Source organism: Cupressus sempervirens, chromosome 1 (genome assembly GCF_028749045.1).
Source record: "Cupressus sempervirens isolate cs-2001-9-10 chromosome 1, ASM2874904v1, whole genome shotgun sequence".
Taxonomy (NCBI): Eukaryota; Viridiplantae; Streptophyta; class Pinopsida; order Cupressales; family Cupressaceae; genus Cupressus; species Cupressus sempervirens.
Window position 1 is genome coordinate 681519066 of NC_143118.1, and position 72089 is coordinate 681591154.

At 33.2% G+C, this 72089-nt stretch overlaps 1 pseudogene; it reads left to right on the forward strand.

The window, feature by feature from the left end:
- The first annotated feature begins 10896 nt into the window (after window positions 1-10896).
- Window positions 10897-40313, forward strand: LOC149579742 (alpha-bisabolene synthase-like; annotated as a pseudogene).
- Window positions 40314-72089: the final 31776 nt, after the last annotated feature.

Here is a 72089-nt window from a genome sequence, read left to right on the forward strand (position 1 = left end):
TGACTAATGTTCTGGTTTATCCACCATTAAAACATGAAGACAAAAACAAAGACTTGCAACTCTATTTTGCACAAAAATGGAACATATATGAAAGAAGAAAACAAAAATGAAATAACAAAAGATACACAAACTTTCTTTCTTTCTTCTTTCTATTAAATCAAATCAAAACATTACAAATCTGGAATGTAAACTACAAACCTAGAAAACTTAAACAACTTAATACTACTTCCAATGATGAAACTAAGCTTGCAAGTATAAAGGGATGCTTTCAATAAGTATGGAGTAATCATTACTTCAATGGGACAATCATTCACTTACAAACCATAGAGAGAGAGGGAGATCCAACATGCTACTGCACACTCTGATATTCCTCTACTATTTTTGCTCCACATGTTTCTTCTTCTGCTCTCTTCTCACTACTCTATCTCTCTTTTGAAATGTAAGACATTATATTCTATTTGCCTCCACACAAATTTTTGTATCTCATTTTAAAATTTGAACTCACCTACCGAGTTAAATGCTTTTGACGATTGGCTTATGTTAGGTAGGTGAGCATAAGGATCTAGGGACAATAAAATAATATTAAAATTTCAACACTCCCCCTTTGTCCTAAGATTATTAAAAATGCATCCCTACTGATCCAATTGAACTACGTGAAGACTCTTTCTTAGGCACACATTACTTGCTATACCCAATGGCTTAGTGAAAATATCTGCTAGATATTACTCAGACTTACAATATTCAATTTTGTTTTATCCATTTTCCACTAGCTCTCTAATGAAATGATATCTCATATCAATGTGCTTGCTTATCCCATGAAAGACTAGATTCTTTGCCAATACAATTGAGGAAATATTGTCAAAATACATTGTGGTTCCATCCTCATGCTTTTCATTCAAATCTACCAAGATTCTTCTTAGCCAAATAGTTGACATGTTCCTGTATTTTCTACTATGTATTTAGCCTCTATTGTAGATTGATCAACAAGTGGTGGCTTCTTGGATGCCAATGAAATTACACCTGAGCCCATATGAAACATATAACTAGAAGTGTTCTTCCTATCATCTAGACTTCCAACCCAAACACTATCAATGTAACCAAATAGCCTAAACTCAATATCAATAATATACAAAATGCCAAATCCCTTGATACCATTCACATATGTTAGGATCCTCTTTCCCTTTGCCAATTGGAATCCTTTTGAACTTCCATGAATCTAGAAATCAAACTAACTCCATGCATAATGTTAGGGTGAGTCACAATCAAATACATTATGCTTTCAAATAAAGTCTTATACAAGGTAGGATTCACATTGCTACTACAATCTTCCTTGCTGAACTTTAGACCTATAGCTTTTGGTGTTGAGGTTTCCTTACTATTTAACATTTTTAATCTCTCAAAGATCTGATTTGCATATTTTTCTTGAGAGACAAAAATTCCATCATGCATTTGTTTGACTTCTATTCCTAGAAAGTATTTCAAGAGACCTAAGTTTGTCACCTAATATTCACTCTTCATGGCCTCTTTGAACTCACCAATTAGAAACTTATAATTTCCAGTGAAAATGAAGTCATCTACATACAATACAACAATCAAAACCTTATAATTTTATGCCTTGATCTAGAGACTAGGTTCACCACCATTTTTTCTAAAGCCATTACTCATCAAATATGAGTCAATCTTATTATACCATGTCTATGGAGCTTTCTTGAGCCCATAAAGAGCTCTCTTCAACCTATCCACCTTGTGTTCCTCACTTGGAACTTCATAACTAGGTGGTTGCTACACATACACCTCATCTTTGAACACTCCATTCAATAAGGCAAACTTCACATCCATTTGATATACCATCTATTTGTGTTGGGCTGCAATTGCTATGATAGCATGCACAATTTTCATTCTTGCAACTAGGGTATATGTAATCAATCAAACTAATTAAGTGTTTAGTCACTATTGGACAAATGATTTGAGCATAATTTCAACAATATCCCCCTTTTGCATTAGCAAAAAAGACATTTATCATACCAAAATTCAGAATACTCAAAATATATAAGTCAAAACTCCCCCTATCAATATTATTGGGTTTGTCACTTGGTTTTGATTGCTATGCTGCAACTTCGTAGACTTTGACTATGTTTTTTATTTTTCAAAAATAAATTTATAGCTTTTTTGTACATATATTTCCCTTTTGTATATATATAAATTCCCTTGATTTTATTCCTTATGATATACATTTCCCCCTTGACTTTGACACAAATGCCAAAAAAATGCATATTTACAAGGTAACACCAAAATGTGAGAGGAAATCATTATGTATGTTCAAAATTATGGACATAGTTATATCCCAATTCTCTTACAAAACTTTGGAAGTATGCAAAGCTATCTGCACTTTAGTTGATAACTCCATCATATGGACAATAATTGAAAAGTTATTGTCGTGGATTAATATTTTTGCATGTACAATATGTTTTTGCATTATATCCATGTTGAGAATTATCATACTTTGAATATCTACAAGTGTAACCCAAATTATGGTTTCTTCCCTCAATAATTTTTCCTGTAAGTCTATCAAATACCTGATTTTCCCAAAATGTGCAAAACTGGTGCTTGGGTCAAGTGACAACTAGTATGCACTTGCCTTTAGATCAGTATCAATCTTAGACATTTTATCATTTATTTCCTTGGTGAAACTTGTAGTATCACTTAACTTCACAAATAAAGAAAAAAGAATTGTGGACAATTCCACTTGATCAATGAAAATCTCTTGTGCTATCTTCTCCACAACTTTATTATCAAATTTTATTTCTACCCTTTGCAGTAGTTGTTCTTGTCCATTCAATTCTTCATTAAACTTGTAAACTATGTCAAAAAGTTGATAAAAAATAGGTCTCTTTTCAACAACCTCTATAATAAGTGCATCAACAAATATACCTTTAATTTCTTGAAGCACTTAATTCTTCTTCTTCTTTTCTTCTCTCATCTTCTGCTATTTTTTCCTATTCTTCAAAAGCTCTCCTAGAGCATCCATTTGATCAGGAGTAAGATAGGAAAGATCCCAATCTAGAATAATTATGTCTTCCTCAAGATCAATCTCATCATTAAAGGCTTCTACGTCTTTACCCTTTTCTTTATGAGCAGTAGAAGGAGTAATTTATTTTTCATTACTCAAATCCTCTATGCTTGGTTGAGGCTTAACCTCAACTATCATTGCACTAATTGTTGAAAAACTAGAAGCAAAAATAGTATCAATTAAAGGAGAAACAACAATAATAGTAGGAATATTTGTAATACCTTGTTGAGACTAGGTTTGGCCTACTTCTAAAGAATGGAGCCTGCTGCTTGGTAGATGAAGTGGTGGTTACAACACTTGTCATTACATTTGGTAAAATAGATCCAATGGTCAATTTAGTGTTCAGTGGAACTATGTTTACTCCAATTTCTTGTCACTCAATAACAACCTTCTCTGAGCTAGATGAAACTAAGGCATTTCTTGGAGAGTTAGGAAGGGAGACCCTTACCTCTATTACTATATTCTTAGGATTATAATCTTGAATGTTTTGAATTTTAGGTAGATTTTTACTTACTATTTGATCCTACTCATCCTCATTCTCAACATCTTTCTTATCATCATCTTCCTCATTATCAACATCATCTACTTGTACAATTTCTTTAGTACATAGATGTTCTTCCATGTGTTCATATTGGATTGTACAACTGATTCAATATCTTTTGGCAAAATCAAGAGTGCATTGAACTTAGGTGTTAGGTTTTGTTCATGCTTGGTCAATGCTTCCTTCACCTCCTTGTCAAAAATATTTTGCATTGTCTTCCTCAAGGTTTTTTCCATGATATCTTTAACAATATGTATAATATTGTCCCATCGAGGTGTCACTTCCTTGAGTATGATATCTAGAACTTGACTCTTCAATTAACTTGGAGAGTACTTCTATTTAGCCATGTTTGCCACTAAGGCTTCTTAAATATCTTTTTGCTCTTCCTATCTCTTGGTATTATACTTAAGGGGTTTGAAGTATGAAATACCTCCTCCTTATGTTAGTCTTCTTAACCTTTCTTCAAATTTAGGAGTAGACATTTGGAAGGTTACTTTTTTCTCTTCTTCTTCTTCATCTTCATCTTGAAGCCTAAGTTTCTTCCTTGACTTAGCAAGCCTTCTGGTAAAGAATGCAGGAGAGGACCATGTAGCTTTCTTTGTTACAATTATTTTTCCCTTCTTCTTGGTAGGTTCCTCTTCTACTTCTTCCTCTTCTTCTTGTTGCTTCTCCTCTACATCTTCTTTTTCAATGTCATCTCCCTTGCCTTCTGTGAGGAGAAGAGGAGAACCAAATCTATTCCTTTCCTTTTGAATATTTTCAACTTTCTTCCTTTCTCTCTTTAGGGCGTGAGGAATCTTGATTTCCAAAGAAATCCTTGTCTTTCATTCCTCATATGTACCAAAATATGGTGCCTTAGGATCCATAGGCTCATTGAAAAGAGCCTCAATGATATCTCCAGTGTCATCAATGTTTACCTCATAACCAAGAGGTTTTACCCATGCCACTCTTGACCTAACTTCTTCAATGTGTACTTTGTCACTATCAACAAGAAAACATATATGTTGTTCATAGTCATCAACTAGCTATTTGGGAATTTAGAACCTGATAGATGCATTCTCTCCTTGAATTATTCAAAATATGCATCAATGATGCCCTTAAAATTATCTCCCATATAAGCTATAAATTCATTTGTCTGATATACAATAGGTATATCCTTCTTCCATACTCCAATGCCTTTGGAAGAGAATAAATTATGAATGTAAAAGAATATACATGTCAAGAGTGATCAAAACTTACATGGATTAGTCTTTGACACTCGAACAATCTCTATATTTTTCCTTAGCTAGTTCAACAACAACTTGGAAAGGTCAAATGATAAAAACAAATTGACCACCTTGAATATTAGGTCAACAGCTTCACTCATAACCCTATTAGGTTGACTAGGGCTATAGATTTTGTGAGCAATCACATCCATCCCAAACTTAATTTCCATGTCTATAACTTCATTAAGTTTCATACCTCCTCAATCCCACTTGGTAAGAGTCTTTTCTGCCAATTCAACCCAACCAATAGTTTTTGTTGTCTTTTCATTTTAGGTCACAGGTAACCTGATAATCCTATGAATCATCTTCTTTGATGTCTGAATAGGTTGATCAAGCTAGAATTTCATGTTGTTGACTTGACTCAAGATAAATATAATCCACTTTCATTGAAAGTCCCTTGTCATGTGCAAAACATGTGTCAAACCCTTTGCTTCTAAATGCTTGTGATTGAATTTTAAGTTACAGTCCACATACAACACCTCATATGCTTGATTTAACTCAAAAGTACCCAATTCCTAAATCAAATGATAGAATGAGCTAATGCCATGAATTAAGAGTTCCTTTGGAAGGATTTGTGAGTATGCACTGATTGGGTCTAGCTTCTTTGTCATTGCTAAACACAGTTTAAATGTTGGGGTTTCACGTTCAACACCTCTAACCAACATCTTGGAACCTTTCTTTGCTTTCCTAGTGGATCAATATGCCATTAAACTTGGTGATGCAAGGATAAATCTTTGACAAATCTACTTTGAATCACTTGGGGTCTCAAGGATGCTCTTCTCTATTTTCTCTAACCATTTTGGTGAAGACAAAAACTTTCATATCTTCCTTTTAACCAAACTCTATCTTTAACTCATCATTAATGTCTCATACTTCAAACAACTCATTGACAATCTATTCAACTTGGAAGATACCTTTGATCTTCAAATCAGTAACCATACACTCAATTAGGTCTCTTTACTTGGTACATGTTGTCAAGATTTTGTTGGAACTCGAAACTTGTGAAGTGAATCCAAGCTTGGTTAGGTCATGCAACCCAACCTTGCTTGGTAACATCTTGCAACTTGACCTTGCTTGATAAGGTATTTCAACCTAACCTTTCTCTATAAGGTCTTGTAACTTGACATAGCTTAGTTGTTAGAAATAAATAATACTAAGAGGGGTGGGTGAATTAGTATTTTAAATATTTTTTCCGACAACTAGATATTATTAATTACTTTACCATATGCATATGAAAGTAAACCAATAATGTTGAATAGTATAAACAACCATAAAAAAAGGGAGATCACAAGACCATATTTTGTTAACTAGGGAAACCCCAACCAAGGGAAAACTGCGGGGATGAAACCCACTAGATAATTCACTATATAGAGGATCCGGTAAAGGATATTGACCCTATTAGGAGTCTATGAAAAATCTATAGTGTCTTGAGTTCCTATTAGGAGACTAGGCCTTGTTAGAAGCCTCAACCCTTAGGATTTTTTTCAACCCTATTAAGAGTTGGTGGATCATATACAAATGTGCACATGAAGAGCCCATTGCCCTAACATGTAACTATACAATTGAGTTCTTCAAGAGAATAGATATACATACAAAATTGTATCACTTGTTGTACTTTGGAAATCATCTAATTATTAGTTCTTCATACAATCCTTGGTAGACTATGTATAATCTTCCTTTTAGTTCGTATTCACACTCACATATAATATATATCACATATATATTGCACATATCACACTTCACATACTTTCTCTCACTTGCTTACTCATATTCAAAAACTTACACTTTATCTTCACAAATGAAGTTCTTTACTTATATCAAATATATTAATAAATTCTTCCTTTGTCAGCTCACAAATCATTCTTAGAGTTAGCTCATCAAGAATTAATAATCAAAACAATTATTCAAGTTGATTAACTTATTTTGCTGACATGCTCTATTCTACACTGTGAAATCATTGCATCATTGTTTCCTTCATAACTTGATCCCAATAGCTTGTATAGACATGTGTACTACTATGAATTATCTAAATGTCATCATTCATCTCTCATTTATTATGCAAGAGAATATTCAAAAGGAATATTCCACGATCCACAAGTCTTGACATACTGTTGTAACATTGTTTAATACTTAGACAATTTTTCTTCACAAACAAATATGACTAAATTGCAAAACAAATGTTTCTATAAATGACAACTATATATCTCATCTTATTGACTTTGGCCAAGAATGTCTGCGTTGGGTGTCTGCATGCGATTGACGAGCTAGGGTAGCTGTGCCCTAGCTCCTTTCAATGCTTTCTGTGTGTGCGCCAGAGGGGGGAGGTGTTTCAGCCTGTGTGGGGGAAGGCATCTAGTCTAAAACACATTTTTTCATAGGCAGATCTTTGTTGTTGGGTTAATCTACGAGTAGGGGGGATAGTGGGTCGTGTAGTGCCTGGTAAGTGGTCCGCTACGGTGATCACTTCAGGCCGATGGTAGTATGTCGAAGGGTGACCCGTCAAGGGTTACTCTTGACATCATCTTGCATGATGCGGAGGACATGCATCTGCCAAAACAAGGGGCAAGAGTGTTTGATAATGCCATTTTTTCTTAGAGCTCGGGAGTTAAAGCATTAAATCCATCTAGCAATTCCTAGATCACAAAGATAAATGGGTGCTTGGAGAGATGCAAAGAAAGACCTAAATTGGTAATCCCTTATGAGATGATTGCTGAGGATGTGGAATACAATTCAAAGCATTTTTTGTATTGTAAATTTTTGGGTTTAAGAGTGTCACTTCAATTTCTAGAGAACTGGGCTCAAAGAATTTGGGATCCAGAGGGTGAAATGGAAGTCACGTTGCTAGCAAACAACTTCTTCATGGTTACATTCACCTGCATGGTAGATCATAATAGGGTATTTGAGGGTGGGCCCTATTTTTACAACCAGGTTGGGCTATTTGTTAAGCCATGGCATGCAAGATTTAACCCCTCTGAGGAGCTCTCGAATCAGGTCCTAGTGTGGGTTCGGCTACCCAGATTTCCAATAGAGTGTTGTCGAGAGGATGTTTTCCATATGCTCACTTTGATGTTGGGGAAACTGGTAGGTTTCTCAACCCAAACCCTTGGTAAGAGGGTTATGACTTTTGCTCAAATTTGTGTGGAGCTAGATTTGAGTTGACCTTTGCCAGATGAAGTGGAAATGTGTGCAGGGCCACATTCTTGGGCGCAGCAACTTGATTATGAGACCCTTGCCTTTTGGTGCAGACTTTGTCATGAATATGGCCACCTGTTGCATAGGTTCCCGAAGGCCAAGTTGGTGGACCAGTAGCCTCCGCCCCCTACTCATAAAAATCTTGGTGCTAACAAAGGGAAGAAGCCTAATTTAGGGGAGGAAAAGGATGCTGAGGGCTTTGTACAAGTTAAGGTTCACAATCGTAATAGAGGTCAAAAGAGGACTTTGATGGAGAGACAAGAGGAGGATACCTTTAACAGATTTGAATTCCTAGATGAACTAGGGCAGCAAGAAGTTAATCAAGGATTTAGTAGCATGGATCAATTGGTTGCAGAGCTCGATTAGGAGATTGTCTCTTTTGACCCTCCTCCTGCTCCGTAGGTCGAACCTGCTATGCCTATGGTCACTGATGGGCAGGCAGGGGCTTAGGTGATGCTGGGGTTAAATGTTGATCGAGGACAGGAAGCAGTGGGCGCTGCCCTTCCTACACGGAGTGTTGTTTCAGATATAGATAAGCATGGCAAGTCTTCTCCTCACTTGGGTATTCTTCAAAAGGATGGTAAGAAGGGGGTTTCTAAGAAAAGTGGTAAAAGTGGGCGTAAGAAGGACTTGGAGAAGATTAAGATAATTGGGAAGAATCTGGTGGAGTCAAGAGCTATCAAGACCTTAGATTCTCATTTCTTGGCTCCCCAAAAATGATCATTATTTCATGGAATACAAGGGGCTTGAACATCGGCCCTAGACACAAAGTTGTTCGAGAAGTGGTTACAATTCATTCTCCTGATGTTCTTTTTCTTCAAGAAACCAAATTTTCTATTGAGAGTATGATGAGTATAGCTCCTAAATTGTGGAAGAAAGGTCAATGTCAGTGCATTGGAGCTCAGGGGTCTTCAGGGGGGGGTAGCTTGCCTCTGGAACCCATGAAAGATCCAACCTATGAGGTGGATTTCCTTTAGATCATCTATTTCCCTGGTCTCTCTGTGCTATGAGTCAGGAGATTCTATTCTTCTCTCCAATGTCTATGCCCCTGTTGAGCTCCAAGGTAAGATCCTTACATGGAATAATATTCATTTTGTTCGTAGGTTATTTTCTTATTTTCCATGGATTATTGCTGGAGACTTTAATTCTATATTAGATCTCTCTGAGAAATGGGGAGTATTGCAAGACTTGAGCCCTCCTCTCTGCTTCTTCGAGATAACATCTCGGAACTCAATCTCATAGATATCAAGCCTAGTAATGGCTAGTTCACCTAGAATAATAGAAGAATGGGAGACAATTGCATTGCTGAACGATTAGATCGCTTCATAGTTTCCTGTTTTTGGGTGGGTTAATTGTGGTCACCCAGGTTTGAGATATTAGACTGGAGAGGATCGGATTACTGGCCCATTAAGTTAATTATCTCCTCCAATTGGCTACCTTAGAAGCCACCTTTTAAATTCTAGCTTATGTGGTTAAGGGACCTAGATCTATATGGCTATGTAGCTGAGTGGTGGAAGGTTGGTAGACCTACCTTTGGTAAAACATTGTATACTTTTGCTAAACTCCTACAATATGTTAAATATCAGCTTAAAAGATGGAATAGGTATTGCTTTGGTAATATTTTCCAACAAAAATATGCGGCCCAGGCTGACTTGAATCATATTATCAGGTTTTTAAGGGAAGATGGGGTGTAAGAATATTTGTTGCCAGAGGAAGCTAGGGCTCTGAAAACTTTGGAGGAGTGGGAACTGAGAGAGGAAATCTATTGGAAACAAAAAGCTTGAATTGAATGGCTTCAAGAGGGTGATAAGAATACTACTTTATTCTTCAATTTAGTTAAGGCCAAACAACATGGTAACTCCATTTCAACCTTGGTGAATGATAGGGGGGAGACGCTCTCTTCTTCTCAGGATATTTTCAGTGAAGCTGTACAGTATTTTGAGTCTTTATTTAGGGAGGTTTCACAAGGGGACTCGGTTGAAGAGGCCCAAGTCCTCTGTTGTATTCCTTCTTTAGTCTCTTTGGAAATGAAAGAGCATCTTATGAGGGCCATCTCTTTGGAGAAATTGGAGGAGACTATTTTCCAGATGAAAAAAGGAAAAGCTCCAGGTCCAGACAACTTTTTGATTGAGTTCTTCTAGGAATTTTGGGATATTATTCAGATAGATTTACTGGAAATTGTTCAAGAATCCCAAAGGAACAAACAAATGCTTCAGGCTCTGAATTCTACTTTCCTTGCTCTCATCCCCAAGGGGGAGGGGGCTGATCGGATAAGTCAATTTCACCCTATCCCTCTTTGTAATGTTATTTATAAAATCATATCTAAGTTGATAGCTAATAGGTTAAAAAAGTGGCTTCCAATATTAATTTCTGATGAACAGAGTGGCTTTGTGAAGGGATGCCAGATCCTAGATGGGGTGGTTGTGGCAACTAAGACTATTCATTCTATGGCCAATTCAAAAGACAAGGCTATGTTCATTAAGTTGCATATGGCTAAGGCATATGACAGAGTCCATTGGTCATTTCTCCAAAAGGTTTTGGGTGCCTTTTTTTTTGAGGAGGAATGGATCCAGTGGATTATGAGTTGTGTGAATTCAACTTCTTTCTTAGTCTTGATTAATGGGGAACACTCTAATCTCTTTGGTGCCTCTCGGGGATTATGGCAGGGCGATCCCCTATCTCCTTATTTGTTTCTTCTTTTGGCAGAAGGTTTGGGTCGATTGATAAAAAATAATGTTGAAGGGAGCTTTATTCAGGGCTAGCAATGGGGAGGAGGTCTTCTTGTATAGTCTCACCTACAGTTTGTGGATGATACAACTTTGATGGGCATGGCTACCATTCGGGAGGCTTCTAATATATGCAAAGTGTTGGATGTTTATCTTGCTGCTTTAGGTCATTTGATTAATGAGGACAAATCTTCCATTTTTTTCTTTAACACTCCACCTTCTATTCAGAGGAGAATCAATCATATTCTCAGATTCCAAATTGGAAGTCTTCCTGTGCTCTACCTTGGCATTCCTATCTTTGGTGCTAGGCAGTCTAAGGATTCTTGGCAGGTCATTCTTGACAAGTTTCAGGCCAAAGCTACTCATTGGACCCATCGTTGGCTATCCTTTGCTGGTCAGGTCCAACTGATTCAATTTTTTTGGTTCAAACTCTGCCTCTCTATACGAGTATGGTTCAAGTGGCACCGTTGAGCATTGTTAGGGAACTGGACTCCTTAGCAAGACAATTTTTATGGGCTGGTATTCTTTTTTCAACCAAGTGGAGTCTTGTCAAATGGAAGGTTGTATGTAGCCCAAAACAGTTTGGTGGTCATGGTTTACGACAATCAGTGCTAACTGGTACTGCTTTGGCTGCCATATTGTATTGGTGTTGGTGTGTGGAAAAGGATCAGGTTTGGGCTAGAATTTTGTCTCTGAAGTAACTTCCAGGGATCCCCCATAATGATATCCCTCAGTATCACTTGTGTGGGAAAGGCTCTGTGATTTTGAGTACTCTCAAGAAAGGAGTTGCACTCATTAAGGGTGGCTTACATTGGATCTACAAAAGTGGCTCAGAGGCTCAGTTCTAGCATGATGCTTGGGATGAGTATCCTCCCCTGGTTGTTTAGTATCCTCATTTGCGCATGTTGGCTCAGAGTTTCTCTGATGCTGGATGGTCAAGAGTCTGTGACTTTAAGTCTTTTTCCCCTCAGGGTCAGCTAGTGGAGGCGAGGTGGAAGAATCCAGAGGAATGGCCCATTTTTGGTTCAGAAGTGCAGCGAGATGAGCTCCAGTACATTCTTTTAGGGTGAAACTGTAATGCCCTTAGGGGTGATGATGTGTTGGCCTGGTCCCCTAATCCCAAGGGCATGTATACTGTTTCCTCTAGTTATCAGGAGTTTCTCTCCCAACAGCTGGTGGGAGGGGAGGTTCAATGGTGGAAGAAAGTTTGGAGTCAGTTTTCTTGGCCAAAATGTAACTCCTTTACTTGGACCTTGGTTTGGAATAGGTGCCTGACTTGGGACAATATTCGGAAGAGGGGGTTTTTTAGCCCATCGAGATGTATCCTTTGTAGTAGTGAGGAGGAAGACTCTGTGCATTTGTTCTTCCATTGCTCTTTCACTCTACAGTTATGGGATTTCTAGTGGGATGTTTGGAAACACCCGTGCATTCACGCTTCCTCTCTGGCAGATTTTTGGTTGAGACTGGGGAGGTCCCCGTCCTTGGCTCCCTTCTTGCAGGATGTTTGGTATACTGGACCTACCTTTTTGCTATGGCAAGTCTGGCTGGAACGAAATTGGAGAATATTTTGGGGAGAAGCTTTGGGGATTTAGCAGGTTTGGATTAGAATTTTGGGAATGATTTAGGACACAGTCTTAGCTAAGAGTGAGGTTGTGATGCCTCTTGAGAGGGAGGATGCTATAATGGTTGACAGGTTTGGAATTCTAGGAATTTCTCTAGACTTTGCCTGTGCTAGGAGAGGTAGAAGGGCGAAACATAAATTTCAAAGGATAGGGAAATGGATGACCCCTCTGGCTGGCATTTTAAAAGTTAATACTGATGGTTCATCTAGGGGAAATCCAGAGCCTGCTGATATAGGTGGAATTGGTAGGGATTATTATCGTAAGATGGTTTTTATATTCTCAGTCAATAAAGGGATGCAAATTGTTAATAGAATAGAAGGGTTGGCTATTCTTTATGCTTTGTAGAGGGCATTTTCTCTTGGGTGGCATAAGGTGACTTGTGAATCTGACTCTCAAGTTCTTGTGAATCTTCTACTTGAGAGAAAGTGTTTGGATGTTAGATGGGAGTTGTCTTTGATAGTGCAAAAGATTTTACAGGTTAGTTCTAGGTTGGATTCAGTGTCTTATACCCATATTCAAAGGGAGTGAAATAGGGTAGCTGATAGTTTGGCAAAATGGGCATCTGGAAATATAGATGGTTCACGGATTGATGAGTGGGAGCAGCTGCCAGGTGAGTTACATAAAGATTTGGAGAGGACTTTGACAGAGGATGTAAGTGGAGTCAGGGAGAGTTGATTTTGCTTCTACAATTTTTTTGTGGTTTCTAGTGTTTCCTGGGGTTCAGGCCCTGGTCTATTCTATACATCTTTGATTTCTTTTTCAATAAAGTTTTTACCCCTCCTCTCTCTCTCTCTCTCTCTCTCTCTCTCTCTCTATATATATATATATATATATATATATATATCATCTTATTTGATTGATTGAACATATTTCCAACAATCTCCCCCTTTGGCATTTATGGCAACATATTAGGAAAATTGGCTAAGTCCCAAACATGCTATCATACCAATAAAAAAAAAAAACCATAATATAATAAAAACATTGTATTCATGTTTTGAAAAGGATTACATCACTTATAACTTTGATTACAAACTTTGCTTGAAGCAAAGCTAACTACTACACTTTGATATATAACTTAGTTTACAATTACAATTTTCCATATGTCTCCCCCTTTGACATCAATGGCAAAGGTACCAAAAAAAAAGGAAAAAAATAACTGTCAAAATCTGGTAGCTATATCAAAACTTGGAAAAACAATCACTAAAGTTGATTTTCAACTATGCAAGGTGTTTCTTCCAACTATCTTTACGTGCATTAGATACATTGATTAGTGCACATAAGGCATATGTGGCTAACTTTTCTATGTTTAAATCTATAGCTACAAATTTTTCATATGAACACTTTGCTTCCAAGCATTCTGCCAACTAATTTTCAAGCAATGTTACCTATGGGGATAAGTGATCTCTAAAAATAGTAAATCATTATAGAGCTTTCTTCTTTTTTGCTTGTAAATCCATGATGCTATCATGAATAGCTTACATTGCATGCTCAAAGGTCTCTAACTTCTGATTCTATTTCAGAAAGTTGTCAATGAGTGTCTGAACTTAAGTTACCTTCTCTTTGAATTTCTCATAAAAACTTTGAAGATTAATCTATCCCAAGTTGCACTTAGCATAAACCTATTTTCCCTCTTCAATACGTTCAATGTTTCTATGACATTCCTTATATTTGTGCACATGGTATTAAGAAGTTTACCATCATGCTTTGTTTGTTTGTTTATCATCATCAAAATCTTTATAAAAAATTGGTGTGCATTGTTGAATGTCTTTTGGTGTACCCACAGGATTCATTGTCTTTTTTATTCTATCTACAACTGAAATCAAAATCTTTTCAATGGACTTAATTAATTTCTTCTTCTCAAGAAATTTTCTCAAAGAAGATATGAGATTTTGTGCTTCATCTTCTTCATTTTATTGTATAGCTACTACTAAGACCACTACTACTTGAGTAGGTGGTGTAGATGGTGTTGTTGTTGTTGCTACTAAAGGCACACTCGAAGTAGTTGCTTCATTGTTAGATTCAATTTTCTTTGCAAAAGGTGCATCTTCTTCCTTAGGTTTTAGATCTTTTACTTCATCATATGAGTTGCTATAATCTACAATATTGCCAACAATAATAGTACCAAAATTCTTGAATGGGTTCTCAGTTCTATCCACTATCACATTGGTGTTATCTACTTGCATAGATTCACTGCCAATTGTAATATGTGGTCAATTACTGGAAATAGATGTTCTAGTTGGTTAGTCAAAACTGTGGGGTATACTATCTATAGGACTTGCTTCCTCTATTTTCTCACATTCCATAGGTATTTGGCTTGCCTTCTCTAGCTACGTATTTTCCTTAGGCAGGTCAAAGCACAAACCCGTGTCACCCTTTTGTGAAAGAAAAGGCTAACAAAAGTATAACTATTCACCTTCAATGATATAAAATTGGTATTATTATTTAGAATTTGAAAATGAAGTAATCTAAGGAAATGTGTAGAAATTGATCAAGTTTAGGATTATAATTTTTAACAATTATTTGGATTAAGAATTGATATATTTTAATAATTTTTATAGATAATATGTTAGTTGTTAAAAAATGCTAAAAAATTAGGGGTTTAGTGCCCACAACAAAACTATATGAAAATAATCTTATTTCCCTTTGATCTCAGACTATGTTATAGATAGCATATATATCTAGTACATTTTTAAAAAAAAATTGTCTTAAGACTTATATTTCTACTTTTATAAACATTCAAATTTTAACTCACCTAAAATTGATAGTTTTTTATGTCCCACTAGATTTTTCAAAATAAATCTATCCTAAGAAGAATAAAATTATACAATCTAGAAGAGAACTCTCTACTCTAGAATGTCATATAAGTTTTAAATTTTAATGATATGATTTACTATTTTTTTCTTTTCAAAAATTTACATCTTTCCGAGTGTTAAAATATGTTCTTGTAGATTCTTTTAATTATAATATACTATATCTATTTAAAACACTATAAACTCTATATGATAATATTCTTGACTTTGGGCTCTATAAAATGGTGTTTATAAGATATTAAAAATATATCACAAAAAATATTAAGAGCTATTGAAATGTTAGTTTTCTAAAATAATTATATTTTTTCAGTAACTGGACATAAACTAGTATAAAACATGAATTTAATAGGCATTTCCAATTGGAAAAGTGTGATACCTGTTGGAAATAATCAAGATGAACAAGGTTACTGAGATGGGAGGGGTGAATCAGTAACTCTAAAACTTCAAGTCAATTAAGTATAATAACATATTCACCATTCGTCCATCTAATCTACTGCATGCATGAAAAGATAAACATTCATAACACATGAACACACTGATTTGATGACCCAAAAACCTTCCAATTAGAAAGTAAAACTAGGATGGGGATGATGTCCAAAAAACTTTAATACTATAGTATAAAGTTGGCCTATTAAGGCTTACAATGATCACTTCTGGTGATCTGCCCTATTAGGAGCAAGTAGGATTGCTAGATCTACCTTGTTAGAGGATTTACAAACATACAATAAAGTATGCACTCTGTTAGGAGATTTACAAAAGACTATTAAGTCTACCCTATTAAAGGATTTAAAAACTGATTCACCTGTTAGGATGAAGCAGTGGACCTAGTTACAACTGATTGTTGATAAGATCCTTTATGCATTGATCACCTGATGTGATAGATATAATTTTTTTGTATCTATGTTGACCTTGTTGTATTCCTCTATTCTTCTGTTGATTCTCTTTTATTCTTCTCAAAATATTGCAATTCAATGATACAAAACATTTTTTCACCTCTTAAAAATGATATAATACATTACATATATACCATTCTAATATTTACACTAGCAAGGTCAGCCAAATACAACTGAATCAAAACATTATTGAGTCAGCCAGATAGTAGAAAACTCGGGTTCCTCAAGTTGACTCGATGACCTTCTGATACTTGGCATCCACTACAATACACTACAGCATCATGCACTTGGTAAGAGTAGAGGAACGGTCCATACTAATGACTCTAAGTAGCTTGGAACTCGGTAACCATTGGTGATTTGGTGAATATTGTGTCACTTGGTAAAAATTGAATCCATTGATAACCTTCTTCACTTGATAAACACTAATTCCTTCATTTACTTTGTTCACTCGATAAACACTAAGTCCTTCATTTACCTTGATCACTTAGTAAACATTGAGTCCTTCATTTACCTTGATCACTCAGTAAACATTGAGTGCTTCATTTACCTTGATCACTCAGTAAACACTAAGTCCTTCATTTACCTTGATCACTTGGTAAACATTGAGAAGCTCGATGACCACTAACTGCTTGAAGAACACTATTCTGCTCGGTAACCATTATGAACTTGGTAAACACTGCTAAACTACCCATATGCTCAGTTTCTAAAGGAATGCTTGGTATAAACTATAGACTGAGTGATGAGCTCAGTAAGCATTTAGAATTGAATAATTTTTTTCACTAATGACAAATATACCTTAATTCCAAAAATCTCCCCCTTTGGCATTAGTGAGAAAAACACTTATTAGCTAAAACTTATATACAACATCTAACATACTGACATCTGATTCTACTAAATATACATGGCTTCCTTACATATAACTCCCCCATACAAGGTATTTACATGAGTTATATGACTTTTATTCATAGTATCTCTTTGTCCCTTTTGTACATTTATCTCACCAATATCCCGAGTATCTCTTTCTCCCCCTTTTTCACAATAATGCCAAAGAATAAAATAATGTATTTACATAGAGACACCAAAATGTGAGATAAACTTAGAATTTACCTTGAGAATGAGTTGTAGAGTCTTATCCCAATTCTCTTACAATATTTTGCATGTGGATAAAGCTACTTGAACTTTTGCAGAAAGTTCAATCACATGGTCTGCAATAGAGAAATTGTTGTCATGGATCAATGTTTTGGAGTATGCAATATGTTTCTGCATTATGTCCATGATAGGAAGAATCATGTTCTAGATATCTAGTAGTGTAGATCGAATCCTTCCTACTTCTCTAAATAACTTTTCCTACTTCTCTGACAAAAAAATGATTTTGAGGTGATGAGATGAGCTTGAACTGGGGTCAAGCTTTAGCTTTTGTGCACTTGCTTTTAGATCCTCATCTATCTTATTCAATTTCTCTCTTATCTCCTTAGTATACTTGGTAACATCACAAAGCTTAGCAAAAAGAGATGTTACATTATTAAAAGAGTTTTCAATCTTGGCCAAAACTATGGTTAATTCAAGTTTCTTTATTGCTATATGCTAAGCAATGTGCTCAAGCACCTTATTATCAAACATCTTTTCTACCTTCTCCATCAACTTTTCTTGACTAGAGATATCCTCATTCAATTTATTAACTGTCTCTTCTAATTGTGAAAAAATGTGTTGAGAAGTATCAACATCAACACCTATAGCCTCAGTAATAATATTCTTTGCTCCTTTAATAATATTAAACTCTCTATCTCTATCATTTCTTAGTTTTTTATGCTTTGCCTTTAGTTCTATGTGCTGATTGAGCATTCTTAGTTCATCAACTAAAGCAGTATCTATATCTATCTTGGGAATTATAATTTCTTCATCCAAGTCTACATCCTCATCCATTTTCTTGCCTATGTGCTAACATCTTTTCCTTTGAAAACAGAGACAATGGTTGATGAGGCTAGACTGGTTGTCAAAACTGGAATAGAACCAACTAAAGGAAGATTGAGAGAAGTGCTAACTGTATCCAAAATTGATATAACTCCAAAAATTGATGTGCATACCGGAGTACTAGTGCAAAAATTGGTGCTAATGTAGCTGATGTTGACATAATTGGAGAGCAAATTGGAAAACTTACTGTACATACTGCAGGAGGATTTGATATACCTTGTGTGCTTGCTACTGCAATGGATGACTCAATAATTGAAGAAGTTGTCTATAGCTTGGTAGATGAAGTGCTTGGCACTTGGATTGGGAATACCTAGAGCTGGGAGGAGACTGGTGAAGATTGAGTAATTGATGTGGTTGTAGTGCTCACAATCTCACTAGTGGAAGCTGTCTCTATAGTAATAGATTTTGGTGAAGTGTGAGAAAGAGATCCAACGACTGTTGCTGAAATTTTCACTAGTTCATCCTCTTCTTTGTCTTCCTCATTAGCTTCTTCCTCATTTTCTTCTTCCTCCTTCTCCATTATCATATCTTGAAGATCTTCATCAGTTACATCCATGGAGATAGAATCATTACCTTGCTCATCATCCATATCATCACTGTCATCATCCTTGATTTCAACAAGTTCATCACTTGGCTTATGCAGTTTATAAGTATCATTCCAAAAATTATTTGCATTCTTAACAACTAGTTCAATATTCTTTAATAATATGAGACATGTTTTGAATCTCATATTCATTTTTCCTTCATGATCCTTCATTGCCTTTTTGATTTCTGCATCTATCAAGCTAGGTACCATTTCTCTCAATTTTTGTTAAAAAATGTCTCTAATAGTTTTCTTGGTGTTCTCCCATATTACCTTTATTTTATTAAACAATATTGTAGGAATTTGGGAGACAAATTGATTTGGGGAGAATTTCCAAGTTCCCAACTTCTCCATTACCAGATCTTCAATTTCCTTTTGCTCAGTAGGAGTCCTTGATTCATACTTTAAGGCTTTAAAGTTGTTGATTCTTGCACCAATCCTGAGTTTATTTAGCCTATCTTCAAATGTGAGATAAGGCTTGTTAAACACAACTTCACTTTCCTTATTGTCTTTCCTTGTTCTTCTTGAAAATACTACCTCAGGTTTGGTAATGATTACCCTACCTTTCTTCTTCACAGGCTCTACCTCCTTTTCTGATTCCTCTTTTTCAGATTCTTCTTCTTCTACATATTCATCTTTTCCCTCGGTAAGCATAAGAGGGCCAGTATTAGTTTTTAACTTAGCAATTTTCCTCTTTCCTTTGTTAATAGCATGAGGCAGCTTGATTTCAAGTTCAATTCTTGATATTGCCTCATCATAGGTACCGAATGTTGGAATATTGGGAATGGTTGGATCATTCATCAGTGCCTCAATTATATCTCTTGCTTCATCAATATTTAGCTCATAAGGCAATGGTTTTACTCATGCCACTAAGGGTATGACCGCCTGTATATACACTTTGTCACAGTCAACCATGAAGCATACATCATCTTTATAGTCCTCAACAAGCTTAGGGGGAATTCTAAACCTTTTGTTCATCCTCTCTTTGAAATCTTCAAAATAGTTATCTATTACTTTATCAAAAAAAATTCCCATTTCTGCAATGAATTCATTAATCTGATACAAAATTGGAACATCCTTTCTCCATACTACTATACCTTTAAAAGGGAAAAAATTTTGTACATAGAAAAATAAACAAACTAAAAAAGAGCTAAATTTAAAGGGGTTGGTCTTTGAGGTCCTTATACTATCCATGTTCTTATTTAGTTGTTTCAATAGCACATCTGCTAGGTCAAACTCTATGTTCTTCTTCACAACCTTATATGCTAAGTCCACAGCCTCACAGGGCACACTATTCATTTTCCTTGAACTATAAAACTTGTATGCAATTACACTAATTCCAAATCTTAGCTCTATATCTAATACATTGTTAAGCTTTAGTCCTCTACCATCCCATTCAGCTAGGGTTAACTTATGAAGTTCATCCCGACTTAGGATTTTAGTGGTTTTGGATTTGCTCATCATTGGTAAACCCATGATCTTATGAATAATCTTTTTTGTTATTAAGAAGGGTTGCTCTAACCACAACTGACCATTATTCACATGGCTTAAAATGTATCTTATCCATTTCATTTAAAAGTTCCTTAGCAAGTGTGGGATATGGGTTAAACCTTTGGTTTCCAGATGCTTGTGCTTGGGGTTGAGGGTTCCATCCACACATAACTCAGCTAGGGCACTATCCATTTCCAATGTACCAATTTTGAAAATATTGTAGTTAAAATGAGTACGAATATCATTAACAAGAAGTACCATTGGTGGAATTTGTGATTGAGCTCCATGCGAGTTGAGCGATTTAGCTATGGTGGGAACGAGCTTGAAGCTAGGTGCTCTCCATTTGACTCCCTTCACAACCATTTCAGAGCCCCTCTTCACCTTACTACTGCTGGTGCTCACAGATGCCATTGCTTCTCTATGAGAGAATGATCTCATAAAACAAATTATTCTCTCAAAAATCACTTCAAATCACTTGAACTCACTTGCGTGCTCTTAGAAATCTCTTTTCTCTGTATATTCTAAATTCATGGTAAAAAATGAGATCAAATTCTACCTTTTTGATGAAAATTTTGTCATTAATGCTTAGGTACGAAGGTAGCTGAGATGACCTAGGGTTTTTCAGATAGTCATCGACTTACTCGATAAACCTTGAAACTCGGTGAACAAACAAAACATTTTATATTCTTGACCAAGCTCGATTAAGTCTGAGACCAACCTTGCTAGGTAGATGCATCACAATGAACTATGTCTTGTATCTAAAATATTATTTTTTTATTTGTACTCCTTCATTCTAGAACTTCTTAGGATATAGCTTGAAGATGCAGTACTTGATCCTCCTTGATGAGTCTAATTAGAAATGGTGGAGTCACCCATTTCTTGAGTGGCATTGCCATCATTTGAACTTTTTGGTTCAGTAGATTTAGGAATCCATTGTTGTCTCATATGGTTTTGAATGTTGTCAGCTTTGGCTTTCTTTTCATCTTCAACTCTTCCTATGTTCATGCAATTCTTGGATATATGACCAAGTTCGATACATGTATAGACTTTTATGGTAGTAACTTTCTTCCTTAGGTGATGCCTTGTGTAGTTTACTCCAATGAGTCCATATTCTCCACAATAGTGACATCTGCACCAAGTATTGTAGTCCCAATGAAATAATGTTTTGACAATACGTTTTGCTGGATTTAATGATTTAGATTTGCACTTAGATGCCTTGTGACCTTGTTTCTTGCATTTGTGACATTTGCCTTCAAATTTTGGTTTCTCTTTGCATTCATTGGCTTTGTGACCATGTTGATTGCAATTGTAGCATTTACCATTGAATTTTCCTTTACCATTGCTCCAACATATGTTAAATATGTGACCTATCTTGCCACAGTGATTTCAAGTGGGTCTTTGATTCCTTTGGGTACCTTGTTTGGAAGATTCACCTTCTTCATTGTATCCAAGGCCTGCTTTACCTTTTTGTCTATGAAGATTCTGCTCATTTTGCTGATTCAATTGATCCACATCTGTTTGAGATTTTAACATCCTTTCATTGATTTGATTTTCAATATTTAAGTCATTTTCCAAACTTTCATTGATTTTTCTTTCAGATCTTAGATCACTTTGTAAGCTTGCATTGAATTGTCTTTCAGTGATTAAATCATTTCTCAAATTTTCATTCTTAGATCTTAAATTCACAATTTCTTCATCTACATTAGATAGTTGACCTATAAGATTTTCATGCTGAAGGGATTGATTATTTCTTACCTCTAAGTCTTCATTTGCCTTGTTTCTCTATTCAAAAACTTCACATAGCTTGATGGATTGGATTTCTTGTTCTCTTTCAAGCTTTCTTACTTCTTCCTGCAAAGAACCATTATTTGCTAGGAGTTCCTTGATTGCTTCATTAGCTTCATTTGAGCTACTTGATGGTAAAAGGTCTTAAATCTTTTCTTCAACATACTGATGATCATTCATTTGTCTTGCAAGTTCCTTTCTTCTTTTTAGAGATTGAGAAAGATTCTCCTTTGCTTCTTTGAGTTGAGCCATGGCCATTTCCAGATCTAGCTTTTTATTCTCAATAGATTTGTCAAGTCTAAATATCTCCATTGTCCTTGATCTTTGCTCAAGCTGTCAAATTTTATCCTGAGAACAACAATGCTCTGATACCAATTGTTGGAAATAATCAAGACTAACAAGGTTACTAAGAGGGGAGGGGTGAATCAGTAACTCTAAAACTTCAAGTCAATTCAGTATAATAACATATTCACCATCCATCCATCTAATCTACTGTATGCATAAAAAGATAAACATTCATAACACATGAACACACTAATTTGATGACCCAGAAACCTTCCAATTAGAAAGTAAAATTGGGGTGGGGATGAATCCTACAAAACATCAATACTGTAGTATAAATTTGGCTTGTTAAGGCTTACAATGATCACTTCTGGTGATCCGCCCTATTAGGAGCAAGTAGGATTGCTAGATCCACCTTGATAGAGGATTTACAAACATACAATAAAGTATGCACTCTATTAGGAGATTTACAAAATACTGTTAAGTCTACCCTATTAAAGGATTTACAAACTAATTCACCTATTAGGATGAAGCAGTGGATTTGGTTACAACTGATTGCTGATAAGATCCTTTATGCACTGATCACCTGATGTGATAGATATAACTTTTCTGCATCTATGTTGACCTTGTTGTATTCCTCTATTCTTTCGTTGATCCTCTTTTATTCTTCTCAAAATACTGCAATTCAAAGATACAAATCATCTTTTCACCTTTTAAAAATGATATAATACATTACATATATACCATTCTAATATTTACACTAGTAAGGTCGGCCAAACACAAGTGAATCAAAACATTACTGAGTTGGCCAGATAGTAGAAAACTCAGTATTCTCAAGCTGATTTGATGACCTTCTGATACTCGACATCCACTACAATACACTGCATCGTCATGAACTTGGTAGGAGTAGAGGCACAGTCCATACTAATCACTCTAAGTAGCTTGGAACTCGATCACCATTGGTGACTCGGTGAATATTGTGTCACTCGATAAAAACTAAATCCATTGATAACCTTCTTCACTTGATAAACATTGATTCCTTCATTTACCTTGTTCACTTGGTAAACCCTAAGTCCTTCATTTACCTTGATCACTTGGTTAACACTAAGTCCTTTTTTTACCTTGATTACTCGATAAACACTAAGTCCTTTGTTTACCTTGATCACTCGATAAACACTAAGTCCTTCGTTTACCTTGATCACTCGGTAAACACTAAGTCCTTCATTTACCTTGATCACTTGGTAAAAATGGCAAAGCTCAGTGATCATTAACTTCTTGGAGAACATTGTTCTACTCAGTAACCATTATGAACTTGGTAAACACTGTTGAACTACCCATATGCTTAGTTTCTAAGGGAAAGCTTGGTATAAACTGTAGACTGAGTGATGAGCTCGGTAAGCATTTAGAATTAAATAAGTGTTTGGACTAATGACAAATATACCTTAATTCCAATAGATAACATATATAACTTAGCTAGAATAAATTTATCTAGATCATATATTTGAACAAGATTAATTTTTAGATAGAAATACTCAAATTCAATTGTTTTGATTAGTCAGCTTGAAAGGTGACATAGCTTTGTACTTTTATCCAAGCCTAGTAGACATAAATGTGACTATAGCATTTTTTGTTTCCTCATTAACTTCCTCATAATTTCCTCCCATGAGGAGAATGAATCTCTTCTTATTCCTCAATAAAGGTGCTACACCTTTTAGAATAACTATTATTTCTTCTTTGTTATTTATAGAACATAACTTTTTCACCATATTAATTCTTATTTTCTTATCTTCCTCTCAACTCTACTTTTTCTATTTAGCAATCTATTGTACAAATCTTTAGGTATTTGAGCTTTTATACTATCAAATCTTTAATCTTTTAGGATCATATTCCTAACTACAACATTTTCTAGCTGTCTTCTATCGATATTATTATACAAATCATAGTACTAATTCAATTGTGCAAAATTATTGTCATTAATGATTTGCATGTTATGATTCTCTACCTTTAGCTTCCATTCTTTTCATCCTACTAAAGTCTTTGCTTCTTGATCTAATGGCTCAATTAGTCTATCATTTGTTTCTTCTTCAAATTTAGAAGAACTAATCTGCAAGGTTCTTCCCTTCTTGCATGGACCACTTGTAGTCTACTTTAGACTCTTTTTAGCAGGGCTTTTGGTCCTTTCAAGCCTTGTATACTTCCCTGTAGTTGTTAATTCTTTAGTCCTTACTAGATTTATTGAAGGTTGTTGTCACACAACTGTTGCATAAGGATTTGTAGGTGCTTGTGCACTTGTCTATGCAACTGTGACCTATTTAGTAGGTCCTTCCACTACAATGTGTGTAGGGGTCAATAGCTTAGATTGACCACTGGCATTCATTTCCATAGCTATCCCTTTCACCTCATCAAATTCTTTTCTTATCATTCTTGATTATTGCAAAATAGAATCAATCACCTTATCCACCTTTTTCTTGGAGTCCTTAATAATATATCTTGTCTTAACTTATCTAATCTTCTCAATGCATGTGCCCTATTTAAGACATTTAGAATCAACTTCAGATTGTAAGATTATCTGTGCATAACCTTTAATCAATTCCTTGCTCATTTCATAACCCATAGGTTCAATGAACTTAACTCGAGGGATTACTACATCCATACATGTGAAATTTGTTTCAACCATGAAACATGATTCATCCTTATACTTCGCTACTAGCATAGGAGGTATCCTATACCTTTGCTTCATTTCATCTTGGAAAGACTTCATTATTCTGTCAATATCACTATCTCTGACTGTATCAAGTTTGGTTTTGTATGCTCAAGTGATAATATGCATTGTGCATTCATTCTCATTCCAATTTCTGATACTAGTATAATTCTTAGTAGCATAGAAAAATATATGTTTCAATAGGGATTCAATCCTAAAGACTGCACTCCTTGATTTCTTGATTCTAGATATCTTATCCAACAATTATTTTTCGATAATGTCACACATATTAACCTATTCACCTCTTATTGCCAATTAAGCTACATAAAGAAATCCTACAGGGATTAAATCTATCCTAGACCCATGATTGTACTTATATCCCAAAATCTTACAAATTAATCTCACTCCATCATCTTGAATGGTGTTGACTTTCATATTTCTGCCATTAAAATATGTATTGGGATTTGTCTTAACTAGCTTGTGCACATTCTTTATGTTCACTGGATTGCATGCATTATTGCTCAAACTTGTGACCATGTGAATTAGGTCATTACCAATACATATGATAGAGTCTCCCAACCATAGAAAATCATCATGTACTCTGCTCAGAAATATCCTTGTCCATTCATTATTTTCAAAATCCATGTATAACATATGCTTAACTAGGTTAAGTCATTCTAGGTATCTATGTTCAAGTTTTAATGAAAAATCTTTGCTCCACATTTTCTTCAATTCCATATGAATTTCTATGTCACCCATGCTTTAAATTTTGTAATGAATATATCCTCTTATATCCTCAACATGAAGTACATTTTTTGGAACTTGTAAAAATGCCCCAATTGGGTCATCCAGCAAAGAATCAAATGGGTGTTTCTTGAAATTGCATCTAGGTATATTTCTTACATTATAAAATTCTTGTTTTGCCATTTCTAAAAATATGTTCAACAATTTTAGAAAATACCTTCAAGTTGCATAATAGGGTTTCACTAAATTCATGTATTTACAAATTTCTTTAGTACTCCAAGTCTTACTCCAATCTTGCATTTAAGAATTTGCACAAGAAAATAATGTTTTGAAAATCAATTTATGTCCTTTAAATCTTTTTCAAATTGTACTTTGCATTGAATGCATATCTTCCACTAGCCCAAATATTATCTCTGTATAATAGAGAGATTATACTTCTCACGTAACTTTACATAGACCATATTAAGCTATGTGCACTTCACTAAAGAGTTCTCTGAGTGTTTAATGTGTATTGCTAATTGTGCAACTTCCAGTATACTCTCTAACATCAGCTTTAACTTAACTAATGTGCTACTTTACTGAGACTACTTAATTTAGGCAGGGTGGGTGACAGATAATAACTAACATTACTATCTTATCAAGGACATTAGGATGTGCTTCATCAAGAGCTGTATGAGAACTTCTAGGTTCTTTTTCCTTCACAAATGTTTCCTTGAACTCATCTATCAACTCCTTCTTTTCTTAATTCAAACTATCCTCATTTCTTCTATTATTCCCTTTGAAATTTTGATTCCTATTAAGATTTCTTCTATCCATTCCATAGAACTCTTTTATATTTCCAAAGTTATTACATAACTGACATACAAGTGCATTCTTTCTTTGTTCATTAATTTGGTCGTTAGGTGCTCTCCAATTATTTGCAATGTGTCCAAGATTATTACATCTGTAACAAAAAAATATGTCTTCTTTCCCCGCTTCCATTACTATGGGATCTTCTTCTATTTCCTGCATGGTTAGTATTCCTAAAAAATCTACTATTTGCATTATCACTATCAAATTTAGGTTTCTTACAATCTATTGCATAATGTCCATATCCAAGACAATTATGACAATCAAAATTTGAAATACGTTTAAAAGACTTACCTTTACAATTAGGATATGTGTAGGATCATGGTGTACCAAACTATGGCCTTAAGTGGCAGTGAAAAACTAGCAAATCAAGGTTATGTCAACTTGACACATAATTTTAAAGTGGTTCTAGACTTTATATCAAAAAGTTGTAAGAAAATAATTTGTAGGAAATTGAATCTAGTTTCTAAACTACAAGGCCTTATCTGGAGAAAATGTTATTTGATTATTCAAAAGTTTAGATTTTAATGCAGTACTACAAAAATTTCATCGCGAAAATAAAAAGTAGGTGTATCTCTGACCACCTTAATCATAATCAAATGATAATATTTTTAAATATAATTTTAGATATAAAAAATAGATTCATACCTGGATGTGACACATATTTTTGGGAATTTTTATTTCAAATAAATAATTAATTATGAATTTTCTATTATACTATTTTCAGAATTAAAAAACTCTCATGCCTGACCACCTTAACTAATTCAAAAAAAATCAAAATTAAGTTTTTTTTTTTTTTTTTTGCTTATAATAGTTGAAGCATAGAATGTGATGCATCTTTTGGATTTCATAAATCTTATACGAATTGAAAGTTATAGCTATTTTTCAACCAGTATGTCAATTAGCACTTTGTAGCTAACTCCATTAGAAAATAAGTAATAATTACTTACTGAACTCGTAATTTGACAAACCTTACATTTATGAAAAGCTAAGAACATTCTTAAGAAACCCTTTTCATTACATTAAATTTTGGTTTAAAAAAAGTCGTCAGCTACATGCTTGAAGTAAAAAACACATAAGAACATGCCAAAAACACATTTTCAGGATGATTTAAAGATGACCATATAAGGTTGGTATCGAAAGTTATAGTAGGAATTATAAAGGTATCAATTGTTTTAATTTAGTATTAGGATGGGTGGAAAAAAATTTGGAATAGATTTTGAAATTCTTTGAGGCATTTCAGAACTACATATTTTTTAAATCTCCACTTTTTGGCACACCATGATCCTGCACATACCCATCATCTACAGTGTGTTTAGATTAATCACACCAAGCAAGAGATATCTTTCTTAGATGTTGATTAGATTCTTTAGATTTCTCAGAGTGAACAACATTCTCCTTGTCTTTAGATGTATCATCTATCTTGCTTATGCTTAGATCCTGTTTTACTTTAGGGATATCTGATTCTTTTCTTTCAATAGATTTCTTGGCGGATTGTCCAAGAAAGAATCCTAGTCTAGTCTTATCATAACTGGGTGTCTGTATTGATATTTACTCTTCAATATTTTCAATACTAGAATATAATTTTTCAACTTTCTATTTGGTTTGCACCAACTCACCTTTCACCTAGTCTAGTCTTATCATAACTTTCTTTACTTCACAAATCTTCTAATTGCAAGTTCTTCATAAAATCCTTGGTAGATTGTAGACAATCTTCCTTTTAGTTCACATTTGCATTCGCATATAATATATATCACATATATATCACACATATCATACTTTGCATACTTTCTTTCACTTGCTCATTCCCATACTCACAAACTTACACTTTATCTTCACAAATGAAGGTCTTTACTTACATAAAACATATTAATAAATTCTTTCTTAGTTAGCTCACAAATCATTTTTAGAGTCGACTCATCAAGAATTAATAATCAAAACAATTATTGAAGTCGATTAACTTATTCTACTAACATGCTATGTTATACACTATGAAATCACTACATCATTGTTTCCTTCATAACTTGATCTCAATAGCTTATACAGACATGAACACTAGTATGCATCATTAGAATTTTTTCATGCATCTCTAGTTTACTATGCAAGAGAATATTCCACTACTGATAAGTCTTGACATACTACTATAACACTATCTAATACTTAGACAATTTTCCTTCACAAACAAATATGATTGAATTGCAAAATAAATATTGCCATAAATGACAACCATATATCTCACCTTACTTGATTGATTGGACATATCGGAAACATCAGTAATGTCTATGATTTTTCTTCAACTACCATCTTAACTCAGTGATCCCAGTGCATCTGAATGTCCTAGTTCTATGCATACAAAGCATCTTGATATATTTCTTCACTAGATGTCCTAGTTCTATGCATACAAAGCATCTCTTTTTAGGGTCTCTCTTCTACATGTAAGTTCTTTTGCAATTTTCTCCAATATGCCCATGCTCACCACAATAGTGAAATCTACACCATGTGTTATAATCCCAACCAAAGATAGCTTTGATAATTTTCTCTACTAGGTTCCATTTCTTGGTCTTGCAATCTAAAGATTTGTGTCCTTGTTTGTTACAATTGAAACAGTTTCCTCAAAACTTGGTTTTCTTTATGCATTCACTAGCTCTATGTCCATGGTTGTTACAACTATAATATTTTTCACTAAATTTTGATTTACCATTGCTTCAACACTTGTTTAATGTATGCCAGATTTTAATGCAATGATTACATGTAAGCCTTTTGTTCTTCTAAGCTCCTCGCTGAGATTATTCACTTTCATTTATATAGCTTAATTTTTCTTTTCCTTTGTGTCTAAAATTGATTTTGATCATTTAATTGATTCATGCTTTCTTGATATTTCATCATCCTTTCATTGGTTTCCTTTCCATGCTGAGATGATTCTACAATCTTTCATTGTTTGTCCTTAAGTTGATAAGATCTTTATTTCCATAATTGAGTTGACTTATCATAACTTCTTGTTGAAGAGATAGGTGTTGAATTTCATTATCCTTTTCTTCTATCCTTTTAGTTAGCAATATTTTCTCATTTATTGATGTGTCTTTTTTCTCAATGTTTTCACACATTCTGATTGAATAAATTTCTTGCTCTCTTTTCAATTTTCTAACTTCTTCATGTAGAGTGAGATTTTTCTCTAGTAGATCTTTGATTGCTTCATCAACTTCATCTAAACTTCTATCTTGGAAAATGTATTCAACTCTTTCTTCTGTGTATAAATTTTCATTCATTTGTAATACTAGTTATTTCCTTCTTTGCAAAGATTTTGAGAGTTGCTCCTTAATTTTCTTGAATTGATCCAAGGCCAATTCTAGATCCAACTTTACATTTTCAATAGATTTGTCCAATTTATACACTTCCATTGCCTCTGATCTTTTTTGAAGCTACTAAAATTCTAAAGTGAGAACCAAATTCTCTAATAACAATTGTTGGAAATATAAGGTAGGCTAGGTGACTGAGACGGGGCATGAATTAGGAATGGATTTTTTTTTTTACTTAATTGACCAATTAATCCTCTTTAAGCTAATCTAATCTAATTGCATGCATGAAATACTAAAAACAATAAAACATTCATAATACTTGACACAATATTTGGTAACCTAGAAACCTTCCAAATAGAAGGAAAAATTGAGGTGGGGATGATACCCACAGGCTTTATGATTGTTGTGTAAAGTTTCTTTGTTAAGGCTTACAATTGATAACTTTTGGTGATCTTCCCAATTAGGAGCAATAAGGAATATTAGGTCCACCTTGTGAAAGGATTTATACAATACAATGAAGTATTCAATTTCTTATTATGTACTATTATAATTTATTCTCTACAAGGGAAAAGTTCAAGGTGTGCTCCCTTGCTATTGATTTCTTCTCTACAAGAGAGAAGTTCAAGGTGTGATCCCTTCCTAATGAATTCTTCTCTATGAGGGATACATTCAAGTTGCAATCCCTTGCTAATGAGTTCTCTAAGATGGAGAAGTTTGAGGTGCAATCCCTTGTTAATGGGTTCATTCTTAGAGGGAGAAGTTCTTAGTGTGGTCCCTTACTCCACCTTCTAAGAGTAGCTATGGTGGTTCCACACTCTAGGAGTAGCCATGTTGCAAGTCATGTAACTCCATGAATTAGTTTTCTTTTATTTCACCCTTTAGGACTAGCCATGGTGAATATCATGTTGAGATGATAATTTTCTATTGAGAAATTTTTTTATGAGATTTTGTCACTAATTTGTTGTTTTTTTCCCTATGTTTTTCATTAGAGATAGAAAAGTATGAATATTCTCTCTCTTTCTAAGGAGTGTTGATGTTTTATAGTCTTGTAAGACAGTACCTACCTAGGATTCACATGTCCTGGTTTTCTTGAGATCCATTTGTTCTTCTTTATATGAAGACATGTGTCCTAAAAGGATGCAAATGTTTAAAAATATGAAAATACATGAACACAAAAAATACATGTGTTTAGAAATATTAATTTATATGCTTCATGTAAATAAGCATGCATTTCAAATTATAAAGGATCTCGTATTTTGAAACTAAAGAGACTTTTGATTATGATATGAAGAGTCTTTCAATTCATGATATATATGTTTTCTTTATGTAACGAGTGTATAATTCAATTAGAATTATTGTATTTAGACCTCTATTATTTCATAAAAGAGGTATATTTTTGTGTGCTTGGGTATTTCTTCTTTGAGTTGGAGAATTCTCTCAAGATAAGTTATTGTGTCTTAGTATGTTAGTGATCTTTATTTGAATGTTTATTATTGTTTATCTTTATCTATTGAAAAAAAATCGACAAGTATGTGATGTACTTTTAACATGATAGTAAGTTAAAATAAAAGAAGAAAATTTGTGTTTCTTTCCATAAATTGCAAAATTGTCCTATTTGGAAGTGAAAAAAAAAATATTTGGGAAGCTTTTTTGGACCTTGAACATTGTAGTCATTTTTCTCTATGTATTTGAATGATTTATGCTGATCCATTTTACTGTCACTTTAAACAAAACAAGAAACAATGAAATTATAATTATCTAAAAAAAATTGACAAGAAAGGTATAATGTGTGCTATAGCAAAGATAGCATTGATGAAGTGAGACTAATTTATTAATCATTGCATGCATTATCAAATTAAATAAATAAATTGAGCACCATTCTACTTCAAATTTTATCACAAAAGTGAGATTAATTTATTAATTACTACATGATTTTCAAATTACTTAAATAATTTCATCACCATTAGAATTCAAATTTTCTAAGATGGTTCTCTACTAGACTTAGGTTAGAGCAATTCTTTCACAAGATTCTTATCTTTTAATGAGGAATGTGTAGCTGTCCACAAATTTAAATTAGGACATATTGCTAACTCAGTATTGCAAATAATCCTTGATTGTCCCTTTTACTTCTAGGAAAAGAGCTCAAATTCTAAAAATTATGTTTTGAAAATAAAAATAAATGTTAACATTCTTAGAAAGCATAAGGAAGTTGAATCAAGAAAGAAATGATCATATATGAAGTAAAAATGTAATGTGACTAATTTTAGTAGACTTGAGTATTACAAGACCACTATAATAAGACATTTCTACCCTTATTTCCCTCTTAAAGTTTCTCTTTCTAAAAGCTCTTTGGGCATACTCTACAAAGACTTGAATAGAACACAAGACAAGACTACTACAATATTAGCCTCGTGGTTGTCATCTTATTATATTTCACAATCTTATTCAATCATTTTGGGTAGTAGATTAGCATAATTTTTTCAATATTATACATAGTTTTTGTGTTCAACTAAACCATTTTTTCCCTCGTGAAGTTTCTCTTTCAAAAAGCTCTTTCAGCATACTCTACAAAGTGCTAAATAGTCCACAAGAAAATACTACTACAATTAGATAATTTTAGACCTCCCTAGTTCACTGAATTAATCTATTACACTATTTATAACATGTACTTGGAAAAGACTAGATTTGTTAGGATTGACTCTTTGTTTTTATTCATTTTATGAAAACAAGTCCGAGCAATGGAAAAAATCTATCATGATTGGAGCAAATTGGGATTTATTGCTTTGAAAATTTAAAGAATATTAAGTCCTAAACAACAATCATTATCCTATTTGTACAACATTGCAAAGGTTTACAAAGGATAATAGTAGTCGATCATCTTACAAAGCCTAGGTGGATAACTATACAAGGTAACAAGAGGATTTGGAGGCATAAAATTTGTTTGCAAGATGAGACTACTTATTAAATTTACTGATCTTGATGGAAACATTGCTCTTCTTTAGGTTTCTTTAATAATTGATATTGCTTTCCTTTCTAATTTGATAGATCATTCCTACAAAATCAACATGTGGTGCCTACACTTGGCAAGAACTATGTTGTCTTACAGCTCCTATTTTTATGGCTAATGTATTTTTTTATATAAGGAACCATCTTAAGTATGATGGTAGATGGCTAACTTTTTGTACTAACTAAATTTCTTTTAGGATGCCATATGAGGTTTGTTAAAATATTTTGGAAGCAACAATATTGGATTTGAAAATACTACAAGCCCAACATCAAATTGAGCTCAAAATCGTATCCAAGTAAGTGATATGTTTACATATGAAAATTCACTTTGTCTTTATTAAAAATACTTTTTATAAAAAATAATTTCTTATGCCAATGTTAGATTGCTGGTAATATTAATTATATTGGAACATGTATGGTGTGATACAAATATGTAGATGGTGGAACGAAGCAAGTGTAAACAAACTTTATTTTTTTCGACATCGACCTGTGGAATTTTACTTTGCATATTCATGCAGATTGCACGAATTTGAATTTTCTTGCACATTAATTGGATATGTCAAATTGGGTGTCATGATTACCATGGTTGATGATATTTTTGACAGTTATGGAACTATTGATCACCTCATACCTTTTAAGACAGCCTTGATCAAGTAATTCTAGCAGTTTACATTTATATTTCTATTTATGATTGCAATGCCTTGCAATGAATTATCAATATTATTTAAAATAATCATAATTTATTATTAACAAATGAATTACTTTACTCTTGAATTTTGTGTTCCTTAGCTCGGATATGTCTATGGTGGATGGTCTTCCCCAATCAAGTAATTCTAGCAGTTTACATTTATATTTCTATTTATGATTGCAATGCCTTGCAACAAATTATCAATATTATTTAAAATAATCATAATTTGTTATTAACAAATGAATTACTTTACTCTTGAATTTTGTGTTTGTGTTCCTTAGCTCGGATATGTCTATGGTGGATGGTCTTCCCCAATATATGCAAATTACTTGGTCATTTTTCCATGAAATATACATGGAATTAGCTAATGAAGCAGAGAAAATCCATGGTCCGCATGCATGGAAGTGGATAGAAGAACATGTATGTCACTAGTCAAATTCATCTATCAAACTATGTGTCTATTTAAATTATGTATAAATCTTATATTTCACATTTCATGCTTTTTCTATTGCAGTGGACAAAGCTTTTTGTGTTAGTGTGTCGAAATTCTGAATGGAATGTGAAAGACTATCTACCCACTTTGGATCAATTTTTAAAGAATGCGCTTAACGCTTCTTTGACACCTATGGTCACACTATTTCCAATGATTTTAATTGACACGGTTCTTCCTGATGATATTCTACAAATGGTTGGTAAGTTTGAATATGATGTATCAAATGTTGTTCGACTAAAAGATGATATCAAAAACTCTCAGGTATCTATCGACCAAACTTGCCTAAAACTATCTATTTATTATCCATAAATTACATACTTTTAAATAAAAGATAGTTGGTATTATTTTCCTTAATGAGCATGGTTTCTAATTGCTGAGAAACATGTGTCTCAACCTTGCAATCCTTTCTTGGAAAATTCCAGAATTTGTTTGTGGAAGTTTTCCACTTGTTTATGCATTGGAAAATGGTTAGTGAGTTGTTAAAATGAGTCTTGTCCATAGTAGAATATAGGTAGGTAATTCTTAGAGCTTTGATGACTCATTTTGTGACTTTTATGGGGGTCTAGACTAAGGGATAAAATTGTGGACGGGATTACTATTTTTAACTTGGTTGTTTTTCCATATTGGAAATGTAAATGTCAAAAATGGGTAACATGTGGCATGGTAGTTTTGCTCATGGTTTTGTAAAACCATAAGTGGTTTCTAGGTTGTAAAATCACTATATAAGGAGGGCTTGGGTAGGTGTTTGTGTAATTGAGTTTAGTTTGCAAGACTGGTGCTAGAAGGAGTCTCTCTGAGTTCAAGTTGTGGTGATGTGCTCCTATAAGAACTTGCATTGCAAGTGTATTGTAATCATCTTGGTTTGATAATACATTGTGCGAGTTTTAGAGGGTGGGGTTTTTCTCCTGGAAGGGTTTCCCCACGGTAATCATTGTGTTGTGTGTTCTTTGTTATTTTGATTATGTTATTATGCATTTCTTGAGATCTTTGCAATAGTTACTTTTATTTGCATAATCATCCTCTAAAAGATTAGTGTAGGAAGCAATTCCATGCACCTTTGCTTCCTTTGAAGTGGTATCAAAGCTTGGCCAATTTTGGTTCTATTTGTTGGGTACAGGTTTTTTTAAGCTAATCAAGGTTTGAGTGGGAGCTTGTGTAGAGCATTTCATTTTTGTGTCACAGGATTAAAAGATGAAAAGCATGTTAGGGAGAATTGATGTTGAACAGTGTTTTGGCACAAATTTTGAGATGTGGAAGCTGAAGATGAAAGATTTGTTGAATGATCGGGATCTATGGGATGCGATTGATGAGAAAAAGTTGAGGCCCACAGATCTAACATTAGCTGCACAATATGATGTGAATGATAGAAAAGCTAAAGGTCTCATCAGATTGTGTCTAGCAGACTTGATTCTGATTAATGTCCATGAAGAACCTACCACGAAGAAGCTTTGGAAAAAGCTTAGTGAGATCTATCAAGAGAAATCACTTGTGACTAAGATTTTCTTGAGGAAGAAGTTGTATTACTTGAGAATGGAAGAAGGTGGAAAAATTTCTAAGCATCTAGAAAGGTTTAATATGTTGGTGACTCAGTTGACCTCAGTAGGGGTGCCAATAGATGAAAAAAAAGGTGTCAAATCTTGTTATCTTCATTGCCATACTCATGGGATAGTCTTGTGATGGCTATAGGGAGCACTTCAGTTGTCTTGAAGATGGAGGACATTGTTGGTTCTCTACTTTTTGAGGAGATGAGAAGGAAGGTCTCTCTGAATGCCAAAGCAGCTTTGAGTGTTCACGAAAAGCCAAAAGAAAGAGGCAAGAATGAAAAGCGGCATGGCCATTCTAAGTCCAAAAATAAGGGGAGATCAAAAGGACTACAAAGAGGAGAAGAAAAAGAAGAAGAAGAAGAAGCAAGATACTAATTCTGAGTCCAAGAAGGAAGATGGAGATGCTTTTATTGCAGCCTTCGCCACTCATGCAGGTGAAAATGCATGGTTAATAGATTCAGGTGCATCTTTCCACATGACTCCTAATAGGAACTAGTTTAGTAAGTACGAAAATTTTGATGGTGGTAAGGTGTATTTGGGTGATAATTTAGTACTTGATATTGTTGGTCGTGGAAGTATTCGTGTGAAATTTTTTGATGGTAGAATTAGAAGATTTGATGGTTTCTTGCATATCCCTAGACTAGCAAGGAATTTATTATCTGTTAGTAAGCTAATAGATGCAGGTGTGCATGTACAATTTTCTGAAGCAGGTGTAAAAATGGTGAGCGGTGCTATGGTAATAGCAAGAGGAAGTAGATTGGGTACATTGTACCAACTTGATGCATGCACAGTCAAGTGCAATAGTAATTCTGATAAGATTGTGAAAAAGACTACTCAGTTGGAGAAGGAGAGAGTTTCTCTTTCAATAGATGGTTGTGATTTTTGGGTACCCAAGGGTGCTCTGTCTACTAAATCAAAGTTTCCTGCAAAAAAGACTATGTTATGGTACCAGAGACTTGGCCACATAGGTGAGAAGGGCCTACGGACCTTGAAAAATAAAAACCTTGTTGATGGGTTGAATGATTGCAATCTTGAGTTTGATTTTTGTGAGCATTGTATCAATGGTAAACAAAACAACATTTAGTTTTACTCAAGTTCTCATAAGTCTTCATGTATTTTGGATCTAATTCATTCAGATATATTTGGTCCAGTTGATGTTCCTTCTATTGGTAGATAAGTTTATTATGTTTCTTTCATTGATGATTTTAGTAGAAGAACATGTGTTTATTTCCTTGGGAGTAAACCTAAAGTTTTAAGTTGTTTCAAAGAGTTTAAAGCAATGGTTGAATTACAAACTGGAAAGAAAATAAAATGCTTGAGAACTGATAATGGTGGGGAATTTTGCTCCAATATTTTTGACACATTTTGTAAAGATTGTGGTATTAAAAGAGAGAAGACAACTCCATATTTTCCACAGCAAAATGGAGTTGCATAAAGAATGAACAAGACCTTGACGGAGAAGGCTAGGAGTATGCTGAGTGGTGCTAGACTAGAACAAAAGTTCTGGGCTGAAGTTGTAGCCACTACCTGCTACCTGATAAATAGGTCTCCTACATCAGCTCTTGTTGATAAGATGCCAATAGAAGCATGGTCTAGCCACAAGCCTTCACTTAGACATCTGAGAGTGTTTGGTTGTGAGACATATACTCATGTGCCAAAGGAGAAGTGAAAAAAATTGGACAACAAAGCTATCAAATGTATCTTCATCTGATATAGTTATGGTGTGAAAGGATACAAGCTTTGGGATCCTATTGCACAAAAGGTATTTTATTCAAGAAGTGTTATTTTTAGAGAAACTAAGACTTCTTCTATTATAGTGTAGCCAGAACAAATTAAAGAAAAGAAAGATGTTATTCAACTTCCTTCTACACCTGAGAAAGTTGAATCAAGGCCCTTAGAAAGAAAAGATGTTGAAGAGAGCTCTACGAGTTCTGAATCATCAAAGGAAGAGGGAGAACCTAATCACGAACCTAAACCTCCTAAACCTGAACTACATCTTGTTCAAAGATCTACTAGACAAAGGAAACCACTTGAAAGGTATGGGTATTCCCCTGATGATTGGAGGTGCATATTTGCATTGAATGCTAACATTGATGAACTGAGATTTGTAGAAGAGGCTCTCGGTATGAATGATTCAGAGTCATAGAAAATAGCGATGGATGAAGAAATGGCAGCTCTTAAGAGGAATCAAATGTGGGACCTTGTACCATTGCCTGAAGGACGAAAGCCTGTTGGTTGTAAATGGGTGTTCAAAAGGAAGATGGGTTCAGATGGAACCATTGAGAATTATAAAGCACATTTGGTTGCAAAAGATTACTCTCATGTTAAGGGAGTAGATTATGGTGAGATTTTTTCTCCAATAACCAAAATGACATTCATTAGATTTTTTCTTTCTATTGTAGCAGCTTATGACCTATAGATCAAGAAAATGGATGTGATAACTACTTTCCTTCATGGAGATTTGGAGGAAGAAATTTACATGTCATAGCTAGAGCACTATGTCATGAAAGGTAAAATTCATTTGGTCTGTAAATTGAAGAAATCCTTGTATGGTTTAAAATAGAGTCCTAGGATGTGGTACCAGAAGTTTGATACATATGTGTTGAGTTTGGGATTTGTGCGATCTAAATCTAATCATTGTATATATTTCAAATTTGATGATGATGGTTTCCCGGTTATTGCCTTGTATGTTGATGATATTTTTTTTATTGGCAAAGGAAAAGGTTTGATTGTAGAGTTAAAATCTCAACTCTCAATAAAGGTTGAAATGAAAGATCTTGGTGTAGCTAGGCACAGTCTGGGAATGGAGATTATAAGAGATAGATGGAAAAGAAAGCTTTGGCTAGGAAAAAGTAAGTATGTTGGTACTATTTTGAAAAGATTCAATATGCAAGATTCAAGACCATTGAGTGTTCCGGTTACTATGGGAACAAAGATTTCTAGCTCACAGTGTCCTACATCCCCATTGGAGATGGAAGAGATGATTCGAGTACCATATTAGAGTGTTGTTGGAAGTTTGACATATGCTATGGTGTGTAAAAGACTAGACATTTCCCAAGTAGTGGGAGTACTTTCCCGTTATATGTCTAATCTAGGAAGAACACATTGGGATGCAGTAAAAAGAGTTTTTAGATAGTTGTGGGATACCTCAAAGTAATCAATATGTTTTCATGGAACATGAATTGAGCATTCCTTGGCTATTCGAGGCTATGTGGATTCAAAATAGGCTAGTGATGTTGATAGAAGAAGATCCACCAGTGCATATGTGTTTACATTATTTGGTGGTGCAATCAGTTGGATGAGTAAGCGACAGGCTGTGGTTGCTTTTTCCACTATTGAGGCAGAGTATGTGGCAGCTAATCATGCCTACAAAGAAGCCATCTAGCTAAAGAGATTGTGTTCAGATATAGAGTTCAAGCAGGGTGTAGTGACAATTTATAGTGATAGCCAGAGTGCAATCTGCCTAGTGAAGAACCCAACTATTCATGCGAGGACCAAGCACATTGATGTACAATATCATTTTGTGAGAGATATGGTCGAGGATGGCAAGGTGAAGCTGGAAAAGGTAGAGACCTTGGTGAATGTTGCTGATGCATTAACTAAGCCCGTGAGCACAAAGAAATTCATATGGTGTTTAGAGTCTATGGGCCTCTTGGCCCCTAGCAATTAAGTCTATGATATTTCGTATCCCCTGACTCTTGCAAGGTGTTTGACAAGTGCAAGAATGTTGAGAAACCTGTGTCTCAACCTTGCAATCCTTTCTTCAAAAATTCCAAAAATTTTTTGTGGAAGTTTTCCACTTGTTTATGCATTGGAAAATGGTTAGTGAGTTGTTAAAATGAGTCTTGTCCATAGTAGAATATAGGTAGGTCATTTTTAGAGCCTTGATGACTCATTTTTTGACTTTTATGGGGGTCTAGAGTAAAAGACAAAATTGTGGACAGGATTACTATTTTTAACCTGGTTGATTTTCCATATTGGAAATGTAAATGTCAAAAATGGGTAACATGTGGCATGGTAGTTTTGCTCATGGTTTTGTTAAACCATAAGTGGTTTCCATGTTGTAAAATCACTATAAAAGGAAAGCTTGGGGAGGTGTTTGTGTAATTGAGTTTAGTTTGCAAGACTGGTGCTAGAAGGAGTCTCTCTGAGTTCAAGTTGTGGTGATGCACTCCTATAAGAACTTGCATTGCAAGTATATTGTAATCATCTTGGTTTGATAATATATTGTGCAAGTTTTAGAGGGTGGGGTTTTTCTCCCGGAAGGGTTTCCCCACGATAATCATTGTGTTGTGTGTTCTTTTTTATTTTGATTATGTTATTATGCATTTCTTGAGATCTTTGCAATACTTACTTTGATTTGCATAATCGTCCTCTCAAAGATTAGCGTAGGAAGCAATTCCACACAACTTTGCTTCCTTTCACTAATATCTCTTGAAGGAAGATAAAGATCGAGGACAAAATGTTTCTTGGCTAGATTGTTATGTAGCAGATAACCTTGGAAATACAATGGAGCAAGCTTTAGATAATGCAAACGTTACCATTCAGCTACACACGGAAGAATTAACTAGAGATTTCTTGTGTTATGAGAAAGATATACCAAAATGTTGTAAAAGAGTGTATTTTGATTGTATGTATAGATGGGTAGGTTTTTTGTGCAGGGATATTGATGGATTTTCACATCCATCCAAGGGTAAGGATGACATAATAAAAATAATGATCAATCCTATAGCTCATATCCTTGATAAAGTGTCTAAGTAAAAAGTAAATAAGGGCTGCTATATGCATTTTTATTTTTGAGATCCTAATAAGTTGACAAAAAGAAATATTTTTGAAAGTTTAAAATAAGCTAGGAGAATCCTCAAATATATAAAGTCGAAGCAAATTCAGCATATATTGATGCACCCAATATTTAGATGCTTTTGTTTTCACCTATAGAAATGCATGCATAAAAGATAAATTTATATCAGCTAGATAGTTTCTAAATTAATGGATGTTTTCTCATAGTTTCTAAATTGTATCAATAATATTTTGATAGATTTAAAAGAGTTTCATGTATACTCTAAAAAGAAATATTTTGTTTAATTTGATTAATTATAATTCTACTTGATGTAAATAAATGAAATGATATTTTTTGAAATATAAAGAAAACATACTTTTCAAGAAAAATATAACACACTCTAGTAGTCAAATATGTGCTAAAACTTCTAATAAAAAAATTAATAGTTACCAAAATTTATTTTAGATTCCTTATATTTAAGAATATATAATGGAAAATGGAATAAAGTAAAAAAAAAGAACAAGCACAAAATAATATAATGATAGTAGAAAACCACAAATGGATCCTTAGGGCACTATAAAAAATGATTTTTTGTTATGGTAAATTATAGGGAGGTTGATGTAGAGTAAATATTGTGAATGACTTCCTTTTCACGTATTTAGATTAGTTTTTGAGAGGTTTTCTATTATTGTTTTGAAGAATTTATATTATGGAGAATGGCGGCTTTTGCATGAATCTCAAGATCAATTTGGAGAGATTAGTTGTTGATGCATGTGTTTGGTCAATGTACTTGTACCTGTTAGAAGTTCAATCGATATGCAACTTTATTTATAAGTGTGAATGGTGGAGCCAATTACTACTCTTTTTTAGATCAATGAAATATTTGGTGCATGTCACTAGAAAAAATTAAATAATCAAAATATCTCTAAGATTGAAAATTGGTCCTATTGCAGTTAGTATGTAGCTTTTGTTATAGTAAAACCACTATTACGTAGGTTGCTCTTCAATATTTTCTATAGATATTTTCTAATCAAATTTATGAAATTATCATTTTATTTATAAGTAGGAGATATTTTCTATAGTAATTCAAATTTTGATATTGCTATTAGGATCTAACTTTATAGTATTTGAGTCAAATTCATTGACCCATATTTTATGAGTAGTGGTTTAAAAAAACCCATCTTTCATGAGAATAAATAGAAAACTTAGTACACATTGGATCTGGGTGATGCTCATAGAGGTGAAGCAAGAGACTTTTGAGGAGGTCACCCATCCTACTACTACTCTAGCTCAAGCGGGCTTAACTACGGAGTGACCTCTACAGATGTGGGAGTGCTTCATGTCTATGAGCATCACCTAGATACAATGAGTGCTAAGTGTTCCATTCATTTCCATATAAGATGGTTTTGTGTAAAATAGTACTCCTAAAATCCAAAAATCCAAAGTTTTAAAAACATGAAGAGAAAAACAAACTACATCCAAAAAAGGGCACGTTTAACAATTATCAAATACATCTTTTTAATATTTATTTATAATTAATAGGTAATAAAAATATGTTACATTTAAATTAATTAATAAAAATATAACATTTATAATTACATTTTTAAATTTTAACTATTTTATTTTAAATGAACTATTGTCATTATTATTCCATATATTCCATTAATTAATATTTTAATTTAGATAAGTTAACAAATATTTAAACACATTCATTATATTTTCATCAAGAAGTTAAAACTATAAATTATTTCAGAAAATTTAATATATCTTCATTTAATTTTTCACATCATCATACTTTTATGATAGAAAAGAAAATCATTTTTTTATTAGAAAACATTTATTTTTATATTGTAACTATTATAGTAATTATTATAAATTACATTATATATATAGAACATAATAAACCACTTCATTAAAAAAATTTTAATGTAATATAAAAGAATCAAATATAATTTATATAAACTTTGACTCTTTTAAATAATTAAGTTAATATGATGATTTCACATATTTAAATTTAAAAATAAAATAATAATAATTAATATCAAATTATATAACATTTTTTATTTCAATATTCTATGAACATTAATATGTAATTTTAATTGTTTTCATGTTAATATTTAAAAAAAGAATTAATATTAACCAATTCTATCAACTTTTTGGCGTGAGCTTTGTTGCTTTGAAAACTTGTTTAAAAACTAGTTCTTCAATAATCTTAGTGATACAATTACAACACAACATTCTAATGGTTAACTAAATACTTTTTATTGTAATTTTTCCCTAATCCAACTTTCTCATATATCAAGTTAAAAGTGAGATAGAATCTCTCTAAATCCAAATTCGTTCATAAATAAGTTTAGATATTCTAGAATAATATTTCAAGTTGAAACATAAAATTGCAAAAAAAAAATTATTTTATCATAAAAATAAATTTAGAATTTTATCAATTAAAGATAAATATATTATAATTTATATATCACATATCAAGACATGGTGATTATAAATAGATTAAATCTAATTAATCTAGAATAATAATTAAAATCAAAACATTAAATTATTAAATTTCAATTCATAAAATATCTTTTTCTTAGATCATCTTTCAAATGCACATGAATTGTCCTAGGGGTTTTGGTTTTCATTGTACTGTAAGTTACCTCTTGTGTCTATCCCCTATCATATTGCATTTATTGTAGGATTTTTAGGTTATATAATTTCTTTAGCCTCCTTTAGCCTATTTTTTGGTAATGGTGTTAAAGTTGTTGCTTTGGATGCTCATGGCATCGCCTCATAATAAACATCCTTGCAAGTTCATCCCAAAGGTTTTTCATAAGGTGTATCTCTTGATGTTTTGCTCCATGTTGAAGATTTTCATAAAGCTTGTGATATGTTTAAAATTTGTACTTTGATAGGTTATTTTTTAGGAAGGATCCCGCATGAATGCATGTAATAGGAATGGGTTTGGAAAGCCTGGCCATTTCATGGAATTCACCTTGAGGTCATCCGAAGCCTCACTAAGGGATATTTCCTATTTCTCTTTTTCAATCCCTTGTATGTGGATGTCATTCTTGGTAATGAACATGGCCTATTTTTTTTCCTTGTTGCTTTTCCATGTTTGTCTTGAGACTTTACAATCTTTGATGAATAAAAGCTTCATCTCCTTGTCCAGGTTAAATTTTTTGGTTTTCCCTTGCCCTGTTGGTGGTTAGTCTTGAACTTGACCACTTTTAACACTCATGCCCAAAGAAGAGTTTTCTTTAAGGTTTAACTTTTACATGACCTCAAGAAAAATATCAAGATTTAGGTGGGTAACAAGAATTTCCCTTAGAAGGTTTTGTATATTAGCTTGCCCAAGACTTATTACTATTTTCAATAAGAAGGCAAAAAGATCAAGGGTTCTATGATGGTCACCCCTCAAACTATACCACCTACCAAGGACATCAAGGATGCTAGTTCTCAGCCAATTGATGCAGCAAAAAATGAAGAATGAATAAATCTCATTTGCAAAGGAAAGAAACCCCCAGTTCCCAAGTTAAGCATGGTTTTGGTGCTTCTAGACCATTGCAGACTATTGCTTCTCATCCTACACAAGATTTCATTTCTCAACCAATAGTTATTTCAAACCCTAATCAATATGAGACCTTTTTTGGACATAGTGCAACCCCTACTAGAGGGATAAATAATTTTCCTTCATATTTGTGGTCTTCTTTGGTGATTACACCTCAAGAAGCTTTAGCTATTAGCATCTTTGTTACTCTTTATATCTCTTGTACTCCTTCTAGGCATATGGAGGTTGTAGATGGAAGCTCTAATAAGTGCATGCTTTTTGATTGTAAGGATTATTCCATCAACTTCACTCCTATTGCTCCTTTTTTTCTCAATAGATTGTCCTCCTTGGGAGATGAGGATGACATCCAAGATTTCACATAGTGAACTTTCTCTCATGGAATTTTTATGGTCATACTAACCTCTATAGAAAGTATTATGTTTGTGAGGCTTGTTAGAGAGTTTGTAAATTTGATTCAGGGACATCTTGGGTCATTGAGAAATCATGCATCAGCAAAAAAGATTTCTTATTTTTTTTACAATTTCTTATTCAAGGAGTAGTCATTTCTTCTCATGGTTTCAAGTTGTGTGCAGTTGGCATCTTAATGTGATCTAATTTTTAATCCTCACCCTAAGTGTTTAAAATCTAATGTTCTTTGTGCTTGGGGTTTGGCACCTCTTTCCCCACTCTCTTTTCACTACTTATTTTATCCAATGTACCATGGAGTTTATTTATGTATAATTTCCTATGATGGTGTGGCATTGAGTGTAGTTGAGGAACCTCTCTTGGATTATGTATGAACTTATCCTTAAGAGTGTTGATTATCATTTGATCATTTTATAGTTAATTGTGTGACATGTTGACTTGTTCTCTTGTTGGTTGTATAAGTACTTACATTAGATGTGGGAAATTAAGGTAACATATATTACAAACATGGAGCTCAGATATTGTAATTCATTAAACTAGCCATAAGGAAAAAGGGCTTACAACCTAACATATATATTTTATCATGCCAGTTGTCTACTCAATTGATATTTGTTCAAGAATTAAGTTTTTTCTTTTCTATTACATTTTTTTTTCATCCATTTGTACTCTTGGCAACATGTTAGGATACTAGAATTTATTCCTTTCTCCCACCTACCTTGCATCAGGTACTATTAGAGCTAGGTTTTCTTTCCTTGTGAGTTTTTTTATCATGGAGAACCTTAATTAGATTGGTTGTAATATGGCACAACTGAATTCTAACCTATTAATTGGCATGAGCTTATGATCTTGTAGGAAATATTGTCCAAATTCTATATGAAAGATGAAATGTAGATAATGTCATTATGAATATGTTGAGAAAAATTGTAACAAGACTTAAGCTATTGACATAGCCTAGAAAATAGGTGCATACATCTTGAGGATTTTAGTAGTATTGAAGAAGTGGCACCTAATCCTAATCCTAAACATGAAATGGACCAAGATGAGGAGAGGCTTCTAAGTGTTCTATCTACGGAAATGTCTTGACCTTCTATTGAAGTTTCTTGCTATGATGGAAGCCTTGAGACTACTATTTTGTTTTATTGGATCTCTAAAATGAATAAAGTCTTTGAATATGAATGTACCTCTGAGAATAGAAAAATAAAGACCGTAATCACCATGTTGAAGGGTTGTGTAGATTAAAAGGAAGAAATGAGGAAAATAAAAGATGAAGGCATGGGAAAAGATGATTAGCCAAATGAAGAAGTTCATTCTTGCAAATTACAAGGTTAATTTGTTTCGGAGAATGCAAAATTTGACAAAAAATAATATTATGGTGAAAGTATATGTTGAGGAATTATACAAATTAAACATCAGATCTAGACATGTGGAGGATGAGGATGACAAAGTGGCTAGATATCTAAATGGTTTAAGGACATAAATTTACAATGTGATTAGTTTTGTTATGTCATATAGTGTGAAAAAAGCATATCAGTATGCCATAAAATTGGAGGAGTTATTGGCAAAGAAACATGCTCATAGTAAAAGATGAAGAGGTAGAAGATTTCAAAGAAGAAGAGGTAGAACCTAAGGAGAAAGTAGAAGATCTAGCAATACAATTCAAGACAAAGGTAAAAGAGAATGGAAAGAGGAATCTATTGGTAAGAGAGGTAATTACACTAGAGGTATCTACACTAGTTACTCTAGAAAAGAAAATAGTAGTAAAATAGAATATGATCTTGGTTGAAGGGAACTTATTTCAAGTATGGTAGAGAAGGACATAAAGCCTTTTAATGTAAAAATTCTTGAAAGGAAATTGTAGGTATTAGTAGAAATGTTTGTTGAATCACCCAATAAGCCTAAGAGTGGTGAGAACTTGATTTTAACAAGATCCCTATGGAATGAGAAAACCAATGAAGAACCTTTTCAGAATTTATTTTTATTCATGACCAAATAAAATATTGTAGAAATGTGTTCCAAAGTAATTGTTGATAGTGGTATTTAAGATAAATTGGCACTAGAGTTTCTAGTTAACAACTGTGGTTGGAAAGACTGAAATATCCTATTCCTTATCATGTTTCTTGGATCTAGAAGGATAATAAGTTGGTAATAAGTAAAAAAATTCTTCTTTAATTCAAGACTAGAAATTATTATGATGAAGTTTTGTGTAATATTATGCCTATGGATTATTGTCATATTCTATTAGGTAGACCTTAGTAGTATGATAAATAAGCTTTTCATAATGGTAGATTGGATGAGTATACTATTTTGGTTAATGATAACAAACACGTGGGTATTTGCACAAAGATGGCGGACCAAAAATTGCCACCTTTTTTCTTTTCCACATCCAAGACATAGTGAGTATGTACTATGTTTTATCTTTCTTGAGAAATAGGCTTCAACATAGGAAAGCATAGTTCATACACACTATAGAACATACATGCTATTTCAAAATAGCATAAACGTGTCATTTTTTTATATTTAAATAGTGTGTATGCATTATGGTATTCATGGAAGATTGCCAATCCTAAGGGTTGGATTTGTCTTGGATATCAAACCAAAAGGCTTGGACATATGCAACAAATCTAAGAAATGATTTCTAGATAACATACACTATGTAAATTAAGTTGTGTAGCATCCATTTGGTTTAATTTTGGTTATAAATTAAGAAAATTAGGTTATATTGTTGGAAATGTAATATAGAAAGTGAGATACTAAGAGGATGGGGTAGGGGGGGTGGGTGGGTGAATCAATATCTATATAAAACTTTCACACTTCAAACATGAAAAATATTTGAGGTTATCACATAAACCCTCATTTGAACATTAATTTCATATCAATGTAAAAATTCACATCAACATAATAACATATCTGCCTTTTAGCTAAATCAATGTAAAATCATTAGCACATAAAACATTAACACACATATCTCGTAATGCAGAAACACTCCAAGGTGAAGGTAAAACTAAACTGGAGATGAAACCCAAAAAAATGCACTAATGCAGAAATAGAGTTATGCCTATTAAGGCTACAATGTTTTGATTACTTCTGGTGATCTCCCATATGAGGTGTCTTCCATGTTAAACGCTAAAATAACTGTTAGGTTATACCTTGATTAAATTATTTTTACATCAGAATTAAGTGCATACTCTATTAGGATATTTATGAAAGCTTATTAAAGCTACTCAATTAAAAGAATTAAATGTTGAAACATCTTTTAGAATGTTCAATGTCTGATACTTTGCTATGCACTTACAATTTTGATTAAAATTCCCCTCTATCTAATATGTGCTCAATTTTTTTATCTCTCCTTGAAAATTTTCACTAAACTACTTGGTGAATCAGGATCTATATAAAACTTTCACACTTCAAACGTGAAACATATTTGACATTATCACATAAACCCTCATTTGAACATGAATCTCATATCAATGCAACCATTCACATCAAGATGATATTAGATCTACCTTCCAACTACATGAATGTAAACTTATTAACACATAAAAAATTATCATACAGATTTGGTAATGCACAAATAGTCCAAGTTGAAGGTAGAACTAAAGTGCAGATGATAGCCAAAAAATATGCACTAATATAGAAATAAAGTTTTGTTTGTTAAGGCTACAATGTTTTGATCACTTCTGTTGATCTACCCTATGAGGGATCTACCATGTTAAAGGATAAAATAATTGTTAAGTTCTACCTTGATTAAAGGATTTTTACATCACAATTAAGTGAGTATTCCATTAGGAGATTTACAAAAGTTGGTTAAAGCTAGTTTGTTAAGAGGTTTAAATGTTGAAACAACTTTTAGAATCTTCAATGCCTAATCCTTCAGGATGCATTTACAATACTACTAAAAATTCTCCTCTATGTAATATGTGCTTGATTTTCTTTATCTTTGCATGAAACTATTCACTACACTACTCAGGCTCTTCTGAATCAAACACTCTAATTCACCTCCAAAAGTTTGCATGCAACCAAACTCTTCATTCATAGACTTACATTGTTGGTATCTCTAACCTTTTTTATCATTAATGTCAACCACTTAGTCATTTACAAGGCAAATTCATATGGTAATCGTTGTGACTAAGCTAGACTCTACATATGTTGACTTGTGTACATAAGATAGTATGTATTAAGCTATACTATAGAAGCCAAGTTAAGTATGGTCATAGAGAAATTTTCTATATGTATCAAGCTCACTAGTGACCAAGAAAGACATCAATGACCAAGTGATTCCAACTATATAGTACTGAGTGATGTAGTTTTTCTCAAACACAATATATACCCAACATCAAAAATTTAACAAAGCCCAAACAACAATAATGTCGAGCATCAGAAACACTAATGGTTGAGAAGGAGCAAGAAAAAAGTCTTTGAGTAATTATGCTCTACAATTTTTTGAATTTTTTTCCTACCTGGCTCCCTACACCTGGCTTTGGCTTCGGCCCCTGGCTTTGATCCAGTCTCTATTCTTAGCTTTGGCTTTGGTCGTTGGCTCTAATCTAGCCTCTGCGCCTTGACCTTCATGGAATCAAAGCTTTGGAGTTGTTGATCAACTTTTTGATTTTTTGTATTTTTTTCCTACCTAGCTCCCTGCGCTTGGCTTTTTCTTTGGCTTTAGCCTTGAGCTTCGATCCAATCTCTATGCCTAGATTCAACTTTGACTTCAACTTTTGCACCTGGTTTCGACTTTAGCTCCTGCATGGGTCTGCTTTGAATCCTTTGTTTGGCTTCAATTCAAGTTTTTTCTATGTTTTGCTTTATGGTAGTCCCTTTGACTTCTAGGGTTTGTTCGCTTGCTGTGGGTGGTTTGGCCTTTTCCTATGCTGATGTGGCTACCTTTGAGGCTAGTATTGGTGGTCTTTCTGATAAGTTAGGGATTCATGATACCGTGTGTTTGGGGGTGCCGACTTTGGTAAATAACCCATTAAAGATTGATTTAAAATTTGATATTGTTGATGAGATCTCTATCTGTATGGCTGATTTCTGAGCCAATGCTTCTATATTTTATTTTAAGAGTTTTTGGCCTTCTTTATCAGACATACATACATGGATTTCTCATTTTTGGGACCCCATGATTTCGGAGATGGCCCATATTTATCCTATGCCAAGGTGGTTTTTTATTGTTAAATTTGAATCTGCTATAGATAGAGATGCTATCCTTCACCATGTTTTCTATTGGGATGCAATGTTTCCCTTGATGGAAAATCCTTTGCATAATGATTTCAACCCATTGATAGAATATGTTAACAAGTTCCCTGTCTAGGTTAGGCTATTGAATCTCCCCCTTCACCTTTGGGTAGATCCTATTTTGGAGGAGGTGGGGAGATCCCTTGGTGGATTCTGCTTAATAGATAAGGATTCTATCAATTTGTTTCGAACAACATATGCTCTCATTCTAGTAGAGATTGATGTTTCTAAGGGTCTCCCAAAAATGATTTCGGTTGCTTCTACTTTAGGATCTTGGAATATCCTTCTTGACTATGAGGGTATCCCCTTCCACTATAGGAAATGTCGCAAGGCTGGTCACCTAGCTACAGGTTGCTCCACTGGTAAATCTAGACCAAAAATGCGCCTTTCTTGGTGGAAGGGGGTCTTAGAAGATCCTACATGGTCCAAAAGGTCCTCTCTATAGGGAATGATGACTCTTTTTAAGATATTTTTGTGGAGGATTCTGCTATTGTTCTTGGCATTTTGACAAAGGATCATCTTTTGGCTCCTTTGGTTGAAGTAGATTGGCCTTTGGTGTCTACTGTCCCGTCTTCTAATGATTTGATGGAGGTTCCTCCTTTAGCTCCTTCTATGGATGTAGTTGGTTTGTCTTCAAGTGATTTGGGGGTAGTCACCTCTCTAGCTCCTTCTCAAGTTGATGTTTTGTCTCTTATTTCTATTTTTTCTTCCTCTATTACAGTTTTTTCCCTCGCTTTAGGGGTTTCTAGGTCCAGTTGTGGCTTTGTTGATTCTCAAAGCTAGATGGCTGGTTTGTTAGGGGTTGGAAGGACTTTTGTAAAAGGAAATATGGTCATGTCCTCCACTTCTAATTTATCAAGGATGGACCTTCCTGTGGATTTTTCTCAGGTTGTTCATGTTCTTTTTGTGGCCTCTTCCCTGATCTCAAGGATTTCTGGGATTGGCTCTAGTGTTGATGATTTATAGTGGTAGAAAACTACTGGTTTGGTGGAGGATGGATGGATCACACTAAAGGTAGAAAAGATCAATCCCTGCACTACCTCTTTTGATATGGCATTATGTTCTCAAAACAAGAGATCTAAAGGCAAAATCTGACTAGATTTTTCTGGGTTGTTGCTCTTTGTTTTGTCCCTTGGCTTTTGGCCTATTGTTCTTTGTGGTGTATCATGGCTAGGGAATTTTTTCCCTTTTCTTCTTTGTGTTTTAGGAGCCTATTCAAAACCTATGTTGGTGGCTATTGAGATGCCACTTTGGTCACCTTTTGTTTCATGATCTGTAGTACTGGCCTTTTGTTTGGCTTTTGTCCTTTGGCTAGGCTTTAATTGCTTATTTTCAGCCTTTTGTATTGTTTTAACTTGGATTTTAGGATCCTTGTAAAACTTGTTTATCTAATAAAAAAACACTAAAGGTTGATAAATGTAGAAGTTTACATAAATGTCAAGAATGAAATAGAGTTTTAGGAAAAATGACTATCAAGCCAAATTGGAAGGTTTATATATAAGTTTTGAAGAGGTTATTATAGAACATTTAATACTTGAAGAAATTGTTATAGAATATTTATAGGACATAGATCACATGACCCTATGTGTATGTTCAATGGTCAAGATGAAGATTCAAAACATGGAACCATCTAGAAGAGTCTTGATGAAATCTTTAAATAGTGATGATCATAACCTAGATCACGTGATTGTGTGTGTGTATGTGTGTTAGTGATAGAGGAAGGAAGAGAATGAGGAAATAAGAAAAGAGAAGATCAAAAGTCATTCAAGGGTTTTGTTATCATCTAACAAAGCAAGTGACCTATTCATAAGTAGTAAATGCGAATGGGAAAGAAAAGTGTTATCAAATCATAGGAGAGGATCAATTAGTAAGGAGAAGACTCTAAATTATCTAGTAGAGTAAACTAAGAGTCAAGTATGAGATAAGTTTTAACAAAATTGAGTCAAGGTCTCTTAATAGAGTGGTCTTAATAGATCTTTTTAAATATCCTAATAGAGTCCTTACTTATTTGTAAGTGTTAAATCATTTAATAAGGTGAAACCTAATAGTTTCTTAAGTCTTTAATAGGATATGCTCCTCATAGAGTAGATCATATTTAATGGTCAACCATTCCTACCTTAAATGGTTAATTTTAGTACTACAATAGTGAAGATTTGTGGGATCCCCAACCCAGTTTTACCTCTACCTTGGAACATTTATAGGTAAGAAATATTGTGTTATTTTCTTTCATGCAAGTGATTGAATTGATTTACATGTTACAATAAGTTTACATTTATGGTTTTGCATGCACAACTTATTGATAGATGTGGATGAATTTGTGAGAATTATAAATCTTTATGAATTTTGATTCATCCCCCTTCTTAGTATGTAGTTTACTCCTCCATAAATCAACATGCCAACTAGGTCATAGACCCTCCGTAAATATTTGTTTGGGTGAACCTTCTAGATCTAAATTATTGGTCTAGATTCATTTCTTTTGCCTCTTAGTCCTTATAGTTTTATGATTGGTAGATTACCTCACCTAGAGATTAATGGTCTTCCATTTTACATGTAACCACCTGCTTCATTACCTCCTTGATCTTCAAAAAAAACTTCCAACTTGATAAAAAATGGTTTACATAAGATTTAGTGTCATTCCAAAAAAATATGTAAAATTATGTTACTTGGTAGTAACACAATACTGGCGCTCAGCATAAACCAATTTCATCCTATTGTCCCTCAGCCTTAACTATTCTTGGTATATACTAAACTATGTGGCCTCTCTATTACTTAGCATCAACTACTTTACTTGATAAACTTGGTAATGACTAGAGTACTTGGCCAACTATAGCTTTCTATGTAGTAACTATTGCTCAACACATAACTTGAAATATATACAAGTATTTACTACTGAGCTCAGCCTAGATAGAATGACTTGGTCATAGTAATGAATAAACAACCCTGCTTTATGGATGACTAAGTGTTTGAAACTAATAGACAACATGACTTAGAGAACATCAATGTCTCCCTTTGATATTAGTGGTACAAAAACTTTGCCATGTTAAAAAACTATTCATTACAAAACTAAATCACAAGTATTCACCCTTATAATACAATCCATAACTTAACTCGATATACACTGTACATGGTCTCTCTTTGCACTCGGTATATATACATATTCAAATTTTCAAAACATCAAAATTGACAAGATCCCCTTGGTCATCCTTGTGCATTATTAGTGTCCTCCTAAACCATGCTCATTATCTATCCCCCTTTTGTTTGTCTCTCATGGCTATTTGGGTGGAGAAGTCAAACCAAACTTATCCAAATATGGTTTTTGAATTTGAAAAATGTTTCTCAATGTACTATCCTAGTTAGTCCTGATGGATTCAATAACATAATTCTTGATCTCCAACTTTTCTACAAGATTGATGATATTAAAAAATCATATATTTGGACCTACTTGAACTAACTCTTTTCCATTCTTCAAATAAATCTACATAACCTCGGGATTAGGTGTCTTCATGACTTGTATTGAGATCATTTTTTCTCTTATTCTTCTACACTCAACAATCAAATCTATAAGCCTTAACTATTTAAAATTTTCCTTGGATAAGTGAACATTACTAGAAATTGGATGCATAGTAAGTGCATTGGCACTATATTGCAAATCATCTTCTAACTTATCTAACCTATCTTTGATGTCCTTAGTGTATTTTGAGCTATCACATAAATTTTTAAAAATTATATACACATTCTTTGAAGCTTGTTCCAATTTAGTCAAAAGTTTTGACAACTCAACCTATGTTACAACAATTTCTACTACTACATTTTCCATGAATATTTTCTCGAATTTCTTTTTTGATGATTACATCAATTTTTTAGTTGGAACAATATCTTGGTCATTTATCTTCTCTAAAATATAAACTAATTGATCTATTATATAGGTTCTTTCTCATTAATGTTTTTTTCATTAAAAATTTCTAGGAAAAATCCTTAATCTCATGCAATACTTATTTTAGTTGTTGTTTTCTCTTTAGCTCTTCTTGTCTTGTCTTCCTTGCCAATAAATCTTGTAAAGTTTTCATTTTCTCATATGTTAAGTTATTTTTGTCCCAATTAGGAATTAGAATAACTTCAATTAATGTAACTAGCTTCCAAGGTGACTTTGTCTTCTTTTTTTGAATCTTCTTTCTTTTATAACCAGGGATACTGGAGATCAGTAATACTAATTACAAACTTTGAGTTTGGAGATCTAAACTCAAACTGTGAATTATTCCTTGTGTGACCTAGACACGCTTTTTCTCTTCTAATAATTATTTTTCCTTGATGAATACGAGTTGAATATTTGAACTCAACTAAACTATTTAATTTGTCTATTTAATGTAAGGTCCTAAGAAACTTGGCCTATCATTGCATGCATTAGATTATTCTACTTGTACATTCAAGATCTCTTCCTCGTTCTCATCTTGGTTTCCCTTGATCACATCATCTATTTGATCAAGTTCTTGTCCAACTCTCCCTTCATTTTCCAACATTTTTTGCTGCTCAAGAATAGTAACATCATCTTTTTCCTCTGCTACCATTTGTACATTAGTAATAAAAGTTATAATTATTTTTTTTAAAGAATGTATTAATATGATAAAAATTCCTTCATAATTCATTTAGTCATTTATGTGAGTGACTAATTAGTAGTTACCAATTTTTTAGTCATTTATTTGATCATTTATTTTGTCACTTGTTTTTTCTTACCATATGATTTTAGTCGATGACCAAATAGGTCATTTATTTAGTCACTTATATTTATAAATAATAAAATATTACTAGAATTTGATCACTTTTAGTCACATGAATAAAAATTTTAGTCTTGTGATTAATTTTTTTAGTCATGTAGTCATTTATTTTCCAAATTCTACTAGTGCTACCTTAGATTATCACTTTCTAGATCAAGATGAATGTGGAGGTGATATTACATGATTGTTCATACATCGTTGATCTAGAATATGATAAGTTCTCAAAACCGTCTTTGTATGTGATTGAATCAACTCAAGAAGATGAAGATAATAATTAACAAATTACTTATGCTTTGATTTGGGATACTAAGAAATGGTTGAAGAGAAAAAGGGAAATTAAGTTGTGTAGTTTTGCAAAATAGACTTGAAAATTCCTCTTTTCGCTCCCTAGTTTATATTTCTAATGTATTTTTTCGCATTGATGATACAAGTAAAGTGAAATTGTAAGGTAAGAAATGTACCCCTTGTAAACATACAATTGAACCTTATACCACTTCCCCTCTGGCATGGACAACTAGGTACACAACCAAGTCCAATAAACATAGCACAATGGCCAACAAATGTGTAGTTTATGTTAACTTGGATAAAGAAAAAGAATATGACCTAAACTCTTCGAGCCTCGATGTAGAACATCAAGAGTATGTGATTATTTACTTTGATGACTCAACAATTAATTTTCCTAAAACCCCCACAAAGGCCCCTATAGAAATGATTGCATCTAGTACCACGCAAGAATGACTAATATAAATAAATAAACAAGGAACCCAACATAGTGCTAACTTTTATATCCATAAAGGATATGGTAAGAAAGTACATAATAATGAACCCTATAGCTAATAATATGAAAACCAATTGCTAGGGTGATTGCAAATTTAATAACCAGATGATGGTCTACTAATGTTGTTGTTTACAAGCCTAAGAAAGAGATTAAAGACCCAAATGTTTAGGATTTTAACATATAGAAGGTCAATTTTGGTGTCAAGGGTAGGGAAGCAGATAGTCATATTTTTAAGGTATCATCAAATAAAATATTGATGTATTCTTGAAAATATAGTAAGGAAAAAAAAGAATTTAAGGAGATAATCAAGACCATGGAAGAATATATTGACACCTTTAGAAAATATTGATTTCTTCCCTAATATCAATTACCCCAAACATTTGATGCCACTTCTTTCGAAAGTGAAAAATAAACATTGAGCCAAACCTAGCAGGGCAAGGTGTTGGTTGTTGTTATGGATGACTGGATCGATGGGGTAATAAAAGATGGGAGTAAGTTAATTTTTTAATCTCAAATGGTATTCGATGATATGGAGCAACATAATTTAATTCCACACTATACCTCTATGCTGATCAACTCCTTAAAGAACTTAGATGTGATAGTAAAGTTGAAATTGGAAAAAGAAGACTAGAAAATGTTGCTCCTCAATTTGAAGAACTTCAAAGTTCTGGTCATTTAAGAACTTGTGAATGCATACAAAAACTAGAAATATACACATGGTTCAATGTTTGAGGGTAATCTCAAAATGTCAAAAATGGATTAACTTTATCTTCCTAGTTGTTTTAAGCATTTTTTGATATTTTCTTATATTGGAGACATGTCTCCAAAGACTAAACATTCGGTTATAAAAATATTTATGTTTTTAATAGGAGGTTGGCATTTTCAAGGAGACTTCCCTAGTCATTTAGACTGACCATATATTAGCTTAGCTAAAACCAAATAAGGGTTTGGAAAAAGTAGATGCTAGAGAAACTGAAAGTTCTAATTTTATGTTTTTGAATGAAATGATAGTTGTATATCTGTAAAATTAGAATGTCTTATCTATGAACATTTATTGATAAAAGTGTGATATGGAAGTGGCTCAAATCTATGTGTTTGGATTAACCAAATGTATGTTGTATGAGAACATTTCAGTTTATGTCATGTGTTGGTTCAAAGTGATTAGGCATGTCATTATAAGGTGGATAGTTCAATACATTAGAATATTTTTGTTTCTTTTAGAATCATGGATAATGGAGAAGTTTCATTTTCTATATTTTTTATTAATCTCCTTGATTTCTAATATTACACTCTTCATCTAGGAATGATCTTAGTGACCTTAAGTGATTTTGGGTTAAAGTAAATTTCTATATTAATTTAATAATAAATCATTAAAATTCTTACGAAGCGAGTTGTACCTTTCGTAAAATTTAAAGGGAAGTGATTATTGCACACTTACCCAACCATTGATTAATTATTTTCTCCTAAAAATAAAGTGATAGAGTAAATTTAATAGTTTTAAATGGTGGAACATCTATTAACCAAAAGAGTACAAATTTGAAAACTAATTAAACACTAAACTACTAAACCATATTTATCAACTTAAATAAACCTAAACTTGAAACTAAAATGTATATAATCACTCCCCTATTATCACAAAATTCTAAACTAAATAGAACCATATACGTAAATCAAATAGAAAAATAAACCAAATCAACCCATAATCTTAAACCAAATTATAACATAATACTAAAGTAGGAAAAAAATGAACCATGACCCTAATCTAATTTGAACACAAGGCCTTAAGCTAATGGTAACCTTGAACACTAACCATAACATCAATTAAATCCTAATACTAAAGTAGCTAACTAAAGACCAATAACGTTAATCCATAACCCTTATCCTTAATGAAATGGAATATTAAGAATTACAATACATGAAAAGTTACTCTATTCATCAACACAATTAATCTTTAACCTTCACAATAAAAAAAATTTAGCCTTAACCTTGTGATCATGAACTCAAAGCTAAATAAATTTGTAAGCCTAAGAATAAAGTAATAGAACATTAGTATGCAAGTAATAAAAAACTAAACCACACTGAACCATAATCTTTATTAATTAATATTTATAATTCCACTCACAACATCAACTAATTCTATGTAATCCCAACCATAATAATCATGCAAATGAAACTCTTCCTGTACCACTAACAACTATTTAATTAAGGAGACAATACTTTAGTCATAACCATAGAACTCGAGGAAATTGGACCTTAACAACAAACTAAATTGAACATAATAGCTAAACATGACCAAATATTAAAAAATCAACAAAGTATGGATCCCATAAATGAAATTATAATAGGACTAAAATAAAAAGTCAAATATTAGTTTCTAGGGAATGAAAAAGCTACTAGTTATTGACCAAAGTAGAAAATAAAATTAAAAAATAATAGTCCCAATTCTATAATAGCATATTAGTTATTTGTATTTAAACTTGGTTCTTTTTTATTTTTTATCTTTCCTTGTTTTAGTTTAACTTTTTTTATTTTCTAAAATATGTTACATTGCACCAATTAATTAAAATCATCCTTTATAGTTATAATATATGAATTGCAAGTTTAGAATCAAAACTATTTTCCTATTAAAGAAGATTTATAGACAACATCATATAGATGTGGGCAATATGATAATACTATATATGAAAATAATAGTAATAGTTTATCAATAATATTAATATATTGATAAGTATAGATAATGAATTTTTAAAAGTAAATATATGGTCATCATTTCTCTCATCAATTTTATCGATCTTGATATTGACTTTACACGCTTTATTTTACTTGACCTATTACAAAAGTACCTTACTCATTGGCCCAAAAGTTGAAAATTGATTTGCGAACTAAGGGAAAAAAAAGTCTCAGGCACATAAACTAGAAAATCTAATAAAAATTTGTATAAACAAATATTAGGCTTTTATAATTAGTTATACAATAAAAAACATTAAAAGAAATATTTAATATCTAAGAAAACAATTTTGAAATTATTATTCAAAGATAATTAATTATAAAATATCAGAGTGATTGTAAAAAAAAATGAAAATATAAATATAAAATATAAATTAAGTATAATGTAAAAATTTAATGAAGAAGGAAAAGTACCAAGAATTTAATTGAAATCTAATTTTTTCATTAAAAAAATACATTAATGAAAGAAAGAATCAAATTAGCAAATGCAATGAATAAAAAATCCAAACTAAGTAGACAAGATCTTGTGTTCTGAAGCATAGGGCAGAAACCATTAATGGAGGTTATGCAAGCTTGTTAGGAGGATCTCCAGAAGAAATTTCACTAAGTTGGAATGTAGGTGGAGAACATAATGAATGTATTTTACCATTTGTGGATGCTCCAAACTATATGTGCTAGAATCAATTTTGTCAGTTGCACTTGCACTGTAAATTACTCACTCCTCTACAAAAGTATAAAACAATGTAGAAATAGAAATGAGAAATACATTGTTCTTTGCATGTGATAACAAAAAATAGAGGCAAAGAGTGAACTCATAATTCAATTACTAAGTAGAAAAGGAGTTACTTGAAAGGATTTAAATGTGAAAAAAATAATAGTAGATGCAAGAAAAATACAAAACACTAGATTTTTGTTGGTTCATCACAATAGTGGCTATGTCTAGACTATGGAGTATTAGATTAATGTATAAAGGTTGATTGCAAATTAATAGGAGCAGCATATAAAAAGGCACCAATAACATTACATATGGAAGGTCTCATGAAGCCAAGAGACAAACTTATTGGATGGAAAGATAATATGACTGTTGGCCTTCACCATATCAACAAATGTTGAGAACATGTAACTCAACCTTGCAATCTTCATTTGGAAAATTTTAGAAATTTTTTGTCGAAGATTTCCACCTATTTATATCTTGGAAAAAAGTGTATAAAATACTAAAAGGTGCCCTATCGATTGTAGAATATAGGAGGGCAATTTTTAGAGAATAATTAGGTTGTTTAATTACTTTTATGGGGTTCTAGACTAAGAGACAAAATTGTGGATGGGATTACTATTTCAACCTAGTTGTTTTTCCATGTTAGAAATATAAATGTCAAAAATGGGTAACATGTGTCACGATAGTTTTGCCCATGGTTTTGTAAAACCAAAAGTGGTTTCTAGGTTCTAAAATCACTATAAAAGGAGGGCTTGGGGAGGTGTTTATGTAATTGAGTTCAATTTGCAAGACTGGTGATAGAAGAAGTCTCTCCAAGTTTGAGTTGTGGTGATGCACTCTTGTAAGAACTTGTATTGCAAGTGTATTTTAATCATCTTGGTTTGATAATACATTGTACGAGTTTTGGAGGGTGGGGTTTTTCTCCTGGAAGGGTTTCCCCATGGTAATCATTGTGTTATGTGTTCATTGTCATTTTGATTATGTTATTATGCATTTCTTGAGATCTCTGAAATAATTAGTTGAATTTTCATAATCATCCTCTCAAAGGTTAGCATAGGAAGCAATTCCATGCACCTTTTCTTCCTTACAAGTGGTATCAGAGCCTGGCTAGTTTTGGTTCTATTTGTTGGGTATAGGGTTTTTTGAGCTAATCAAGGTTTGAGTGGGAGCTTGTGCAGAGTATTTCATTTATTTGTTGAAGGATTGAAAAGATGGCAAGCATGTTAGGGATAATTGATGTTGAAAAGTTTTCTGGCACAAACTTTGAGATGTGGAAGCTAAACATGGAAGATCTATTGATTGATCGAGATCTATGGGATGCGATTGATGAGAAAATGTTGAGGCCCACAGATCCACCTTTAGCTACACAATATGATGTGATTGATAGAAACCCTAAAGGTCTCATCAAATTATTTCTTATAGAATTGATTCTAATTAATTTCCATGAAGAACCTACCATGAAGAAGCTTTAGAAAAAGATAAGTGAGATCTATCAAGTGAAATCACTTGTGAACAAGATTTTCTTGAGGAAGAAGTTGTATTCCTTGAGAATTAAAGAAGGTGGACAAATTTCTAAGCATCAAGAGAACTTTAATATGTTGGTGACTTAGTTGACCTTAGTAAGGGTGCTAATGGATGAAGAAGAGAGGTGTCAAATCTTGTTATATTTGTTACTAGACTCATGGGATAATCTTGTCATGGCTTTAGGGAGCACTTCAGTTATCTTGAAAATGGAGGACGTTGTTGGTTCTCTACTGTCTGAGGAGATGAGAAGGAAGGTCTCTCTGAATGCTAAAGAGGGTTTGAGTGTTCATGGAAGACCAAAAGAAAGAGGCAAGAACAAAAAGTAGCATGGCCATTCTAAGTCCAAAAATAAGGGGAGATCAAAATCTCCTAGTAAGTCCAAGGCAATTTGCTAGAATTTTGGAAAACTTGGACACTTCCAAAAGGACTACAAAGAGGAGAAGAAAAAGAAGAAGAAGAAGAAGCAAAATTTTGATTTTGAGCCCAAGAAGGAAGATGAAGATGCTTTCATCTCAGCCTTACCCATTCATGTAGGTGAAAATGCATGGTTAATAGACTCAGGTGCATCTTTCCACATGACTCCTAATAGAATCTAGTTTAGTAAGTATAAAAATTTTGATGGTGGTAAGGTGTATTTGGGTGATAACTTTGTAGTTGATATTATTAGTCATGGAAGCATTCATGTGAAATTTTCTAATGGTAGAATTAGAATATTTGATGGTGTCTTGCATATCCCTAGACTAGCCAGGAATTTGTTATCTATTAGTGAGCTAATAGATGCATGTGTGCATGTACAGTTTTATGAAGTAGGTGTAAATATAGTGAGAGGCGCTATTGTAATAGCAAGAGGAAGTAGACTGTGTACATTGTACCATCTTGATGCACACATAGTCAAGTGCAATAGTAATTTTGATAAGATTGTAATAAGGACTACTTGGTTGGAGAAGGAGAAGATTTTTCTTTCAATAGATGGTTGTGGTTTTTGGGTACCCAAGAGTGCTCTGTCTACCAAATCAAAGTTGCCTGTAGAAAAGACCATGTTATGGCACCAGAGACTTGGCTAGATAGGTGAGAAGGGTCTATGGACCTTGAAAAATAAGAACTTTTTTGATGGGTTAAATGACTGCAATCTTGAATTTGATTTTTGTGAGCATTGTATCAATGGTAAACAAAAAGGCATTTAGTTTTACTCGAGTTCTCATAAGTCTTCGTGTATTTTGGATCTAATCCATTTAGTTGTATTTGGTCTAGTCGATGTTCCTTCTATTGGTAGATCAATTTATTATGTTTCTTTCATTGATGATTTAAGTAGAAGAACATTGGTTTATTTCCTTAGGAGTAAAGCTGAAGTTTTCAGTCATTTCAAAGAATTTAAAGAAATGGTTGAATTACAAAGTTGAAAGAAAATAAAATGTTTGTGAACAGATAATGTGTTGAATTTTACTCCAATTATTTTAACACATTTTATAAAGATTGTGGTATGAAAAGAGAGAGGACAACTTTGTATTCTCCAGAGCATAATGGAGTTGTAGAAATAATGAATAGGACCCTAATGAAGAAGGCTAGGATTATGCTGAGTGGTTTTGGACTAAAACAAAAGTTCTAGGCTGAAGTTGTAGCCATTTCCTGCTACCTAATAAATAGGTCTCCTACATCAGCTCTTGTTGATAAACTATAATGGAAGCATGATCAGGCCACAAGCCTTCACTTAGAAATCTAAAAGTGTTTCGTTGTGAGGCATATTCTCATGTGCCAAAGGAGAAGCAAACAAAATTGAACAAAAAAGTTGCCAAATGTATTTTTATTCCCAAAGTTTTATTTTTAGAGAAACTAAGCCTTCTTGTATTATAGTTTAGCCAGAATAGATTGAAGAAAAGAAAGATGTGATTCAAAATCCTATTGCACTTAAGAAAGTTGAATCGAGGTCCTTAGAAAGATGATATGTTGAAGAGAGCTCTATGAGTTCTAAATCACCAGAGTAAGAGGGAGAGCCTAATCATGAACCTAAACCAAATCTTTTTTGAAGATCTAATAGACAAAGGAAACCACCTAAAAGGTATGGGTATTCTCTTGATGATTGGAGATACATATTTGCATTGAATGCTAATATTGATGAACTAAGATCTATACAAGAGTCTCTTGGTATGAATGATTTAGAGTCTTGGAAAATAGCCACGGATGAAGAAATGATAGCTCTTAAGAGGAATCAAAGATGGAACCTATACGATTGCCTAAAGGATAGAAGCTTTTTGGTTGTAAATGGGTGTTCAAAAGGAAGATGGGTTCAAATGGAAGCATTGAGAAGTATAAATCACATTTGGTTGCGAAAGGTTACTCTTAGTTTGAGGGAGTAGATTATGGTGAGATTTTTTCTCCAGTAGCCAAAATGACATCCACTAGATTTTTGCTTTCTATTGTAACAGCTTATGATCTAGAGATCGAGCAAATGGATGTCAAAACTACTTTCTTTCATGGATATTTGGAAGAAGAAATTTACATGTCATAGCCAAAGCACTCTATGGTAAAAGGTAAAAGTCATTTGGTCTGTAAATTGAAGAAATCCTTGTATGGTTTAAAACAAAGTTCTAGGATGTGGTACCAAAAGTTTGATTCATATGTGTCAAGTTTGGAATTTGTGTGATCTAAATCTGATCACTACATATATTTCAAATCTAACAGTTATGGTTTCTTGTTTATGGTCTTGTATGTCGATGACATGTTCTTTATTGGAAAAGGAAAAGGTCTTATTGTAGAGTTAAAATCACAACTCTTGATATTCAAGGCTATGTGGATTCAAACTGGGCTAGCGATGTTGATAGAACAAGATCCACCAGTGCATATGTATTTAAATTATTTGGTGGTGCAATCAGCTATATGAGCAAGTGACAAGCTATGGTCACTTTGTCCACTACCAAATCAAAGTATATGGAAACTACTCATGCCTGGAAGGAAGCCATTTGAATAAAGAGATTGTGTTCAGTTATAGAGTTCAAAAAGGGTGCAATGAAAATTTATAGTGATATCAAGAGTGCAATCTTCCTAGCAAAGAACCCAAATTTTCATGTGAGGACCAAGCACATTGATGTACAATATAATTTTGTGAGAGATATGGTTGAAGACAATAGGGTGAAGCTAGAAAGGTAGAGACTTTGGTGAATGTTGGTGATGTATTAACTAAGCCTATGAGCATAGAGAAATTCAAATGGTACATTTAGATTCTATGGGCCTCTCAAACCCTAGAAATTAAGTCCATGATATTTTTGGATCCCCTGACTCTTGCAAGGTGTTCAAAAAGTGGGAGAATGTTGAGAACATGTGTCTCAACCTTGCAACCTTCTTTTGGAAAATTCTAGAATTTGTTTCTGGAAGTTTTCCACCTGTTTATATCTTGGAAAAGAGTGTACAAAATACCAAAAGGTGCCCTATCCATATTAGAATATATGAGGGCCATTTTTAGAGTATAGTTAGCTTGTTTTATGAATTTTATGGGGGTCTAGACTAAGAGACAGAATTGTGGACGCGATTACTATTTTAACCTAGTTGTTTTTCCATATTGGAAATGTAAAAGTCAAAAATGGGTAAGATGTGTCATGGTAGTTTTCCCCATGGTTTTGTAAAACCACAAGTGGTTTCTAGGTTGTAAAATCACTATAAAAGGAGGGCTTGGGGAGGTGTTTGTGTAATTCAGTTTAGTTTGCAAGACTAGTGCTAGAAGGAGTCTCTTCGAGTTTGAGTTGTGGTGATGCGCTCCTATAAGAACTTACAATGCAAGTGTATTGTAATTATCTTGGTTTGGTAATACATTGTGCAAGTTTTGGAGGGTGGGGTTTTCCTCGCAGAAGGGTTTCCCCATTGTAATCATTATTTTATGTGTCCATTTTCATTTTGATTATGTTATTATGCATTTCTTGAGATCTCTGCAATAGTTAGTTGAATTTGTATAATCATCCTCTCAAAGATTAGCATCGGAAGCAATTCTACACAACTTTTCTTCCTTACAACAAACTACCACCTGAAGGACAACCAATGTTGCAACTGATCACCTGGTGTCCTATTCAAAGAATGATTTATCTTTTCTTCACAAGACCAAGAGAAGTTTGAACACATTCAAACTTCTCTTCAGTGACAATCTTCATGAATATATCAGCTAGATTGATCTTGGTGTCAATCTTGACAACATTCAGCTTGCCCTCTTCAACTGCATGACAAATAATGTGAGCATATGTGTTAATGTACTTGGAGTGAGATTGTTATGAGTGATTATGTGCCATGAAGATCATGCTACGACTCTCAAAAAATAGATTATATTCACTTTGATGAAATTTCAAGTCACCAACCAACTACTAAAGTCAAATCATTTCCCTTGCACCTTCGGAAAGAACTAAGTATTCAGCCTCAGCTAAAGAAAGAGCAATGTAATGTTGCAACCATGAAGCCCAACTGATCGTAGCTCTAGAAAATGTGAATGTATAACCAATGGTAGACCTTCATTTATTCAAGTTTTTGGTAAGATTAGAATTAGTGTAACCTTGTAGCTAAAATTTTTTTCCTCAAAAAAAAAGACATAATCTAAAGTGCCTTTTAGATACATGGGTCTAATTTGCATTTGGTGAATTATGTTCAGCCATGAAGTGCTCAAATTTTACATACTACTATCTTGGGGCTTGTTTAAGGCCATACAAGCTCTAATTTAATCTACAATAAAGATGTCCATGTACCTTCTTTATGAACACTTGAGGCTACTCTATATATAGTTCCTCTTCTACATCACCATGTAGGAATGTGGTTTTCACATCAAGTTATTCTAACTTAAGATCCCAAGCAATTGCTAATCCAAAAATAGTTTGACGAGTTGTAATTTTGACAATAGCTAAGAAGATTTCATTGAAATCTATCCCTTTTTCTTGATCAAGTCTCTTTACCACCAATTTATCTTTGAAGCATTTTTTGCCTTCCATTTTGTCTTTTAGTTGATATACCCACTTATTCCTAAGTGATCTTTGATTTAGTGGAAGAGATACCAAATACTAGGTTCAATTCTTGAGTAAAGAATCTATTTATTCATGCATCACAGCTTGCCATTTTTAAATATTTACATCTTTGAGTGTAGATTTATAAGTTGTTGGTTCAAAGAATTTAGAAATCAAAAGTGAAGCCTCTATATCCTTAGCAAATAATAACTTAGAATCTGATAATTAAGCTAGCATTATCCTTTCTCTAGTGAATATTCTCATTTGGGGCTCTTTGTTCTCTATTTGAACCAATTCAAATGGAGAATCAAATACTCTAGTTCGTTGATTCAAATTTTGAATACCCCATCTATTGTTGGAGAACAAATTATCATCAGACTCATGCATGAGACTTTGGCCACAAATAGCAGTTGAGTTGGTGAGCTTTGTATTTCCTTTAGTCTTTCTTGCATCCATGTTGGATGTCCCAAACTCAAGAGGGAGAGAATGGTGGATTCTATCATCAAATTCCATTCAAATTATGTTTTTTTACTCACAGATGAAGTCCCTTGAATGGGAGTGTTTTTGCAAAGGAGATGGATTACACATATCTGATGAAGACTCCTATCAAGATCTATCCATGTCCATTGTCCCATGTTGTGTAGTGTCACTATATGAAGTGGAGCACAACATAGGCTAATTAGTATCAATACCATGGCCTATGCCTAAAGCAGGATCTGCAAATTAATTGCCCTTTGTAGATTTACTTTTGCAACCTCCATCTACAGTTTAACTTGCCATGGATTGACCTTTGTGGAAAGAGGACCATAGGGTTTTATTTCTACAACTTCCATTATTTCCTATGAATTAAACTTCACAAGCCCAAAGTGGGTGTTACACATAGCAAAATCTTCATAGCCTGTGTTATTCATTATTGATTTTGAATGTCTATGGGTGGATTGTTGATTGAGTGGCTATTCCCCTTGGCTTTCATCAACATCATGGAGATGAACAAAGTCTTCTCAGCTATGGTGGATGGAGTGCTTAGTCCCATGTCTATACTCTAGTGATTTTTCTTTATCTATGACGTCATACCTTATTCCTTTGAAACTACCTTTGCATTGAATGTGTTATGTTTCACTACAATAGATCTGAGGTTCTAAAGTGATAGACCAAGCATCTGATTTATTTATGTTGATAAAATGTTCTATGTTTAAATTTTCATTGTCATAATTTCTCGAGTTGAAGAGGGAATATTCTACTTTACTATGTCATGTATCCTTTAAGGAAGAGACAGGGGTAGGGACAAGAACTCATGGAGGAGAGAAATTATTTGTAGGATACAAAAATTGCATATTACAATGCTGAGAGTTTGAGACATGTTCATCATATCGAATAAAGGAATGTATTATTTGATAGGACTCTTATCTTTAGAATGAGGAAATACCTTCTCATTAAAAACTATATCTTTGATCTTAATGATTTTCTTACTAGCTAAACTCCAAAGTTTGAAGCCAAACTGATCCTCTCCATATACAAAAAATATGCAAGGCTCAGACATAGGATGCAACTTTCTTCTTTTTTCTTTGGGCCCATTTACAAAATCCTAACAATTGAATACTCTAAGATGAGAGTATGAAACTCTTCTACCTTTCCATTCCTCTTTCAAAATTCAAAAGTTCAACCTTGAAGAAGGAATCTAATTAATCAGATATATAGTTGTATTACATGCCTCAGCCCAAAAATCTTTTCCCAAACCTACATTTGAAAGCATACACTGAGCTTTCTCCATTATAGTTGTATTGAGTCTTTTGGTTGCCCCATTTTCTTGATGGGTGTAGGGAACATCATTCACCCTATGAATACCATTATATACACAATAATTTCTAGACTCTAGCAAAAGAAACTCACCTCCATTATCCATTTTCAAGTAGTTAATCTTGTGACCTATTTGATTTTTAGCAAGAGCTTTGAAAACTTTGAACTTAGAAAAAACTTCAAATTTATTGGCCATCATATATATCCATACTTTCCTGATACAATAATCATGGAAAGTAACAAAAAACTTTGAACCTCCGAAGGAACTTACCTTAATGGGACCAAAGGCATTCAAGTGTACAAGTTCCAATGGTTTTTCCTTTAGATCATGTCCATCTTTCCAAAAGCTGACCTACTTTTACTTTCCATAGAGGAAATGTTCACAAAACTCCAAGTTTGTTGATTGGAGACCTAGTAGTTGATCTCTTTTTGAGCATTTCCTCAAGACCCTTTCTACTCATGTGGCCTAATCTTTGATTCCAAAGTTTTTCATCATTGTCCATGACTATCATAATAGCCCCTACTTTAGTAGGCTTTTCAAGAAGGTAAAGATTACCAACTTTATTTCCCTTGGCAATGATCCTTGAACCCTTGGTGACTTCCAAAGAATCCAGATGTAAGGATGGATAATATCCTTGTGCAAAAAGTTGACTAATAGAAATTAGATGTCACCTTAATTGGGGAACATGGTGAACATCTTTTAACAACAATTTTCCTTCGTCTTCTAGCTGTAACAAAATATCACCTTTGCCAACTATTCCACAAGATTTGGTGTCTCCAAGAAACACCTCTCCAGAGTTTCCTTCATGGTAATTTGTGAAATAATTTGTACATGAAGTGGCATGGAAGGAGGCTTTAGAATTTATCCCCCAAGATTTTGATTTTTTGTCACTTGTAGAAAGAATTAAAGTAGATTCATCTTTCTCATAGGGTGTATTTTCTTCAATGTTTCTCACTTTTTCTTGTGCTTTCTTGTAAGCCCACAAATTTCTTTTTGTGTGGTTGGGCTTACAAAAAAACCATCATTCTTCATTCCTACCTCTTGACCTTTATCGATTGGGTGATCTAGAATTCCTTTGATTGTAATGGTTATTACCTCTATGATGGCTTCTTCACCTGCGCTCAATAACTATGGTGAGAGCATAACTAGGTGAGAAGTCTTTGTTACTTCATCTCATGTCTTCACTTAGTAAGGTTGAAACAACTTCATTTTATGATAAATTTTTCTTTATGGAATTCGAAGTGCTTATAGCTATAACTACAGTATCCCAACTGTCAGGTAAGAAACATAACAAGATGATGGCTTTGGCTTCATCATCTTGAGTCTTACCAATCGAGGTTACTTGACACAATAGAGTGTTCAAAATCATTTATATGATTTTACATCATAGTCCCTTAATTTTTAGTTTGTAGAGCTTCTTCATAATGAAGATTTAGTTTTCCACTGATGTCATTTGAAACATATTTTGAAGTTTTTCCCAAAATTCATTCATTATCTTTTCATTTGAGACACTAAACAAGATATTTTGTGATAGTTAGAGAAAAATTGATGCCATCACCTTCTCATTAGTGTTTTTCCATTTTTTATCTAACATTGTAGTTGGTTTCTTAGACATTCCTATAATTGTGACTGATTAGTCTTCCTTAACCAGCAAAGAGCACATCTACACTTTCCACAAGTTGTAGTTCATGCCTATGAATTTATCTCTTTTTGCATCCTCCATCTTTTGATAAATTCAACAATGATTTCTAGTCTACACACCTTGTGCTCTGATACCAATTGAAATGATTTAAATACAAAAAAAAATAATAGAAAACACAAGACAAATACACAACACAAGATTTATCCTAGTTCACCACAATAGTGGCTATTTCCATACTACAGAGTATTAGATTAATGTATAAAAGATGATCACAAATGAAAAAGAGAAACATATAAATAGGCTCCAATAATATTAAATATGAAATTTCTCATGAAACCAAGAGACACTTATTGGAGGGAAAGATAATATGACTGCTGGCCTTCACTATATCAACAATACCATGGTAGCAAAATCAATTGTCAATTTCAAGTTGAAAAATGCATTGGAGAGGAAATTGAAAGTGGAAGAAGACAAGCTAAGAAAATTGTAGGAGAAAATACAAAAGAAAAAAGAATGACATAAAATTGTAGAGGAAGTTGTGGTAGTCAAGAGTAAAATGGAAGAAAAGAAAAGGAGAGATCATGAAGAAAAATAGATGAAGAGACTAGAAGACGTTTGCAAGGAACAAAAGGAATCTAAGGAGCAACAAAATTTATAGATTAAATAAAAAGAACACAGACACAAAGCTTTGGTATTAGTTATTATGTTCTCGTAGATTAGAATAAAAAATTTTAAGATAAGAGGTTCACAATTTTATCATTGTGTTGTAGGTTCCTGGCTTTTTAATTATGTGATAATCTTACTAATTTATATCCAAATTTTAATTAAAGGCTGGAAATAATTAAATAGATTGAATATGAGTGAAAGAAGAGAGAAATGGAAGAAGAGACAAAGAAGAAGTGGTGCATGGAGAAATAAATGGAAGTTGTTGAGTGGAGACACCACCTAGCAGAGGATGTGTCCATGTCTACCAAATTTGTATCAAAGAACACAAATAACACTGAAGAAGTTGTAACATTCTCATGCAAAGGTAAAATGATAATTATTTTTTAATGAATGTGACTTAATTTTGTTTGTAATACTAATAAATTAGAGTTATCAGATTTCCACAATCCATCAGTGTTGTTATTTACTTTTTGGATTTGATTGTGTGAGCAATGTTTTAACATAAAATTTTAGATCACACTCAGCGATCTATCATGAAGATGCTCCTTTCTCCTTCTCTTCTTTTTCATGTATCCTGATTATGGATCATGGAGTGTGATGGGAAACATTATGTTCAAAAATTGTTCACACAATCAAATGCAGAAAACAAATAACAACACTAATAAATATTTATTTTTCCTTTTAAATATGCTCTAAGATTATTTATAAAAACATATTTATGGTATAAATTTTTATGGTTAGAAGGTTTTTTTTATTTTAGTTGTTGGTATTGGTTATGATCTTTTCCAATTAGGTTACTTTTTATGATCTTTTTAGACTATCTAGTTTAAACTTGATATTACTTTTTTGTTATGAGTTAGAACCCTTCCCACTTTAATTAATCAAAAAACATAATTATGATATAACCATTTTTCAAAAATTTTATGTATTATAGATGTTAGGCAATCAAGGCTGAGTAGTGAAACTACTTCACATGAAATGACTTCTAATGAAGGCTCCAAGGATGAGGAGAACTATGATGATTTTGGTTAGGGAAAAGTCATTCAATCATAGACAAGGTATTTAAGGAAAAGCTACTATTTATATTCCTTTGAATAGAGAGTAATAAATATCCTAATTTTGTTCTTATAACCTTTTTTTATTAAGAAAAGAGAATTTGATTCCTCTATTGATGAGTCAACTTAATATTGATCCAGATGAGTTATTTGTTGGTTCAAAAACTATGAATTTAAATGAAGGTACATCACTACTCATGTTTGATTAAATTTCATATTATTTTTCTCTCTTTAGGATGTGCTAAATTATTTTTTAATTTGTACTTTTTATCAATTAAAATATTTTAATTTGATAGTTTTTTAATCTTATGGATCAAATGTGATAGGAGATTTCAAATGATGTAGTTATAGCAGGGAACAGGTTCATGATTGTTTAACAGAAGAAGAAGAGTATCTATACAAGTTGAAGATTGGATACATCTAAGTAGGATCATGAACTAGATTGAAATTTCCTTGTTGTATGCTTATCAACATGCATATACCACAGTTTTACCTCCAATATAAATTTTATAACAATTATATTGGAATTAAAGATATCATCTTGAAGTTTAGCACATGTAAATAACCCACAAGAAAGCTAGCACCAAAAAGGGAAAAAAAGATATCAAGTATTTATTTGATTATTTTTTATTTAACATTCATTTACATGATTCCTTTTGATTTATAAGATTGCCATTTACTATATAACTAGTTAAAAAAATTGTGGAAGCATGTGGTTGTGTGTGTTAATATGTTTAATTAGTATATTCAATTCATAATTAGTTTCTAATTTTATCATCCGTTACTGTATACAAGGATGATATTCAATACATTATTTGTTCAAAATTTTATGTAATCATCTATTTGTAACTTTTGTTTAAGCCTTCTAGTCAGTACCTTTTGAATTATTAATCTATTATTGACTATGTTGAAGTAGAGACAAAGGAGACAAATATTTTCTCACATAAAATAGAGATAAACCAAAAACAAGAATACACAAAAGAAAGTAGATATGTTATATTGATTCAAACATAAAATACAATTTTTCTACAAATTCCTTTGTTGAACAGCTTGTTGCCAATCCTTAAACAAAGCTATATACTTCTCATTTATTACTACCATAAAATAGAGCATTTCAATTTACAATGAGTCTTCTATCTCACACTAGAAGCTTCCAGATAAGTCTTAAACAATCTAGAAAATATAGTTTACAAAATGAGAGGTCTAGAACTCACCATGGAAGGACAACAATAAATAAAGTACTTGGAGTAAGTAAAGGACAGGGGAGATTAAAAGGAGGACAAGCTGGAAGCCTATGTCAACAACACTTCCCCTTAACCTTCACTACCATGTATGTCTATAATATGAATACTTTCTCAAAGATGTTCAAAAATATTCTTTGCAAGAGGCTTTTTGAAATTTTTTGCCAGTTGTTCTTTGGACCTACAAAACTTAAGACATATGTCACCATTATTCACTAATTCATGAATATAATGATATCTTATATCCATATGTTTACTACGTTGATGAAAGACATTATTTTCTGATAAAGAAATTGCAGAATTATTATCACAATATATTCACGTAGGTTCTTCTTGTGGATTCTTCAAATTTGAAAGTACTCTTCTCATTCACATTGGTTGACAAGCTACTGATGTTGCTGCAACATGTTCCATTTCACTTGATGATAATGTCACAATCAATTGCTTCTTTGATGCCCAAGAAATAGCTCTTGATCCTAGGTGAAAGATATATCCTGAAGTGCTCCTTTTATCATCTTAGTTTCCTACCCAACCACTATCTGTATAACCAATCAGCTTATAATGATCTGAATGTGCATATAGGATCCCAAAGTTCTTTGTTCTAGCTATATACCTGAAAATCCTCTTTCCAACTTTTCAATGAGCTTCTTTTGGTTTGTCCATGAATCCA